General features: G+C 60.1%; 3 protein-coding genes across 7 annotated transcripts; 1 reads left to right on the top strand and 2 right to left on the bottom strand.

Moving 5' to 3' along the window:
- The first annotated feature begins 3,244 nt into the window (after positions 1–3,244).
- Positions 3,245–11,976, top strand: CHRM4 (cholinergic receptor muscarinic 4). The gene is made up of 3 exons (XM_066997844.1): positions 3,245–3,470; positions 9,234–9,275; positions 9,421–11,976. Exons 1-3 carry the CDS (start codon positions 3,416–3,418, stop codon positions 10,896–10,898), a joined length of 1,575 nt encoding a protein of 524 aa, XP_066853945.1. The 5' UTR covers positions 3,245–3,415; the 3' UTR covers positions 10,899–11,976.
- Positions 11,977–12,623: 647 nt separating this feature from the next.
- On the bottom strand, positions 12,624–15,142 carry MDK (midkine). Of its 3 annotated transcripts, none has more exons than XM_048065258.2 (5): positions 14,956–15,142; positions 13,401–13,484; positions 13,163–13,324; positions 12,926–13,087; positions 12,624–12,800 (listed from the first exon to the last, which is right to left on the bottom strand). In XM_048065258.2, the coding sequence occupies exons 2-5, from the start codon at positions 13,477–13,479 to the stop codon at positions 12,775–12,777; spliced, it is 429 nt and encodes a 142-aa protein (XP_047921215.1). In that variant the 5' UTR covers positions 13,480–13,484; positions 14,956–15,142; the 3' UTR covers positions 12,624–12,774. The 3 variants fall into 3 exon arrangements, with proteins under 3 accessions (XP_047921215.1, XP_047921216.1, XP_066853946.1); XM_048065259.2 differs by having other exon boundaries at positions 13,401–13,480; positions 14,956–15,086; XM_066997845.1 differs by having other exon boundaries at positions 13,401–13,490; positions 14,972–15,038.
- A 2,260-nt stretch (positions 15,143–17,402) lies between these two features.
- Positions 17,403–59,185, bottom strand: DGKZ (diacylglycerol kinase zeta). 3 transcript variants are annotated; one of them, XM_048065135.2, is made up of 32 exons: positions 39,437–48,363; positions 39,108–39,216; positions 38,267–38,362; positions 37,560–37,637; positions 37,168–37,224; positions 36,031–36,099; positions 35,528–35,599; positions 35,114–35,230; positions 34,951–35,022; positions 34,547–34,642; positions 34,187–34,269; positions 33,592–33,652; positions 33,081–33,194; positions 32,537–32,677; positions 32,090–32,168; positions 31,760–31,815; positions 30,654–30,716; positions 30,330–30,403; positions 30,111–30,222; positions 29,554–29,753; positions 29,164–29,264; positions 28,949–29,028; positions 28,062–28,106; positions 27,714–27,783; positions 25,680–25,720; positions 24,871–25,061; positions 24,312–24,343; positions 23,480–23,523; positions 23,034–23,154; positions 22,452–22,488; positions 22,052–22,151; positions 17,403–19,467 (listed from the first exon to the last, which is right to left on the bottom strand). In XM_048065135.2, the coding sequence occupies exons 1-32, from the start codon at positions 40,210–40,212 to the stop codon at positions 19,351–19,353; spliced, it is 3,504 nt and encodes a 1,167-aa protein (XP_047921092.2). In that variant the 5' UTR covers positions 40,213–48,363; the 3' UTR covers positions 17,403–19,350. The 3 variants fall into 3 exon arrangements, with proteins under 3 accessions (XP_047921092.2, XP_066853944.1, XP_047921093.2); XM_066997843.1 differs by lacking the exons at positions 28,062–28,106; positions 39,437–48,363 and adding an exon at positions 58,915–59,185; XM_048065136.2 differs by lacking the exon at positions 28,062–28,106 and having other exon boundaries at positions 39,437–48,359.
- Between the last annotated feature and the right edge of the window lie 1,763 nt (positions 59,186–60,948).

Below are 60,948 nucleotides of genomic sequence, written 5' to 3'. Positions count from 1 at the left end.
CCGGGGTCCCACAGCCCCCCCCAGAGCTGCAGGTGGCTCCTGCCCCCCGGCCCCAGCTCCCCAGCACCCCCTGCTCGCCTCCCCGCTCCCCGGCAGACACCGCGCTGAGATTATCGTAATGATCCCCGACAAGGCACTATCAGGAATTATGCTGATAAATCTAAACAGACAGCTTATGAAAAAATAAAAATAAACAAACCACAAGCCCGGGCCCGTAATTTAATACAAGGTTATTAGCCTGGCTGGCAGGGAACAGAGCTCTCTCCTGCTGCAGCCTTGAGTCTCCTCTGCCCCCGGCTCTGCCTGGAGCCTCTGGCCCTGCCCAGAGCCTTCGGCCAGGTCCCTGCAACACGGAGGGACCCCAGACCTGCTGGTCCTTGGGTGCTGGGAAGTTTAGGGGAAGATTTGAAGCGTTTGGGTAGGGGAAGAGCGGCAGAATCAGGATGGGGGGAGAGTGTGGGGATGTGGCCAGAAATAAAAGTGAGAGATGCAAGGGGGGAGATGGGAGGGGGGTGGCTGCTGGCGAGCAGGGTTCGAGGAGTTGTGTGTCAGCACATCCCCGAGGTGTGAATCCTGCACGCATCCTTGTGGGCACGTTCACAGCCCTGAGACGGCGATGAGGGAGCAGTGGCATGGCCCCCAGCTGCGGAGGGGCCGGGCTGCAGAAGAGGATGCTCTCGGGGGGCTTCCCCCAGGAGCAGCACAGGTTGGGCAGATCACCCATGTGGTTTTGGGGGACTTTCTTCCATTAAATCCACACTGAACGTGATGGCAATGAAGCAGCACTGCCCGGAGGCACACGTTAACAGAACCGTAGCGCTGACCTTCTCATCAGCCAAGCCATCACCAGATGTTTTTTCCTTGCTCTGTTTTTTGCGCGCTTGCCGCTCTCCCCTTGGTTTCGTTCCCTGCAAGCAGGACCGTGGATGGCATTAATATTAATGGGGCTCGGTGCCAGGCAAACGGCACAAATCCTGCCCAAACGCGGGGGCTGAGCTGGGCTGCCTGGGGTGAGGCGCACACGGAGCACTCTGCGCCCCAGCAGTGCCGGCGATTGCTCCGAATTGAGGGGAACACGGCTTTTTAATAGGGACGTTTAAAGCCGTGGGTGTGTAAAAGCACACTTTTATTAGGCTGTGTGCGTGGCACAAGCTGGGCTCTGTCACGCTGCCCAAACCTGAGCTGTGGCTCAGGACCTGCCTGGGCTCCCAGCCTCTGCGCAGGGCATTGCCACAGCCTGGGGACCGTCAGCGTGGTGATATGGTACAAGGGGAAACAGCTCGAGCCCGCATTTCCACTCCTCTCCCCCCCTTTTTTTATAATAGGTATAACAGAAGTGATTCAGAAGCACTTTACCCCTTCCATTACCCAGAAAGCAAATAAGAGTTGCAAGAATGGGGACAGCAACACAACAATTATATTGAAATATTCCAAGTCGTGCTTATATGGCGAATGTGACAAAATTGAGTGCAACCTTAAAATAGCAGCAACGATCTTTTAAAACACAAAAAGCAGATGATTATTGACTGGAGAGATGGCAGCGCACCGGGGTGGGAGGCAGGCTGCTGGGTTTAACTCTCCCGAGGTGTGTGTGATCTCTGGGCCGCCCCAAAAGTGGTTTGGATGGGCTCAAGCAATTGGCTATGCCTGGTGTTCAGCGTTTTAGAGGGCTAAAATCGGGTGAGATGATGTGTAACATGGAGATGTTGTGTCTGATCCTGCACCTGCAGAAGGAGCAGGAGTTCACAGTTGGTCAGGGATGCCTGGGGCTGAGGCCCCCTCACTGTCACTGTCTGCTTCCCAGCTCTCTGCCTCTCCATTTCGGGTTCTTTTTTATTTTTATTTTATTATTATTATATTTTTTGGGGGGGGCTGATAGACAGATTAGCATTTATCAGCAAGCTGACTACTGGAGGGTTATTAAAAGCGATTTGCAATGTAAATACTTTCATCATCAGCCACGTTTTCTTTAGACTGGGGTTGACTTTTATGAATATTAAAGATGTCAGGATGGGTCTGCCGGGTTCACAGGAGCGGGGCTGCTGCAGGGCAGGGGCTGGGCTCGCGCTGCGCTGCGGGAGGCAGCCGGGAGTATGAGAGGATCCGTGAGGGGCAAGGGAGGGCCTCAGTGGAAGGATGGGGAGCAAGAACTTGTGAGTGTGTCTGAGAGCATCTGTACAGGGGGAGAGAGGGGATTTTGCCCGCCTCTAGGCAGATGTGGTGGCTTGGGCCGAGGGCACGATTTGCGGCAGAGCCCGGTGGAGGCTCCCGAACCGGTAGTGGGAGAGCGGGGATTGCTGATGGGCTGTCAGGCAGAGCGAAGCTCGGGGCACGGCCAAGAAAAAGAAAAAAAAAGGAGAAGCCATCCAAAAACAGAGGATGGAAAGAAACGGGTGAGGCAGGGACATGCGAGTGTTCCGAGGAGAGAGCAGCAAACGCGACTTCTAACCAGAACCCGAGCCTGGGCCTTCGGAGGCTCCACTTCTTCTGCCTAGTGAGAGAGAACAGCGCTGGGAGAAGAGCTAAAAGTTGAAAACTTTTGTACTTAATTTGGTTGCACGTTTTTATCTCCGTGCCGGATCAGCTTTGGAAGAAGGCTTCTTGCTGTTCATTACACTCTTTTGTCTACCCACGGGGAGTTGTAGTTTCAAACAAGAGCCCAATCAAACAACCCAACCCCGGTGCAATCAGATTGTCTTTGAGGCAGACATTTCCTCGCTCGGATGAGTCCGCCCGGGGCGCAGCAGTTTTCTTTACAGCATTTGGGGGGGGGGGGGGGGTCAGCATTTGGGTTTGAGAGGCCAAACCCCAGCGGAGGGGCACATCTCCCGGCCCCGGGGGGGGCGCACTGCCATCAGAGGCCGCTCTCCGGGTGCGGGAGCCGTGAGAGGGGCCGGGGCAGGAGCTGGGGGGGATTTGGCCGTGAGCACCCGGCGGGGCTCCGCCGGCCCCGGGGGGCTCCGGGCGGCGTCGGCCCGGCCGGGGCGAGCCTCGGGCGCTGTCCGCGGTGCTGCCGGGGCTGCTGCGGAGGGGGGGGGGGGGGGGTTAAAAAAGGGGGGCACCCGCTTCTTTTAATTATTTATTTTATTTTGGGAGGGAGGCAGCGGCGCGGGGATTGGCCGCGGCACCGTGACGCCGTGGTCCCCCCCCCTCTCCAAGCCTCCCCCCGACGTGGTGGCGGTGGCGATGCTGGGTTGGGGTGGGGGGGGGGGGGGGAGGCACTTTTGGGGGTGGGGAGGGGGGGGCACCGGGCCGAGCCGGCAGAGCCGGGTCCTCCCCCTCCTCCTCCTCCTCCTCCCCACGCCCCTCCCCGCCCTCCGCACGGCGCCGCCGGGAGCCGGGAGCCGGGAGGAGCCGGCCGGGGCCATGAGCACCGGAGCCCCCGACGGGGCGGCGGCGTGCTCGGCGCTGCGGCATGGCCGCTGACAACCGCTCGGCGGCGGGCGGCGGCGCGCCCTGGGGGCTGCCCGGTGAGTGGCGGGGGGCCGGGGGCACCCCCGGGCCGGGGGGCGCCGGGAGGAGGTGGGGGGGTGGGGGGGGGCGTGCTCCCGAGGCGCGCACCCCCGGGGATGTCGCACACCGGGGGGAGCTGGGGGCGGGGGGGGGGGTCTCTCTGCCAACTTTCCCCGGGCAGGCAGCCCCCTGCCCCTCTGCACGCCCCGCTGGCCGTCCCGTCCCGTCCCGTCCCCCCTGTCCCGTCCCGTCCCGTCCCGTTCCCCCCGTCCCGTCCCGTCCCGCAGCAGCGAGGGGCAGCTCTCGCCCCCTTCCTCCCCATCCGCGGCTGCCCCCCTGTCCCTATCCCGGTGACATCCCGGCTGCCCGGGGCCCACGGGCGGGGGTCGCGCAGCCCCACCCTTCTCCTTCCCAAAATCATGGCTTTGGCTTCAAACCAGGGGGACGGTTCTTGGCACTCCTTCAAATCAAAGCAGCGCCGGCTTCTCCTCTCTCCTTCTTTAAGCCCCTCCGACTGCGCCGCGGCCACGTTTGCCGTCCGGTCCTTGCAGACACCGGGGCTGGAGGGGCACTTCCCCGGCTGGGAAATAGCCGTCGTGCCTCCGTGCCCTGCCGGCCAAGGAGCTGGGCTGTGGGTGTCAGCACACGGAGGCTCCCCGCTTCGCCCCGGGCACCCGGGGTGACCTCGGAGAGCGGCCGGGTTCCCCCGCGCTGCTGGCAGGGTGAGCAGGGGCTGGCACCCGGCTCCTTGAGCCTGGCGCTAGCGAAACACACGAGATGCCAGGGAGCCAGGGCCCAGGCCTCCGGTGAAACATCACGGGTGGCAATGCTCGCGCTGAAATCACAGGTAGCAGCGGGACGCGTGGAGCTGTCACCACCTCGGGGCACTGCTGCCTGCTTCCTAATGCCCGGCCTCGTGTGCTCGGAGCGCCCATAGCCCGGGCTAGGTGCCTTTACGCACCCCAGGACATGCTCCCAGGGGAGCTGAGCGGCTGGCTTCACCCTCACGGACAGGCTAAGAAATAGGGACACGTCCCCGGTGCACGCTTGGCTGGGCTGGAGGCTGGCGGGCAGGGTGGGCTGGAGATGCAGGAAGGCTTTCAGCAAAAGAGGTTTGTTCCTCCACAAGAGGGGCATGCCCGTCGCCACAGGTCAGTCTGCTTTCTTTCATCGAAGAGAAATGAACCGAAATGATTAATTAATGCTGCGATCCAATTACTCTGAGTTTGCAGAAGAAGTATGGTTTTTCTCTCTAAACTATCCCCAAGAGGATCCTATTGATACCGGCTCTTGTCATGGTCGTGTTTGTTGTTGTTGTTGTTTTCTTTTAACGGAAATGACAGACATCTCCCCAGCAAAACACAGCCAGAAGCAGGGATGAACGTAGTGAGAGAGGTGCCCAGCACACCTTGGCTTTGGAGCCCCTCTTCCCCCGATGTGCTGGGACACGGCCGGCAGCACCCGCAGCGGTGGAGCGGGGCCGGTGGGCGCAGCCGGCGGCGCAGGGCTGAGAAGGCAGCGGGGAGAGCAGCAGCAAGAGGAGAGGGAAATGGAGGCTGTGTTTGCAAGGGGCTGCTGCTCGCTGCACGAACGCAGCTCGTCATGCCACGTGCGTGCATACACAGCAAGCCTTTCACGTGCACGAGCTGCCCCCTGCCCCTTGGCACTCAGCGGGGCATTTACTGGAGTAGCAGGCTCTGTCCTTGGCCGGTCGCTGCTGGGTTTGGCACGGGGATGTGCCTCTCTCGTTCTCCAGTGATCCGAGGGAGGAGATTTGCTTTTGCATTTCAGCATCCTCCCCGAGCTGGCTCAACGCCAGCTCAGGAAGTCGCAAGGTGGGCACCGGGGCAGCAAGGCAGTGGAAGTTCGAATTGAGTTGTTCCCATCCACTTCCCTCCCCTCTTCATCCCCTCTTCTCCGTCTGCGATAGCACCACAACTGTGCCAGGACCAGCAGTGGGGATGCTCAGCCCTGGGCCACGCTGAGGCCTCTTCAAGCCGGCACACGGTTTGGAGGCACACCAAAGCCCGAGCGGAGCCGCGGCGGCCCCGTGCTGCTCCCGTGACTCAGAGGGGCCGGGAGGGATGCGGGGAGCCGCGGCAGCTGTTTGCTCGTCTTCGAGAGCCTGGCAGAGGAGCTCCGTCCCGGGTCAGCTGGAGGGGAGGAGCGGCAGCGGAGAAGCTTGGCCTTTAAAGGCAGGGCGCTGCGCAGCGTGGCAGGCTGCCCCGATGCCACGCCGAGCGGGCTCTGCCGCGGCCCCTGCCAGTGGTGCAGCAGCCAGATGCCGGGGACCCAGCTAGAGAAGCAGCCCATCGCTTGCCACAGGGGGCTTAATGTGTTTTACAGCTCCTTGCAGCTCGCAAGGCGCCGCAGCAGCAGGCGTTTGCCCTGCCCAAGCCAGGCCGTGGTGGCAGCGGGTGGCACCAAGCTTCGGGCACCGTGAGGAGAGGGGTGCTGGGCCCGGGGACAGGCACAGAAATTGCTGAGGTGCTTTGTGATGGGCAGGGCGGGAGCCGGCTGCCACCCGCAGCGTTAAGGGTTAATGGCGAGTTGGTTTGGGTCCAGCAGAGTGGGGCTGATTGGCCTGTGGGAAACTCAAAAGTTTTGGTTGTGCAACACCAAGGGCCGAAAACATCATTTTGTGCAAACACAATGTCCCGTGGCCGGGTCACAGGGCAAATCTCGAGCGGCAGCTCGGCGCCTGGATCCCAAACCCTCCCAGCACCTCCTCGGCGGGGCAGCAGGATCATCCGACCGCTGGGACAGGACAGGATGAGTGCCTTATGGGGTCTGCATGGGGCAGCTGGGATCCCTGCTCCCCCGCAGTTGCCTTGTTTTCTGTCCCAGGCTGTCCTCGCTGCTCCCTCTCCCCCTGGTCCCTGTCTCTCCTGCAAGCCTCTGATCCAGGCAGTCACTTGTTGCAGCCACCCTCCTGCCCTCTCCCTCCATCCCCTCTCCCCTGCCCTTTTCCTGCTGTGTTATCCGGGGTTATTTCTGCCGTGCCGCCTCCGAGCAGCTGGGTCCTGCTGAAGCTTCAGCCCAGGGCTACAGAAGAGCGTGAGCATCTCTCTGAGGCGGGCAGCATTAATGCAGCAGGCGGCAGAAGCTCAGCTCTGTCCTGGGCTCCGCAGAGAGCCAAGAGCACCCCGACCTCTGTGCGTGTCCTCTGGCAGGCACGCTTGCTGCCAGCCTGACATTTCTGGGGACTTCGGTGCCCCCCAGCCTCACCGTGCCCGTGGTGGCAGGGGCGAAAGGAGCCTGGCAGCCCCAGAGGAGCACATCCCGCCGGCCCCTCTGCTCCTGGCCACTTTCCCTCTTGTTTCATCACCTCCATCGCTCCCCAGGTGTGGAGCAGCCAGGCAGGGCCCCCCAAGGGACCCCCCCCAGCAGCAGGACACCTCCTTTACCCGCTCCCCGCACGTCTCGCTGCATCCCTGGGGTGCCTGCGGCAGGTCCCCAGGACTTCCACGCTCTTCAGAGGTGTGAATCTGCCAACCAGAACAACCCCTTGCTGGATGTAAGCTGCTGCCGTGACTCAGAAACTCGTTAGAAGCTATTAGATAACGCAGTTAGCACCACAAACTGTCACCCCTTGCATCTCAGGCACACCAGCCACAAACAGAGGTAGCCATTGAACATCCCCTACCCCTCCCCTCTTCCTTCTCCCTTTTGCTGAGGGCTGAGACCCACGTCACACCCCCAGTTGGACACGACAGGCCTAATCCTGTTGCATTTTTAACCTCTGGGTCCTTTGGGTCGTTAACCTTTAGGTTCATGGCATCGGTGTTAATGGCACGCCAAACCTGGCTGCCCCAAGCAGGTTGCCCCAACCCCACCTGCAGCCTTGGATCCGAGCTCGACTGCACCTCACCCCTTCAGCCGTGCTGTGCCGTGTGGGGAGGGAATGCTCTTCCCTGCCTCGAGGACACGCTTGCTAATGGCTGCACCTGCAGAGAGGGGGCCACGGGATCCCTTAGCCCAGAAGGTGTCATTGGGGAGGAGCTGGGGGCATCCAGTGGCTGAGACGGAGAGGAGAAAGCTGCAAAATTCACTGCAGGCAGCCCCAGGGAGGGAGCAGGCGGCTGAGGGTGCTGCAGCTGGTGGAAGTGGGCCTGGGGGCACATCTTGCGGCCAAGGGACAGCGTGGGCAGGGACAAAATATGGTCGGTATCTGGGGCTATGAGCCCTGTGGGCATCAGCCCCAGGAAACCCCACGGGATGTCTCCTGGGCTTTGCCAGTGCTGCTTCTCCTCCCCAGCCACAGTGTGTGGAGGGGATGGGGACCAGGAGGACTGTGGAGAGGGAGGAACACGCTGCTGGAGGTGCAGGAGGAGAGAGCTGGGCATGGAAGAGGACAGCCTGAAAGCATCCTTTTCTATCACGCTCCCTCCATCCTATCTGAGGGCGCCCCTACCCCATGGGGCAAGCAGTGGGGCTGCTCCTCGGGGACGGAAACCCGCCTGGGAGGGTTGGAGCTGCTGCTGGTGAAGGGGGGGGGCCTGGTGCCACCAGGCAAAGCAAGGCAAGGTGACCCTGAGGGGATGGCAAACACAAAGCACGACCTCTGTCCTCAGTGCCACCACTGCGGCTGCGCTGCAGGCACGATGCACGGCTTGGTTGTGGGGAGGTGGTGGGGTGGAGAGAGCAGCAGGTGGGGAAAGAAAAGCTGCCCAATAGACCGGGCCATGGCAGAAAACAGTCGATAATTATTTTCAAAACACCGGTTGAAGTCTTTCATCCTGAGGATCCGGTTTCCTCTTTTTTCAGCACAGAAATTTTCAACCTGACCTCTGGGTGGCATCCAAGGACATTTCAGCTGGGCCTCCCCAGCCCTCTCCCCAATGTCCTGTGAGTTGTGCAGCCAGTGTTGTGCAGTGGGATGAGCTGCACTTGTCTTACTTACATATTTTGGATCCATTTGCACACCTGGGACAAGTGCACAGTGGGGCAAAGCCAGTGCTGCTCTATTCTGACAGCCCTTGGTCTTCACGAGCAGCCAGCGAGGATAACCATGCGTTATTGGCAAAATCAGCTTCAGGACACCCGGGGTGCTGGGGGCCAGTGCTGCTGCCACAGCGGGCTGCAAGGGGCAGCACTTTGTCAGGCACACGCAAGGCTTGGGCTGCTGCTGGCCTCTGTTGGGCCCGTGGTGGCCACCTCCTCTTGGCCCTGGCCCTCAGCATCCCCAGGGCTGGGGCTTTCTGGGGTGCTCAGCAAAAATCATCACAGAAAGTATCGCCATTTTCTGAGCAATACAGAAGGCAAAGAAGAATATTTGCCCTGGAAACATTGTGAAACAATAAGCAAGGCTTCATTAGGAAAACAAACATACACATTCCTCCTTTCCTTTCTTTCAGCTCTGGAAGGTTTTCTTAAAGCAAGTTTTGGGGCTGGGTGGTGTGGGAGAGGCAGGTCGGACAGGAGGCTCTGCCCAGCCGCTTTGCTTCTCCTTCCCCGTCCAGGAAATTCCCCCTTCATACCAGTTTTGGTCCATTGATTTTCTTAAGGTCCACGCTCCTCTTAGCCATCACCCCGGAGGGTTACCCACAGGCGCTGTGGTTTGGATGGACGCAGTCTTTCTGCCCATCATCTCCCACACCCACCAGGGCTGGGCTGTGAACCCAGCCAAGACAAATTACCCCAGGAGGGCGGCCCTTTCCCTGGCTGCTCCAAAACCAGCCACAGCCTTTGGGGAAGGCGGGCCAGGTCAGTGCGCTGTAGGACTTGTATGGATGTCTCGGGGCTGAAGCCATAGTGTAACGCTGTTTTTCCTGTCTCAGATTTCCTCTTCCAGAAGGAGCTGCTTGCTGCCAGAGACACAGGTGAGCACTGCGGGCCGTGGCCTGGCTTTGCGGGGTGTCCTGCCGGCGGGCAGCCCTCCCCGGGGGCTCACAGCCACGGCTGGACGGAAGCACGGACCCGCAGGCGTGATGACGTTCTCCCTTTCTGTCCCCGCTCCCCTTGCAGACCCCATGCATAACCTCTCTGCGCAGCCCTGGCAGGCGAAGATGGCCAACCTGACCTACGACAACGTCACCCTCAGCAACCGCTCCGAGGTGGCCATCCAGCCTCCCACCAACTACAAGACGGTGGAGCTGGTTTTCATCGCCACGGTCACCGGCTCGCTCAGCCTCGTCACCGTGGTGGGCAACATCCTGGTGATGCTGTCCATCAAGGTGAACCGCCAGCTCCAGACCGTCAACAACTACTTCCTCTTCAGCCTGGCCTGCGCGGACCTCATCATCGGGGTCTTCTCCATGAACCTCTACACGGTCTACATCATCAAAGGCTACTGGCCGCTGGGGGCCGTGGTGTGCGACCTGTGGCTGGCCCTGGACTACGTGGTGAGCAACGCCTCGGTCATGAACTTACTCATCATCAGCTTTGACCGGTACTTCTGTGTCACCAAGCCCCTGACGTACCCGGCCAGGAGGACCACCAAGATGGCAGGGCTAATGATTGCGGCTGCGTGGATATTGTCCTTCATTCTCTGGGCCCCTGCCATCTTGTTCTGGCAGTTCATTGTGGGCAAGAGGACAGTCCCCGAGGGGGAATGCTACATCCAGTTCCTCTCCAACCCAGCAGTGACCTTCGGCACAGCCATCGCTGCTTTCTACCTGCCTGTGGTCATCATGACGGTGCTGTATATCCACATCTCCCTGGCCAGCAGGAGCAGGGTGAGGAGGCACAAGCCTGAAAGCAGGAAAGAGAGGAAAGGCAAGTCCCTCAGCTTTTTCAAGGCCCCCCTGATCAAACAGAACAACAACAACTCCCCCAAGAGGGCAGTGGAGGTGAAGGAGGAGGTGAGGAATGGGAAGGTGGACGACCAGCCCTCAGCACAGACAGAGGCCACTGGCCATCAGGAGGAGAAGGAGACCTCCAACGAGTCCAGCACGGTCAGCATGACCCAGACCACAAAAGACAAGACCACAGCGGAAATCTTGCCGGCGGGGCAAGGGCAGAGCCCAGCCCACCCCCGGGTGAACCCAACTTCCAAGTGGTCCAAGATCAAGATTGTCACCAAGCAGACGGGGACCGAGTGCGTCACCGCCATCGAGATTGTCCCGGCTAAGGCGGGAGCCTCTGACCACAACTCCCTGTCCAACAGCCGCCCAGCCAACGTCGCCAGGAAGTTTGCAAGCATCGCCAGGAGCCAGGTGCGGAAGAAGCGCCAGATGGCAGCCCGGGAGAAGAAGGTCACCCGGACCATATTTGCCATCCTGCTGGCCTTCATACTCACGTGGACTCCATACAACGTCATGGTCCTCATTAACACCTTCTGCGAGACCTGTGTTCCCGAAACAGTGTGGTCCATCGGCTACTGGCTCTGCTACGTCAACAGCACCATCAACCCGGCCTGCTACGCCCTCTGCAATGCCACCTTCAAGAAAACCTTTAAGCATCTCCTCATGTGCCAGTACAGGAACATTGGCACGGCCAGATAAGCTGGCACTCAGGGACCACTTCAGCCAAGTTACGGCAGTCCTCCCCTTTGTCTCCTTTGCCCTGAGGGGAGACGGGGGGGGGGGGGGGGGGGGGAAGGGGGCGGGGGGGGGGTGTCCTCTGCTCCCCACTCACAGAAGTGCAGACTGTGACGTGCTTGCAGGTGATGCCCTTCAACGCTGACAAAGGCCTATGGCACCGCTGGGCTGCAGCTCCTCCAGTCACCCTGGGCCCAGGGACTCACTGGGGGAGCCAGAGAGAGAGCTGGAGGTGAGATGAGGCCAGGAGATGTGGTTACCAGGAGCCCTCCCAGCCCTTGCGATGTTGGCCAAACAGCATCAGTGCTTATCATCAGACTGGGTGCCTCTTCTGACCATCTCCCAGGCCTCAGAGCTTGTTTGCACACAGGCGGCCTAATGCTGGATGCTTTCGATAGGCTTGTAGACCATTTATTTTCCAAGATGAAAAAGAAACAGGGGGCCAAACTTGCCAGCCACTTTGGACCAGGCTGGCTTGAGTGTGCTGACAGAAAGTCCTTCTGGCCCACCCAGGCCCCCTCCTGAGGAGGTCAAGGTTGTGCCCTAGCAGCTGTGCCGAGCTCCCCTCCTCCCCCCCCCCCGATCTCACATCCTGACCTAGGGACCTGTGGGGAAGGCGTGGGGCACCTGTCCCACCGGTGGTGGCCTGCGTGCAGCCCAGCGAGGATGGAGGAGGTGGCCGCTGAGCTTTGTAAATGGATGTAACCCCACGGCCGGTGCCATCGCGGAGTCCTCAGCATGTGGGGTCCCGCCAGCCCTGTCCCAGCCCAAACCCCGTCATGCCAATGCCCCGCTTCTCCCAAGGCCGGGGTGCTGCCGAAATGTGGGGCATGGCCGTGCCCGTGCGTCTGTCCTGTCCCCAGGGCGATGCCGTGCGACCTGGAGATGGGCTGCCCCGGCTGGGTGGGGACCCCCTCACTGCCACCGCCTTTAGGATAACCGACATAGTGTCACTACAATGCCCAGCGGGTTGGTTTGGGGTGTTTTGAGAAGTGTGACAACTACGGCTGCCCTCCCCCCCCCCCCCCCCCCCCAGCAAATAAAGACCTCGGACCAGAAACGAAAGGCCATCAGTTGAGGAGTTCATGCAGCGTCACTTGGTTGCTGTCCCCAGCGCCCCGTGGGCCCTGGTGGGGATGGTGTGAGCAGATGATGGTCCCTGGGAACGTCCCTGTGGCCACCTTTGCTTTTGTCACAGAAAGAGCATGGGTGCGAGCAGGGGAGAGGGGTGGCAGGCAGCCCAAAGAGCTGCTGAGATGGGGTGCTGGCACAGGGCACATGTGTGTGGCACCCAGGCCGCTGTCCCCAGCCACACTGTGACCTCTTTGCTCTCTGGTCATGAGGGGGTGCCCCATACTGGTGCTGGACCCTCCGCAGGTGTTTGCAGCATCGCCCCGAGTGGAGGATGGATGTGGCGGCTGCAGGGCTGGTTTCCCTTCTTCTGGGGTCCCCATCCCTGTAGCACCGCACGGGGATGACAGGCAATTCTAATTCATTTATTTTTTTAAAAAGATTTTTATTGGAAAAGAAACCAAACCCCATTTTCCAAAAGACATGAGCGTGCCCACCAGGCACCAGTGCTGATGATGGCACGGTGCAAGTCGAGGTGACGGGCAGAGGGGATGCGGTGGCCGCCAGGCTGGTGGCACCTTCCCGAGGTGGGTGCACCTGCTCTCGACAAGAGTAGTGATTAAACAAGGCATCTCTGTGAAAGGGGAGGTGGTGGGGAGAGGGAGGAGAGGGAGGAGAAGGAGGAGGAGGAGGAAGGCTGGAGCATGGCTCGCTGCAGCGGGGAGAGGTGCACGTGTCCAGGGGCCGACGAGGACACCGGCGTCCTGCTCTAGTCCTTCCCCTTGCCCTTCTTTGCTGCAGCCGATGACCATGGGAGACAGGTGTTAGCGCAGCTGCCGGCAGACCCCCACTGCCCCAAACCAGCCTCCCTGGCCCCGAGAACCGCTGCCCGGGGGCAGGTGGGAGGCCGGGGAACTCACCTTTGGACTTGGACTTCATCTTGGACGCGCAGGGCTTGCTCACGTAGACGATCTCCTCACACTGGGCATTGTACAGGGCTTTCTTCAGGATGCCCGAGCGAGTTTTCACGCCCGTCTGCGCGCTGCACCCTCCCCAGCTCTCAAACTTGTACTTGCAGTCAGCTGCAAGAGGCAAGAGGCGTTACGGACATGCGGCACCCGGCACAGCCCCCAGCCACCCCCCGGTCACCCCCGCACCTCCGAACTTCTTCTTCCAGTTGCAGGGGATCTTGCACTTGAGCTTCTTGCTCTCGTCCCCGCAGGTCCCCTCACGGTAGCCCAAGCCGCAGTCCTTGCTGTTGGGGACACAGGGCCCCCAGCGCCAGTCCTGGCACTCGGAGCCGTCCTTCTTCGCCTTGTCTGCAAGGGAGGGAGTGGGTGGGAGCGGTGGGAGCGCGCCCCGGACACCCCCACGCCCCCCCAGGCTCCCCCTCACCTTTCTTGGCTTTGCCAGCCTCGGTGGTGACAGCCAGCAGCAGCAGCGCCAGGAGGAGGAGGAGGCCCCGGGGCTGCATCCTGCCTGGGGAAGGAGGAGGGGGGGACGGGGACGGTGGGGACCCTGTGCCACACGGCCCCGTAGTGCTCAGCAGCTCTCATCCAGCACCCAGCACCAAGGAACGCTGGGGCCGGGGCCCGTGGCTGCCATGGTGCCTCGCCCCAGCTCCCAAGGAATCCAGGGATGGGAGAAACAATCCCAGCAAAAGCATCCCCCTGCCACGGAGGGGCCGGGGAGCTGAGCCAGCAGCTCTCACACACAAGTGCAGGCAGTGTGGGAGCTCGCCAGAGCGATTTAGCAGGAGCGCTGCGCCCACTGCTGGCTCTACAACCGTCAGCACATCGCCCGTGCACCAGGCGTGTGCATACGTGTGTGCGTGCATGTGTGTGTGTGTGTGTGCGTGCACAACTGCAGGGCGAGCCCTTCCTGGCAGCAGCACCATGGGCTGAGGGAAGCGCGATGCCTGCCGGAGAGCAGCGCCCGTGTTAGCCAGGCTCCAGCGCCCTCGCCTCCGTGCGCCCGCCGCTGGCTTCGCTGTGAATGGAGCTGTCAGGGGGGATTACACAGCCCGGCTGGATGAAGGCTGGGAACCGTCCTGCCCGGCACAGCACAGCCCTGCTGCCTTCGGGGGGAACAAGGGCTCAGCCCAGACGCCTGATTTCGGAGGGCAGGGCTGGGGCTGAGCTGCTCCGGCCCCGCTTGCTGCAGGGTCTCCTGGGGCAGCGCTGGCACCCGCCCGATGCGTGGCATCGCCCGATGCTCGGTGTTTGGTGCTCTGTAACTTCTTCCTCCCGCCGCCACGGAGTGCTTCCCTTGGTGTCTGCGCCCGCTGGCACTGCTCAGCCCCTTCCTCAGCCATGGGCACCCCTGGGTCCCCAAGGCGTGGGGACCCCATGCAGGGTCCCCAGGGACCCTCATCCCCAAGCGTTCACGGCGGAAAGGCAGGGCAGCTTTCCAACCACTTTCCCCCTCCTTCCCCCCCGCCCGCTGGTCGCGCAAGGGCTGTCCCCGCTTCCCCTCCCTGCTCCGGGTGTCCTGACCCTGAACCAGAGCCGAAAGTCCCCAGGCGATGCTGGAAGAGGCGCCCCAGTACTGGGGCCGAGCTCCTCCTCGGCTGGGCAGCGGGCGGGTGGTCACAGGGACTCTGTCCCCACAGCCCCAGGACCGGCCGCTTCGGGGACGGGGGGGGGCTTTCCGCCTCCATCCCACCGCCCCCCCTCCTGCAGACGGGAGCACCCAGCGCCCCCCACGCCCCTTCCCCACCCTCAGGCAGCCCTGTCCCCTCCCCAAGCGTGTGAGCGTGGGGGCTAACAGCCAGCACCCCCACACCTCCCCGCTCGCTCTGAGCCCCCCCCCAGCTGCTCCCTCACCCCACAACCCGCCTTCCCCCGCGCCCCGGGGGATGGGGATGAGATTGGGGTGGGGGGGTGAGGCCGGGTCCGGCCCGGAGGCGCCCATCCCCGTGCCGCCGGGCACCCCCCGGGGCCGCACTCACCTGGGGCGCGGAGGGGCGCGGAGCGGCGCCGCTGCCTTTGTGTGGCGGCCGCGTGCGGAGCCGCCGCGCAGCGCTGCACAGCGGCCCCTGACGTCGGGCTCGGCCGGCAGAGAAAGGTGGGCTCGGCCCCAAACTTTGGCAGGCTCCTCCCCTGTCGTCGTCCCCCCCCAACCCCCCCCGCCTCTAACCCCCCGGGCACGGCCAGGCACAAAAGGGGGCGGCCCGCCGAGGGGCGGCCCCCGGGGCGGGGGGGGGGGGCTGTGGGGGGATGCTCGGCACCGGGGGGGGGGCGGCTCCGAGCCCCGAAATGGGGCGGGGGTCGCGGCTCGGCCCGGAGCGTCCCCCTGTCCCCTGTCCCCCTGGCCGGGCGCTGCAGGGTGGCCGCAGGGGGTGTGATACGGTGCTGCTTGCTCTGGGGCTCCGAGACCCCTGTGGTGATGCCCCCCCGGGGCTCGATGGAGCAAAGGGACAGCCCTGTGTCCTCACCAGCCCCATCCGTGCCTCCTTCCCTCTCCCGGTGACTTCTGTCACCAGTGGACGGACCTGCCACCATCTCTGTCCCCATGGGAGAGCCATGGCTCTCCTGGAGTTACCCATCACGCCAGGAGAACAGGGCTGTGGTGGGGAGCCAGGCCATTTTCCACCCCCTGAGCCAGCAGGAAGGCTGCTGAGAGCAGGGCACTGGTTTCTATGAGCTTTTTCTCTCCCTTTCCAAGAGTGACACATAAAACTCATGCCCTGACAGCTGGCTGCTGTGGGCTGCAGGGGCAGGAGGGCCGGCAGAGCCCCCGGGGCTGCTGCGGGAGCCGTGGGGCACGCACACCGGGCTGGGTTACGGGGCTGCGATGAGCAAACCAGAACCGCTTCACGCTGGGAAAGAGCTGGCAGCTGGGTGAGCACCGCTGGTTTCCTTCAGCCTGCCCTGGACAGGAGCCAGAGAACCCCTCGGAGACCCCAGCACGGTGCTGCCCAAGGTAGGGTGCAGCTCTGGGCAAAGCCCCCCCCACGTTTTAAGATGGGGCCGCGCTCGGTCCCTGCCGGGCTCTTTCTGCGGGATGCAGGGGAAACGGCTCCTGCAGCTCAAATCAGAAGCAGAAGGCTGTGTTTGCAGAAAGGGGCCTCATACCAAGGGAAGGAGGGAAGAGAGCAAGCGTGACAAACCCAGGTGCATTTCCCCGCCACCGCTTCGCTAGGGCTTTTTACCCCTAACAACGTCACCAGGCAATTCGCGGCGTGCTGGTGGCACGTTTTACACCCCTGGCACAAAAAGCCTGCTCCTTGGGGCACCGTTACCGCACACTGCAGCAGTGCCAGCACGGGGACACGGCTACGTGTCGGGGGAAAGCACCTCGCTGGGACGTGGGTGAGGTGAGAACACCGCGGGCACAGGTGGCGATTAACGCGCCGAGCGCCCTCACCCCAGGGCTGGCAGGGTCCCCATGGGTGCTCACACATGCCCCGTGCTGCCCACACAGGGACCGCTCCTCTCCCCCACCATAAACCTGACACCAGGGCAGCTGGAAAACTCATTGCCATGGTTACTGGCAGCCCTCGCTGCGGAGACGCGGGCCCAGCGCCAGCAGGCCGGGACCGCGTGCGGCTGGGCCCCGGGCAGGGCCTGGCACCCCGCGGGTCCCTCTGCCAGCTCGGGCGGCTCCCGGGCTGCAGCCAGAGCGAGGGGAGCTCGGGGGGCAGGGACGATGTGGCGGGGGATGGAGAGGGGGCCGCGGTGGTGCCAGGCAGGCGGCCAGGCTGCCCTCGGGAAGCTGACTTCAAGGTACGGGCCCGCAGCCCGCGCCTGTCTCCAGCTCCCTTGCTGGGCCTGGCGGGATCGATTACCTCCCCTCTGCGAAGGAAACTCCGCGGGAGGGATGGTGTTGGCCACAGGCATCCTGACACGTCAGCGGCTGGGCTGGAGGCAGAAGCCTTCCTAATCCCCTCCTTTTGTAACCAGATAGCAGTCCTCCTGCTGCGGCTGATCCCGAACCTTGCCGCTGCCACCCCAGTGCCCAGCGCTGGAAGCAGAAGCCCTGTGCCCCCCTGCGAGGCTGGGGATGGACGGGAAGGCAGGCTCGTCCCCTGTGGAGCAGGCGGACAGCCTGACACAAAGAAGGGCCCTGCAGGAACTTGGTGCTGGAGGTGGGATGCTGCTGTAGTAACCCATCAAGAGCCGCGCAGCTGCAAAGGGCAAACCGGGCATGACTGCGGGACTGCCGCCTCCCGGCCCAGAACAGCGTGAGCAGGGCAGGAGCAGGAGCTGGCAGCTCCTGGCACACTTCTCAGCTCTTCTGCATCACTTGGGATGGCGGTGGGTCTTCTCCCTGTTCCACACGACACTGAATAGCGATGGGACGTGGGACAGGAGACCTGGGGTCAGACCTCGCTCAGGGCCAGCCAGCTGTCCCCCACGCCGTGCCCACTGCAGCAGCAATTAAAGGAGGGAGGAATTAAAACATCCAACTCTTTATTTCAATGGCAAGAAACAACAACATCCAAACAGTCAAAGTTGAAAAGCAATGGGAGCGCAGGCTCATGCCAGGCCCTGGGCCTGCTAGAGCCGGCACCCTTACAGAGTTACAAAAATACAGTCCTACGACAGCATCTGGGAAACACAGAACCAGGTATTGCACAGATCCCCTGCCCTCTGCGGGCAGGGCTACAAACACCCCCTCCGCCTCTGCCTAAAAAACAGCCAGACGTGGAATTGCACAGCAACTCGGCTCACACGCGCAGGGGCCCGGCGGGGAGGGGGACAGTGTGTCTCTGAACTACCTGTACAAAAACTAAAGGAACATATAAAACTGGGGAGGAAGGGGGAAGCTGAGGCTGTAAACGCCCCCAGGCCAGGCTGGGTGCCCTGGCTGGGAGGCAGCAGCTTGCACCTTTGAGAAGATGACAGTGTCTTGTCCGTCTGCAGCTAGCGAGCAGCACCGATGGGAACTCCTGGCACTGCTAGAGCATCACAGTCGGGACAAGGATTTAAACTGCTGATTCTGCTGCTGAACCCCAACACCAGCCTCACGCACTGCCCTGGCTCAGCTTCCCCCATACTCGAGGGTAACTCTGCCCCCCAACCTAAAGCCTGAACAGTATTGTGGTTCTCTGTGGTATCGTGATACGTTCGTTCTTTTTGGTATTGGTATTGTGGGGGAGATGCAAACGGTGTCAGCCGGCACTGTGCAGCAGCCACAGCTGGGTGTGAGTGCACGGTGGGGCTGCCCCAGCCTCCTCTGCTGGTACTCAACCTGCCAGCAGCAACCTGGACCTGACTGAACATGCCAAGCAGGTCCACAACACACTCGGCTGCCTGCTCTCCTCCCCTGCTGGCACCTCTGCATCCCAGAGACTGCTGCTGCTACTGCAAAAGCTGCTGCAGGGGCTGCTCTGCTACCTCAGGGCTCACAGCTTCTGCAGGGCAGACAGTGCCTCGTGCCCCGTGGCAGGTGGTACCCAAAATGCCATCCCATCACATGCGTGACTCAGGGCCGGGGTCCCTGATGCTTCCCATGCATCCGAACCCCTCTTTCTGCTAAAACCTGGGAGGTGGGCTGGCAGCCTGCCCAGGGAGCTTGTGTCTGGGCATGGCACCCTCCCAGGTTTTCCCTGCAAAGCCCTGTGTCCAGTCTGTGGGGATGGCAGAAGTCACGCTCAGAGGATGCACATCCACAGGTTGGGGGCGCGGGGGGAATCCCTGAGAGCAGCACGGACCCCAGCACTGAAGGCAACCAGGAGGGCAGCGGCTGCCAGGCTTCCAGCTGCGCTAGTCCCAGATGCCCTGAGGAAGGGGTGGGTGCACGTCCCCTAACACGCCAGGGACTTTCCTCCTGCTGCAGAGTCCCAAAGCAGCAGGAAGGAAGAGGACTCAGAGGCCGTAAGTCGCGGAGCTTCCCTCGGGGCGAGGTTTTAGGCTCACAGCCCCTGCGCAGGCAATGCTGCTGTCTGCCTGCACCTCCCATGGCTGCTGGGAGGAGAGGAGGAACGGGACGTGAACCGAGTGAAGCGGCTAATGGAGGGCACTGCCGGCAGGGAGGGGGGCGAGCAATGACATCCCACGTGGATCACAGGTAAGGACCTGCCGGGGGCACCGGCATCGTTCCCCTGTGCAAAGGTGATGGGCGGCTCCACCCCTGGTGGGGCTTTGGGATGGAGCCCGTCCAGAGCAGGGAACGTGGTGGATGAGGGGCAAAGGGGGACACACAAAGAGCCGGGCTTCAAGTCCCAAATACCCACTGTCCTCAAACAGAGTCCCAGCCCAGCCCGGAGCAGAGCTCTGCTGTCTCCATCTCCTCCTCCTAGGCTGACACCTAGGGAGGGCTGGGCCAGACTCACAGCTCTGCCAGGTGCCGTCCTCTTCTCGTCCTGCCCGAGCTGGCTTGGGCTAAGGCACGCTGAGCACTACACAGCTGTCTCCTGGTCCTCCCGCTGGATCATCTGGTAGTGCTGTCGGTTCTCGAGGTAGGCAGCCAGGTCAGGGTCATTGGCTTTCTCTGCCCTGTGCTTGGGGGTGTCTCCCTGCACGGGGGAGGCAACACGTCAGTGCGCTGGGCACTGCCTAAATGCTGCCTCGCCAGCCCTCTGGGCACCCTGAGGTTCCCCCATCAAAAAGGTGACTCTGGATGGGTCCCGCAGAGCCCACAGCCTAGCCCTGAGGCAGGCAGCACCCACTGCCCGTGTGCCTGCTACGGAGCAAAAGGGAGCTCCCGAGGAGCCCGGCTGAGCCGCAGGGCTGGAAGCCGTCCCCTGAAGGGCCATGAGCCCTGCGGGCGGGACAGGAGAAGGACCAGTCCCACCTTCACCAGCCCCGCAACGGAGACAAAGGCTGGTCTCGGTGACCTGCTCTTCCCCGGCTCTGCAGAGGCAGGCAGGAGAGGGTGAGGAATGAGGGGTATGTCTGGGGAATGCCCGGGAATACCAACCCCCCTTCCCTCTCGCAGCCTCACCAGCGCTCCCGCTCCCGGAGGAGGCTCACATTTCACCAGCTTATTGCAGCCATCTGGACTGTGTCCACTAATGAACTCCCGCACTCCATAAAAAGCAAATCTGTTAACAGCTCGCCGCTACGTCTCCTCTCCCCCTCCCTCCCCCTGCTCCTCGCTCCTTCTCGTTAAGTGCCCGGGCTCTGCGGTGCTGAACAAACCCTCTGCTGAGAAAGGCCACAGAAACCTGGCACTCTGCCGCTGCCATTGAAAACCGGCCCCCGAAGGGAAGCACGGCTTGCCCAGCTCGTCCCGCGGCGCACAGCAGGGCACGGGTGGCTGCAGCGGGGCGCGGGGGCCCTCAGGACAACCCACAGCTACATTGCTTCAGCACGAACAATGGCCGGGCACAAGGAGCCTCCACCGTGCGTGGGTACAACTGCGGACAAAAGCTCGAGCCCACCCCGCCGCAAAGACAGAGCGACGCGGCACGCACGCACGGCCGCCGGCTGCACTGGGAGCGGGACTGGAACAGGGACTCCCACAGGCACATCTTCTTGCACGCTCACACAAACTCCTGGGGATGCCGCTGTTCTGGCTGCCAAGTGTGCAAGAACCTATTTTGCACGCACGCACACACACACACGGGCATGCCACAAGGTCCCGCACAAGCAGGCACTCGGGCAGGGGGCTGGAGGCTGTTCTGTGCTTCACTGCTCGGGCTCTCCTCGGGGGGCCTCCTCTCTGCATCGACTGAATCCGAGCAGTCATTTAACAAAGGGGGGGGGGGAAAAAAAGGAGGAGGAATTGAGTTTCTTCCTCGTCCCCCTGCAGAAGCCTTGATCCAGCACTGCCTGCCCAGACCCACAGCCTGAAACTGGAGCTCCCAGGGCCCCTCTGCAGAGCCGGGCTGATGCGTGCTACCTGATAAGGGCCAGCCCCCCTCGCCGCTGCAGGGGACGGATCAGACTGTCTCCCAGCTGTGCGGCAGGTCTGACAAAGGGTCCTGCAGCAGGCTTCCTACCGAGGCTAGCTCTTGCCTGTGCAGGCAGGCTGTAACCCGGGGGGCTACACAAGGTCAGCGCTGTGGAGCAGATGGGTCCCCAGACAGCTACAAAGCCGGGCATGTGCTCACACAGGCACACGCAAGCCCCGCTCCCCGGGGCAGGCTGTCATTCCTGAGCTGGGCTCCTTTTTGTGCTGGCAGGTCTGAGGCTGCTCATCAGGCAGCTGCCTCAGGAGAGCAACCTGCGCCCCTGCCCACCGGGCAGAGAAGGGCCGAGCCTCCTGAGCTGCCCTCTCCTGCCGGCTCTCCCCAGCCTCCCCTCACCTGGGCATCACCTTCTTCTCATCCTGTGGCTACTGGCCAAGGCCCCAGCGGGCCAGCCCCCCTAGGCGCTGCGCACAGCCAGCAAACAGGAGGACTGATCGGTAGCCAGAGATTGTCTGTACAGCATCTCCCCGGCAGCTGGCAAAGGGGCCGCTCATTGTCTGAGGCAGCCCCCAAGCTCCACCAGCCCCAGCGAGTTTGCATCCCTAGTTCCAGCCCCACAGGCTGCACCTTTTGGACTTGGTACTTCATCTCCCCTGTCAGACGGGAGCACATCCCCTCCGCTGCAACGCCAGCCCCAGGAACCTTGCGTACCAAAACACCGCTTCGGCCCCCTTCCTGCAGCTCCCCTGCGGGGGCTGGCACAAGTCCCTGGCACCAAGACACATCTCAATTAATCTGGCATGTGAACGAAAGGGCCCCGACCGCCTGCTGACACTCTCTGGTTCACCCGAGGAGCTCCGAGCGCTCCCAGCCCGGCTCCGCGGGGGGAGCCCCGCAGCTGGGAGGGAGCTCGCCAGCGAGACTGTCCTCGCTGTGACCCCAGAGGGTGGGAAGGGGGAGACAGGGATGAGACATTCCAGCGCCTTGCTCCTAATTTAATAAAACAACAGAGGGAGAAGCAAATGGGAGGGGGGGGGGGAGAAGAGGGATTTAACCCCTCTGCTGCTGGGAACCCCGAATGGCTCCTCTCCTCCCAGCTCTGCGCCTTTCCCACGTGCAGGCTGCCTGCTGGCAAAGGCTCCAGCCAAAACACTGCTGAGCTCCTCCTCAGACAGCCCTGTGAGGCCCTGCTCCTGCCAGCCCCACGGTGCCCCCAGCAAGCCCCTTCCCAGCCCTCTGCCATCACCTGCAGGTCCGTCTTCATAAGCGACGCCCCAGCCTCCACGATGTAGTGGCAGATCGTGCGCTGGCGTAACGCTGCAGCCTGGTGCAAGCTGGTCTCACCGCTGAGGGGAAGAAATGGGGAGATGTGAGACGTTCCCCCTAAATGTGCCGAGACGGGACAAGCGCTGCGTGTGAGGGATGTCCCTCGGGATGCAGAAGGAGCTCACGGTGGGCTGCATGCTCATCCGGGCAGCCCTGGCAGAGGAGGGGATGCTGCCTGGGGACGGTCGGTCCAGAACAGGCTGGAAACCTTGGCTGGGGATTACAGTGAGCACAGCAGGGCATGAGAAGGGCCCGGGTGACTCTAGTCATCGTGCGGGGGGTCCAGCCAACAAGGCAAAACAGGTCAGGAAACAACTTACTTCTCTTCCTCTGTGGCATCGAGGATTTCTGAAGGGGCTGTGAAGAGAAAGAGTGCAGGGCAAGTGAGACCCAGCTGCGGGGCAGAGCTGGGCCTGCTCGCTCCCCAGTCACACGCTGCCTCTGCCTGTAGGGGCTGCTATCTGCACCGCCTGCAAGGGGCTCGGCTCCAAAGCACTCGGGCCAGCAACTGCATCTGACCCCAGCTGAGAGCAGGGAAGAAGAGTTGCTTGTAGTCTCATTACAGAGAAATATCTAAATAAAAATAAATCAGCCTGCATTTCAGTAGGAGCTGCCAAAAACAACAGGTCAGCTCCCCTGAAAGCAGAAGCGGGACACTGGGAAATTTTTCCCAGAGACACACTGGTCCCAGCAAGGATGTGGTAACAGCCTGGGGGCACCCCAATACTTGCAGACAGACGCTAAAGAAAGCCCGTGCCACAGTGGGAGGGCGTAACGAATCTGGAGGGATGGGATCCTGTGCCCGGGAGCATCCCCTCCCTGCAGAGGGTCAGGCTTTGTCGGCTGCCAGCCTCCTTTGCCAAGGGTGGCACTCTGGCCACAGCAAGCCAGCCCCAGCTCACCATTCTCGATGATGTATTTGACGATGTCCTTGCTCCCTGATTTGACAGCGTGGTGCAGGACGGTCCGGCCCGAGGAGTCTCGCACCATCAGGTCTTTTCCAGCCCGGTGCAGTTCTTGGAACTACAGGATTGCCAGAGAGCTCCAGATGAGTTTCCATTCTCATCCATAACCCTCAAGCCCTGGCACTGCGTCCCTGGCGTACCCAGCAGGTTGCGTGGGTATTCGGTGCCTGGCAGGGAGCTTTGTCCAGCTCAGCCACGCTGCCAAGTCCCTTCCCTCCATGTTCCCCAGCTGAGGATCAGGGCTCCTTGCCGGGAGCCTGCCTGCTTTTCACCCATTTGGGTGCTGCCTGGAGGCAGGGCCCCAACAGGAGCTGCTGCAGGTCAGCAGTGATGTTCAGCGCCAGCCCCGGCTGCGTGTCGTGGCACACAGCCAAAGCGCCTACCTTGCTGAAGTCGCCGCTCTTGGCAGCTTCTATCAGAAGGTCATCTGCAAAGAAGAGAGATGGGTTGGGATCAGAAAAGCAAAGCTGTAATGCTATTTATCTAACTGGGGAGCCAAGAGCTGGACACCAGAGGCTCAAAGTCAGCTGAGGTCCTCCAGGTGCTAAGCCCTTGCTCTCAGGGTGAACAGCAGCCATGCTGATTTTATACGGCTCCGGCACCTTCAGGTAGGTGAGGGACAATGCACCCCTGTACCTGGGGGTGCAGCCTGAGCTCAGTCCCAGGGAGACGTGTGCCGCAGGAGCAGGGGGCTCTGCCCGTGGGCAGGATGCCTCGTAATGGAAGCAGGGAGCAGATCTGGGTGTCGGCCGGCGGCCAAGACGCCTCTCACCAGTGACTCACTCACACTTCCAGGCACTGGGCTCTGCTCAAGCTCCAGGAAACTCTTTCCATTTGCTCAGCTTAGCGAGGCCCCTGACCTTGTGCTCCCACCACCCGAGCTCCCGCAGCGGCCTGGCAGAGACATCCCCTGGCCCAGCCAGCGGCACACGGCTCCGCAGGTGGGGGATTAACCCCCCTGCCGTGCCGCTTCCTGCCCTCCCCACGCAGCTCGGCCCGGCCGGGCCGCTCCACAAATCATCCTCAGGTCTCTCCCGCCCGCCTCTGGGGTCACCCGCCCCCGCCTAGCACACGAGCTGCAGGGCTCCTGGCTGCACATCAGAGAAAGGACAGGCCAAAAAGTGATGGCAGGAACCCAAAATAGCTCGACACGCGAGGAGGCACGACAGCTTGAGAGCCCTGCTCGGCGCCTGCGGTGAGGACAGAAGAACTCACCTTTGTGCGGGAGGCAGAGCTCAGCCTCAGCACTGGAAGGGAAGAAGAAAAGGCGTAACTAACCCTGGCAGCACGACACCCAGAAGGGCACACAGCGGGTGGAGGGACGGCTGTGGAGATGCCTACCTGTGGCACTCCTCCAGCAGGCAGGAGCAGCAGGCCAAAGGATTAGCTGTCCTTTGCCCGTGCCATCTGCTGCTTTCCCGAGCTGGATTCTCTCCCACCCCCACTCCCATTTCTGCTGCTGCCCCCAGCTCCTGACCTGCACCCGAGGCTGGCCTGACCCATGCCCATGGACAGGGAGGGTGCTGGAGCTCAGCCCTGTGGCCGAGCTGCCTTGTGCTGCTCCACTGCCCTCAGCTGAGCCGGCAGGGAGCAGGAATGGCAGGGCAGCATCCCACCCCTGGGTCTAACTTAGCAGTGAATTCTTGCTCACTTCCTGGGAGTAACTTCTTCAATCCAGCCCAGGGATCAAGGCTGTGAAGCTAACCATGACTCCCCCATAGCTGCCCATCCTTCCTGAGGCCCAGCACCCTATTTCTCCACACTCCAGACTCACACGGGGGCAGGAGAGCAGGGTGGAGAGGAGGAAGAGGAGGGGAATGCAAAATGGTGCCCAGTAGGTGCAGCGGATGAGTCCACAAGGTCAGGCATGGCAGGAGAGGTGCCCACAGTCTGGGTGATCACCAGCTCTGGGTCCAGCACATAGAGCTCATCCTGAGAGATCTCTGTCACGTAGTTGAGGTGCTCCTGGAATGCACAAGTCAGTCCCTTTAGAAGCAAGACCTACTTCTGTGCAGCTCCACCTCCCATCCGCTCATGCCCCATGCCTTGTGTCCCACCCAGGCACTCAGCAGTGAAGGGAGCTGGATCCCACCCTGTCCATCCCCAGGAAGCTTGTCATCACCAGTGCCCAGGGCCATGGTCAGGCATGCCTTTGCTGCCTCACTTCTCCCAGCCCTCACCCCAGGCTGGCACAAATCCCATCCCCGTTCAAGGTTCCCAAGTCCTCAGACCCTCACAGGACTCCTGAACTGGCCCAAAGTGCACCCCTGACGATGCCTGGACACTAATCCACACTTGGCCAGGTTAAAACAACCTTGACCCTGCCAGCTGCCTCCACTGCGCACAGGTGACATCGAGACAAACTCATGCATCAGTGAGAGACAGCCTCTGGAGGGGTGGCTCCCACCGTGACCCTACAGGGTTTTCCTCCTGCCCCAGCTGCCACCTGCTCTGGGCTGAGGCATTAGACATCCACCCTCCACGTCCAACCCCCTAGCTTCAAGCAGTCTGGGTTGCTTTCGGTGGTCTCCATCCCCTGAGCTTCCCCCACCTCAGTTTAAGGTTGTTTTTCCCCATACCCACCTGCGCGCGGTCTATCCTGTAGAACCGATCCGCCGTGGTTGCTGCAAGACATGGACAGAGGCAGATGGGGTGATTCTTGGTGGGGAGCGAGCGGGGTGGCTGCTCCCCACCACTGGGTGTTGGTGAACTTTCAGCCACTCCGTGGGCTGCACAGAGGGCACAGCAAAGCCAACAGCACCCCCCAGCCAGGAGCGGCCCCCTGCCCTTTGGGACCCGCTGTTCTCTCCACCTGAGAGGCAGCCCTACAGATCTCCATGCCCCATGCAACATGCCTTTGCTCAGTGTCTTCTCCTCAGTGATTCCTGGCAACATCAGGAGGCAGAGGGAAGGCAAGAGCACACCTAGCTGGCACCATGGCCTTTCTGGGGGCTTTGAGGTGTTCGGGCATTGCAGCTGCAGTGCAGCATTAGAGAGAAGAGAAGAAGCTCAAGGCTGTGCTCATATAAGAATCCACTAGGGAGAGGTGAGGAGATACCCCAATTAACGTGATACACCTCGGTGCACAGCACAAGGAAATTGTGGCACTAGGGGCTGGAAGAACAATGAGTTCAGCCGTACTCTGGCTTTACTGAGGTAACTTTCCATGGACCACCACAAGGCCACGTCAGAGCTTAGGGCCGCCAGGCACAACTGAGCGTGCCATTCCCTGCTGAAAATTCAAGCCCCTTTCTCCCAGGATAGCAGGAGAGGCTCAGGCCACCCTCTGCTCATTACACAGCAGCAGGATAACTGTGTCCCCCGGCATGGTGGCATTCCCCCTGTGTCCCACCAGGCTGCTGGTGGCTGCCCAGGTGAGGTTGCTCTGGTGAGACCCTTGGGGACCCGGGGAATTCTCTCTGCAGAAAGAGTGGGGACAGGCCAAAGCAGATTAGAGGAGTGAAAGAACCCCGTTCAGCCTGTCCTGGCTGGAGATTTACAGCCATGAAGCTGCTGTAATTCAGCCGCTTTAATGAGCCTGCGCTGTCTTGAATGAGGCTCTGGCCTCCTTCCTGACACATTTTCCTGAGCTCAGAACCTGCTGCTGGGAGACTGGCTGGAGGAGGGAAAGCAGTCCGCGTAGTGACACCTGGGAGCAGCCATCCCAGCAGCTCCGCATGCAGGGCTGAAGGCACCAAGGGAGAAGCTACATCCTTTCTGCCTAGCATGAGGCTTCCCGAGCCCATGTTGCAACTCGTGGCTGTGCGTGGTGTCCCCTTCCAGGATGAAGAGGCCCAACACGTGTGCCTGAGACCTGCAATCTCAGGGGAAACACAGCAGTATCTCTGTTGAGATGAGGAGAAAGGACAGGTTTCCAGATGACCTGTCAGTACCCCTGAATCATCTGCTTTGCGTCCAAAAAGGCCTTGACCTGGTCAGCGGTGGCTGTCAGCTCTGGGGATGGGGCTGGCTTTTGCTCTTGGCTTTCTTCCTGGCCCCCATTAGCCCTCCTGCATGCAGGGCCTAAGCTCCTGTGTGCTGCCCTCTGACAACACAGGAGGAGGGCAGCTCTGCTCTGCCCTGAGCCCTGCTACTGGGAGCTAGAAACTCCTCTTGCAAGTCAGGGAGATGAAATATCACTGGTAGTCACTTCTCTCGGCCAGCTTCCAGGTACACAGGGAGAGCTCTGGCCTCCAGGTCAGCGAAGACAAAGAGAAATGAGAAAGCTCTTTCCGGGATGGGAAGGAGAAGCAGCTGAAGACCGGCAGGGAGACTCGTCCCCATACCTCCAGGATACACAAGGCGATGTCTTGCTCCCAGCGTGTTGGAGCATGGGGGCCCCCTGCCTGCACGACACAGGAGAGCAACCCCACCAGTCCTGAAAAGACCAGGCATGTACTACAGAGCCACCTTCAGCTCTGGGGGCTGGAGACCAGCAGATGCTCCTGGCCTGGCAGGCTCATTGCTTCACTTGTGGCAAGCAGCCAGAGGCACAGGCTGGGGCCAAGAACTACTGAACCTGGCTGCAAAGACCCCAGCATCCTTGAGTCCCAAGGTCTGTCCCATCGCCCCCCGATTCATGCACAAGCAGTGCTCCCAGGGGAACATGATACTCACAGTCCAGGAAGCACCACTTTGGTGACAGCTTCTGGGATGACAGTGTCTTCGGTTTGGCTCCATCTCCTTCCTGCATAAAAAAAGAGGAGTTATGTCTCTTGGCCTTCCTGCTCTCTCCCCAGCTTGTCCCTCCTGCTTTGGGAGGTCCCTGCAGACTGGAGGGCTGCAGGTGCTTGGACAGAAAGGGAATCTTTGAACACAGTCACAGCACACGGTGATGAGGAACAGCATGGGACAAACCAGAGCTAACACGCCATCTCACTGGAGAAATGCCACAAGATGAGCCCACAAGACCAGCATCGTGCACATGATAGATGGGCCTGGGGGACAGAGTGAAGCTATACACACCTGAAAGAGCAGGCGCTGCAAAGCAGAGGGCTGTGGAGGGAAATCCTGCAGAAAGGCAAGGTGTGCTGTTACAGTGTCTGTCTGGGCAGCCCCCCATCCCTTCTTTGGTCCCACAGGGGTTGGCTCTGTCACCACACTGCAGATGTGGCAAGAAGCTTTACATCCTGCCAGGCCAAGGTCCCTGCCTTGCTCCGGGGCTAGAGCACAGGATTTGCTCAAGGAGAGAGAAGGGGTAAAACACAGAATGGCTCGGGTTGGAAGGTTGTCCTGTAGATCTTCTGGGAGAAAAGTGGATTGTGCAGTACAACACCAGAAGCCACGCTGTGGGCTCGGAAGGCACTGCTCACCAGGAGCAAGGTTTATGCAGCCTGTGTGCAGGTTGGGGGCATGCGCTAGCACAGTGGCAGGAGCACTAAAGTTAGTACTTGCAAGTGAAAAGATTTGGAGGGGGGGCAACCCTAATCCAGGCACCCAGGGAGAGGCAGAGTTGTGCAAGGAGACAGAGCCTGCAGAAGGCTGAAGGAACACACAGTGTAACAAGTAAATGGAGAGAGGAAAGGTCTCCCCATGAACACCCAGGAGGTGACAGGTCCCTGTAGGATATGTACTGGCCTCTTCCCCTGCCCCATAATTTTTCTGGGCCACCAACACTCTGGTCCTGGAGAACAAGGTCAGAAGAGCAATGCTGAGAAATAAGCTGCTAGAGAGCAGGGAGAAATATGCCAGCCACCTTGGGATCCTGCCTCCATCACGTGGTTAAAGCAAACCATGAGCTGCTACCAGAAACAAGAGCATGTGTGCTGGTGTGTGCAGATCAAGGAGGCCTAGAAATCCCAGCCCCTCCATTCCCAGCATCCGGCCTAACCACTTCCCATGCAGAGCCTCACCTCCTGCAGCCTCTCGATTTGGGTCCGGCACAACTCCAGGTCACTGTCTCCTGGAACCACGATGATCCCCAGTGGCACGGCTGCACAACAGGACACAAACGCAACTCAGGGAGCAGATTCTGCCTGATCCCCAGCACCTCACACAGCTGAGCTGAGGGCACCGCTGGACTTGGGGAGTGCAGTTCCCACCCCTGGCTACTCAGGTGGTCACTCACAGGCTTCCTTGAGCTTTTCCTTGTCGTAGTGCAGTGCCTCGTAGTCACGCATGCTGATTCGGCTCACCCGGATTCGCAGCCGCTCAGGTACTGGCTGCTGGCTGCATGCAGGGGGGAAGGAAAAGAGAAGGGGTCAGAAAGTAACAGCTCACGTTCTTCTTACCCACCCCACTCCTCCAATACAAGCAAGAACACAGGCTGGGGTGGGGAGCTTGCCACCAGCAGCTTCTCCAGCATGAGGGTCTGGCCACACCTCTGCAGCCTGATCCCTTCCCAGCCCCTCCTTGAGAGGATCAAAATGCTCATGGGAGTGACGGATGAGTCCTTTCCCTTTCCCATCCATCCCTTCTGCTTTGGAGAGGAGGTGACCGGCTGATCTGAGGAACCTACTCATTGAGCAGAGGCATGGAGTTGCGCCGCTTGGTCTTCTGCACCATGTTGGCTTGGTTGCGCAGGGAGATGTGGATGCAGGAAGCTGCCAGCTTGCAGGGCTCCCCGTCTACCTGCATGGGGATGGCCTTGGACGTGGTGAGAACCACCTGCCGGCACTGGCACAGCCGCTCCCCATGGCCACCCACCTGCAGAGCAGCCTGTGAAAGAATTCCAGAGTGAGAGCAGAGCACGGACTGAGAGGTGGACGGGGAGAACACCCACTGACAGCCAGACTTTGCAAGTGAACTGAGTTCTCAGGGTTTCGGGCGATTCACAGGGATCAGTGCATGACAGCACCTTGCCTAAATCTCAGATACTGTCACACATGCCATCACCACAACTCCACGGGAGGGGAGCTGAGGAGCAATGGGGCTCCCTGACTCCTGGGCGATGGGACCAGTCACTCAGAGAATCATAGAATGGCTCAGGTTGGAAGGGACCTCAAAGGTCTTCTAACTCCAACCCCCTGCCACTCTTCTGGTTGCTAGCTACCACAAGCAACAGCACCAGCTCACCAGGGATGTCATGGTGAAGCCGATGACTTCAATGCAGCCGTCATCGTGGCGCTGTGGTTCGAAGTCGTGGTGCTCACCGGGGTTGCCCCAGGGCATAGTGCCTGCACAGTACCTGTGAAGGGACAGTGAGCGTGAACAGGCACCCTCAGACTCGGGCACAGGTCTGTTGGAAGGCAGGGAGGAGTCCAGCACACAAGGGCAGGTCCTGGGGCTGCTCACCTGGGGATGTTCAGGAAGACCAAGCACTGGGGCTTCAGGTCCTGGATCTTGGGGGTCAGGTCTGTCCCATCACACTGGAGACAACACAGGGACATTCAGGCTGCTGGAACGAGGGGTTCTGTCCCACCCTACCCACTTGGGATGAAACAGCCTCCCCCTCTGCTCCTCGTCGTCACTGACCTCCAAGCCAGAGGAAGCTGATGCCCCAAGGAACACATCCTTTTCCCCAGCACTGAGGTACTCGGTGTGCTTAGAGGGGGCACTCCTCATCCCCAATGCAGTTTTTGCCCCCCTCCCTGGCCCAGAGCACTGATGCACACTCACAACCAACTTGACGTGCTTCGCTAAATCTTTGGAGCTCCCTGTGAGGAAGTCGGAGAAAGCCGTCTGCCAAGGCAAGAGACAAAGTTAGTGCCCAGGCGTTCACTGAAGTGGGCAGCCAGGAAGCCTGCCATCCACCCTCAGACTTCGGCTGCTGAGAGGAGCAAAGACCCTCCCTGTCAACTGGAGAAATTCTCTTCTCTCCCCCTCCCAAGACAACCTGATCTATTCCTCTTGACGTTTTACCTACCGAAAACCTTGGGGCACCTCACAGCTTCAGTACCATGCTCTCACTTTCCCCTGCTAGCCCAGTCCTGGCTTTAGGGAAGAACAGGCAAGGGGGGTTTCCTCTACTAAGACACTCGGGTCATGAGAGACAAATTCAGTCTCAAGCATAAAACAGGGATTGTGTGACCCCATTCAGAGATACCAGGAGAGATTGTATGGCTTCTGTTGCACAGATCCTAAGGTTCCCTTTGTGTTTAACTGTGCAGGGAGGAGGGGAGACAACTGGAAGAGATGTGAGATGGTGCAGAGCAGCATTTGGCCTTTAGTACTGCCAAATACCAGTCACCTATCTCCTGGGTAGGGAGGTACATTGAGGGCCTGGGGATGGACAAATAAACAAGACCCTGAGACACAAACTCTAGAAGGCATTATTAGCCAGGGAGCTGTAACTGGCTCAAGGTTTTAAAAAAAAAGGAAAAAAAAAAAGACCAAAGTAGTGTGGGGACTGTATAGAGAGGCTTCCCGCTCCCCTGTAGGAGGGCCAGCCTGCCTTCCCACAGCTCTGGGGAGGTCCTGCCTGGCTGACTGTCCACAAGCCTGAGAATAAGAACAATAGTGGCAGGAGATCAAGGGAGCAACTGTACCACAGGCCAGAGAGTAAGCTGTACCACCAGCAGCATTTGCAGCTAAGCAGAGCTGAAACTCCCAGGGCTGCAGCCCTTCTCCAGCACCTCTCCAGCTTCAGGGGCAGGGCTCAGTTTGGGTGTATAAAGGCCCCGGTAGCTCAGAGGAGTGGCTTGAGACTGTGAAAAGGAGCTGGGGCCATGCCTGCTCTCTAGGTGAATCAATGAGGGCATGCCCAGACACCCTTATGCACTCACCCCAGCATAGAACATTTTATTCCGAAACCGGCTGTTGAACTTCTCTGGATTGGCCTCTAGGGAAAAAAGAACAAAGTCCAGGTCATTGGCCTGCACGTGGAAATACTTCCCTTGCCTCTTTTCTCCAAACATGGCTCTCCAGCCAGCCTCAGCCAGGACAGCCCCCAGCTCTCTTCCCTTGCAGGCACCTTTCTTGCTTCTCAACAGCTCCACTCACTCCCCTGATTTCACCTCTGTCCCTTTGTAAGAGCATCTTGCAAGGTGCCACCCCCGTGGCACCCCCTCATCACAGACCCTGCCCCAGCCCTGCCGCACCCTGCTGCCACCTACCTCGGGATTCGTGAAACTCCAGTGTCACCCGTGCATCAAAGCCAAGGCTAAAGTAGTTATTGAAGACATCCAAGGGGAGCTGAAATGGAATGGAAGAATAAGACTGGAAACCCTGGTGCAGGCAGGATGAGGCTGCCAATGTGAGGCCATGGCAAAGACGAGGTGAGGCTAGAGTAAAGCTATGCACTGTGTTCATGAGGTTGAGTGGGGACTCATCTTCCCTTCAGGACATTAGAGGTGACCAGCCTGAGGTGACGGACCATCCCTTTCCTGCTGCCCTCAGCTCAGTGGCCTCATGGCATTGGCACAGCCCCAGGGCAGGACAGGCAGAGCCCAGGAACAGGGACCACAGGGGACCATGCAGCATCCAGCCCACTCCCTGCTAAGCAGAGGTGCAGCAGATACTTCAGTGGAGCAGGGAACGAAGGCAGAGAGGAGATGACCCACCTTGTCAGCAGCTGTCTCATCCTTTTCCTCAGGGTTTGCATCAGGGTTTGGCTTCACATGGAGGTTCCAGCGATCGAGCTGCACAATGTTTCCATCTTCCACATGTGACAAGATCTTGGACAGAGGCTCATCTGTGTAACCCTGGTAAAGAGCAGGATCTGGTGAGCCTGCTGTCTGTGTCCCAGAGATGTCCCAGAGACAGTGGACTGTGGGCAGACATCCCAGAGCAAAGGATGTGGAAAAGACACATTCTACTTGAATGCACAACAACTAAAAGGGGCTTTAATGTTAAAAACAATGCATCTTCCTTCTAAAAATCTCCTGAAAGTATGAAATAATGATTGCTTTTGTTAATGTCCTAATATATTATAATCTAATTCAGAGTAATTCAAATGTCAGAAGAACAGTTAATGTCCAAATGACACTTCTTTGTTGGTTTGTTTTTAGAGAGAGTTGGTGCAAATGCCCACCGTGTGTCTAGAAGCAGAGTCAAAGCACTCAGGCCTACCTCTGGCAGCAGTAAGCTCTACTGCCCATCACTTACCCCACCCCAGTTCAGTGTCCTGGCCAAGTCGTTCCCAGTCCCCAAGGGCAGGATGGCCACAGGAGGAGGTGGGTTGAGGCGTAGCTGGTCCAGAATGGAGAGTATCCAGCCCACCTGCTCAAGCAGAGAGTGTGGAGAAACAGTTGGTTATTTCAGGGACCAGCAAGTAGGTGAAGGTGACATGGAGCACTAGCTATGGCCACAGAAACAGAGACAGGTCCTCTTAGCCACTGCTGAGGCTCTTCATGTTCCTTAACGCTCCAAACGGGTATGCAGCAGATATTAGAAACCCCCATGGGGACACTGCTCCCCACAGTGACCACAAAAGCAAACACACCATGCAAATAGTGCACCCTGGAAAGGTGCATGAGGGAACCCACAGCATCTGGTGCTACCAGTCACACCACAGATACAGCACACACATTTCGCCCCGCTCTGGATTACAGCGAGGAGGGCTGCTGAAAGGGTACTGCAAAGGTTACGGCAGGCATGAAGGGGCAGGGGGACTCACCGTGCCGTCTCCCCCACACGCCAGGATCCGTAGGTTGTGGACCTTGCGGTACAGCTCCAGCCTGCAGGGAACAGGGAGGGACAGGAGGGGAGGGCAGACACTGAGACTGCAGCCAGGCAAAGGTGTCACTGCAGGGGTCCCTGCCCCCACAGAGCCCTGAGGGAGGTGGCATTCACAAAGCTGTGCTTGTCTCCCTATCACCTCAGCAGCGGGCAAGCCGTGCAATTTTGTTTTCAACGGCTCTTGTGGAGGAAGAGTGGGGTATTTACAGCCACTGTACAGGTGGATAAACTGAAATGCAGCAAACAAACCAGACTCACGTGGCATTGATGCAACATAAATTAGATTTGGGAATGTGACCTCCCAGCTCATCTCTTAGCCACTAGCCTTACGGTTGGACTATCTGTCCTGCAGAAAACACTGGAAGGTCAGGACCGGCCAGAACATGTCCTAGAGAGGCTTCCCAAATCCTGAATTTTTGTTTGAATGTCTCTTTGCACAAGGGAGCTATGAAGCATCAGGCCTCTGCGAGTGGCAGAATAAGCTCTGGCGAAGGGATGGGTAAGGGAAGGGTGCCGCCCCCATCAGTACTCACGCCTCCTTGGGTCCACCCTGGCTGAGGTCAAACACTTGCCGTGGGTTGAGATACCACATGAAGGACTGGATGATCTTGGCTCCCTAGGGGGATACGAAAGATTTCAGGAAACAGGCAGTTCCCAGTGGACAGTGGGAAGAAGGCATTTGGTTTTGGGGACAGGCTGAGACAATGGTGTTCTGGGGGACTCAGGCAAAGCCTGGGTTAGGTGGGAAGTAGGAGGTAGCAAACCGACACCATGGAGGTTGCTGGCCTCTTCTGCAGCTGAGACATTACCAAAGCTACGCAGAATTCTCAGCAGTCAAATGGCAACGCCCTCAGAGAGCTGCCTTCTTAGGGAGGTGTAGGACAAGGCCGTACCTGATTCCCACCACTCTTGGGGTTCACAAACACCAGCAAGGGTTTCATGAGAGGAGCTGGCATGGGCTTGATGACAAAGGGTTTCCACCTTCCTTCCTGCAAGAGACGCCACAGGTTCATCAACAAACCTGGTGAAATGTAAACTCCCACCTCCAGCTGAGCCCTAACATCATGCAGGTCAGGAGTGGGAGAAAGAAAACATCCCAGCCCTTTCTCACCTCTGTGCCATCCTCTGAGATCTTCGGCCACCCCCAAGGCTCCTCCTTGCCCCAGCACCCTCCCTCCACCTCACTCTCCTTAACCTCAGCACAGACCCTGCAAAGTGCCCTTTTTTCCCAGTCCTGCTCCTTGCTGCCCAGACCCTCTGCCCTTCCAACACAAGGTCCTGTTTCCTTATCTCTTACCTCAGCACCCTTTTTGCTGGATTTCCTCTTGAATGATGTCCTCTTCTTCTTCTTACTGGATTTCATTGGGTTCTGGAGACAAAAGGAAGAAACTCGAACACTGTGTGAGGAGCTGCTGGGCAAGCAGGAGTCAGGCAGTAACTCAGGAGCTGATATGCCTTACCTGGGGGCGTCGGACCCGCAAAATCCAAGTGGGAGGAACAACGACAGCAGCATGAGCCCCCAGTGAGCAGGGCTCTTCGATGTGTTGCAGCATGAAACAAGACACTTTGCTGTGATACTGGAGAAGCAGAGAGACAGAGAGAAAACTGAGCTGCTCCATTTGCTGGGGACAGCCACCTTCTCCTCCCAGCTCCCCCATGACATTGCTGTAGGAAATGACATAGGAGTCTTGTAATGGGAAGGCTTCCCTTAGGAGGCACTGAGGAGAAAGTTTATCAAAAGTGCTTCCAGCCACCCCAGTGAGAGGAGTTGTAAGGGCAGGCTGCAGAGAATAAGACAGGGGAGTCCCGACAGAAAGCAGGGGTCATTAGATGCAGAGCAGACTGGTAAGACATTCACTGGGGGCTTTGCTCACCGCTTGTTTGCACCAGGAACAGCTGATGGCTACAATCTCTTTACTGTGGAAGGCAAACTTTTGCTGGAAACCCTGCAGAGGGAAGGATAAGAGGCTTAGGGAATTCCTTGACAGCCTCCTATCATCCAACAGGACTTTCCCACCACCAAGAAAGACATAAACAAAGAGAATGTGCCTGCAGCTTGAGCCCTCTGGATCCTTGTCAGATAGCCCCAGCCACCACTACAGCACCAGTGTTGCTGTTGCCCAAATAAAATATGTCAGGAAGACGGTAGCCTCTGGGACTGATCGGGCCCAGGGGGAGAACAACTGTAAATGGGAAGGACCTATGCAGTATTTCACTATGCAAAACAGGGCATGAGTCTTGGTTTTGCCGTAGGCTGCTCCGGCCTAGCAGGAATAGTGGGATGTTATGCAGGAATTCTGCTTCCCAGCCCTGCTATTGTTCCTAGTCTGACCTTAGCTTTCCTTCAGGCTGAGAAAAAAACAAGATGCCCTCTCACCTTGCCACACTGCCGGCATTTCCCTTCCTGCCGTCTCCGGTGCACCCAGTGATGCCGGACAACTATAGGCTAAAGAGAAAAGAAAGAAAAGAAAAAAAAAGTTAAAGGATGAGTGTGTGTAAGAATGGAGAAACAGGCATGAGGAATGGATGAGGGCATGAGGAAGCGAGCTAGGACCTCTGCTATTGCAGCAAGCCCACTGTTCACCTGCACCAGCAGTAAACCTCTAGGAGAAGGCACAGCCAAAGAACTGAGGGACAAGAGGCCAACTTAAGATGCTCAGAGAAGAGGGAATTAAACAAAAGAAAAGTCCACAAAACAAACAAACAAACAAACAAACAAAAAGGAAGCAAGGGAAACTGAAGACAGAATCACAGAAAGCAAACAAAAGAGTGGGTAAGCAGCAACGTGGAATGCTACTTTGGCAATAAATCACATTTCTGTCTCTTAATATCTCTGACTAGATGACCCCAGTAAAAGGTGAAAAAAGTGACAGTGGAAGGTATGAAAAACCCCTGTGAGACAGTTTGCATGTACAGCAAGATGACCGGAGTGCCTGCAGCCAAGCAGCTGCCTGCCTAGCTCCTAACAACCATGTTCTTTGAGGAAAGAAGCAGCACCCACTAGGTTACGATGTGGAATAAAGGGGTCCAACCACCGTGGAGTTCTTCTATTGCTACATGGAGTACCTGTGTAACGCAGGGCAAGACTGAGTGATAAAGCAAAAAGTGAGCCCATACTGCCCCCTTCCAAACCGTGGAGACTCAGGAAACCACTGACTGCTCTATTTGCTTGGGGACTAGCACAGGAAGGTAGAAAACTCTCAGGAAACACTGCTTGCAGGTTCCCCCCATGCAGATATAGGAGCAGTAGCACATGCAAACCAGCAGATGCTCTGCCTTTTGCTACTTGCAATCTCCTCTCTCCACACAACCAGTCTGTGTTGGTGCCTGGCAAAGAGATATTCCTTTATTGCACCTCCTCTTTGGAGCCAGGAGGCAGCACAATGCCAGCGCTTTGATGGACAACATGCTGCCAGCATGGGCTGGGAGCACTCTGGCAGCATCTGATCCCTTTGTCACCAAACTGAAAAGGTGAGAAGGCAGACATGGGCACAGTCCAAGGCACATCTCTCACCTCCCGTACATTCCGGGATCCTGACTCCCTGAAGGAAGGTTTGCAGCGGAAATTTATCTGTGGATTGAACACACATGGGAGGAATCAGTAAAACCATCACCTGAAGGAAACCCACTGGAGTTTATTTTACTACAGTACAGCCTCTGGAGATGTTCAGTGCTTGTGTATGAAACTCCCAATTTATCTCTCTCACTGAACAAAATGGGGCCAGGGGTCCCAATCACATCATTAGCACTCCTTTTGGTATCATCTCTTCATAGGACCCCTCTTCGCAACAACACATTGCAGTTCCCAACCCTCTTGAATTGCCCTATCCCAGAGACAGGGCTGGCCAGGAAAAGGCTGTTAGAGCTTTGCAAGCCACAGAGAGGGGCTTAACAGGCTTTACTCACTTTCTCCAGCTGTTCTATGCACGGTGTATGCACTACGATCTTGCAGGCTGCACACTTACGCCTGGAGAGAGGTTTTTGCTGGAGGATGAGAAAAGGGGAGGAAAAACATACATGTGAGCAGCAGGGTTCAGAGGCCAGCAAGCTCAATCTCCCCTCACACTGCCTTCATATTTTTCAGAGCGCAGAACAAGTCCTGTAGGAGTTACATACAACCTAGACACCTTGCAAGTGAAGGGATCTAAACACGTGCCTAGAGCCAATGCTCTTGGTTCTGCAACACAGCAGGGAGGTGCCCACAATATGTCTGGGCTCTGGTCCTGCTATACAGGGTCAGGAGACAGCACGTCTGGGTCTCCAGTGCTCATTTTTCCCCACTATTGAACGGTCTTTCCAGAGAAGATAGGTTCAGATTCCTCCTCTAAACATGTGGGATCCCAACAACCTTTCTCTGGAACATCGTGTCACTTCTGGCAGGTTTGCAACCACAAACCAAACGTCGGCACTGGCAGAAATTGGGGATGCAGCACTCCAGCACACAGATGTAGGAGGAACACATGGTCTCTTCCTCTTGCTAGCTCTCCAGGTCCCCCACGCTTCTTCTCCCAGCACCAGGCAGCAGCAGGACCTTCATGGTCTCTCCGCCGGGTGGCAGCACAGCCTGCATCTGCGGACCTTGCAAGGGACGCGGGTGACCCCAGGTAACTTACCAGCAGTTTTGCCATGCAGTTCTGTTCCCCAACGTAGCAGAAATCCCCAGAGACATTGGTCTCAAACCAGATGTGCTCCCCATAGACTGCAGTCTCCTGAAAGGGACGAGACAACGTATTTCTGAGAGCACCCCCAGAGGAACATCTGATCCCTAAACTGCTTTGTGCTAGGGACAAGATAACTGGAATGAGGTGTGCGGGGAGGAAGAGGAAGCTAAATCCAGGACGACAAGATGCGCTGCACAACTGGGGCTAACATCCGCACAAAGGAAACCTCACAAAGCTGCTGCCACGACCCACCCACTAGCAATCCTAGAGATCCTCAGGAAACCAACTCTCCCCCTTTTCAGATCCCACAGCAAGGACCTACAGCCCCGTTGCAAAGCGTCCCGCACAGAAGCACTGCTTCCACCACCCCGAGAGGAGCCATCTGGGGAAAATTCACCACACGTGAACGGTTTCTGCTCTATGACCCAAAGGTGCAGCTTAAAACCTGCCTGTCTTTGCCTGTGAAGGGGCAGGGGCTTGCTCCTGTTGCTCAGCCCCAGCCACCAGCAGACCTCAATGCCAGGAACAGAAAAGCTGAAGTGCTGTATCTATGCCATCCTCCCAGGGGACTGCCTGTGGCTGCGCGGCCTCTCCTCACAGCATCAAGGGGTGCTGCCAGCGGCACAGATGCTGGCACCAGCTGGTGGCAACGGCAGAGGCCATAAATGTGTCAAAGCTGAAGTCACCTGGGAAGCCTCAGCCTGGGAAGAGCCCGCTGCTTCCTGGCCACGAGCCCGTCGCACGCAATGCCCAGTGCAACACGACACAACTTACAACATGCAGCACAACTTACGCTCCAGTCCACGGTGCTGCGGATCTGCCTCTCCGACTCGCTCCTCAGGGCTAGCGTGGGGTTTGGCTGGGCTACCATGTGCTGGAGGCTGGACTTGGCAATAGCTTTCCTGGAAGACACGGGAGGGCCGCCTATTAGCTCGGGGGAGAAGGAATGCACGCCGAAGCCCTTAGGGATGCCAAGTCCCTTGCAAAACACCCGGATTGCTCCACCAAGATGCGGTGGAGCCTGAAGCAGCCTTCCCCAGGGCACAGAGCGCCCTGCCTGTCCCTCTTGTCCCTCCCAGCCTCCCTTCCCTCTCATCGCCTCCTGCGCACCGCCATACATACAGCAGCCGGGGGCTCCAGCCGTCAGGGCAGCAGGCGGGCTCCGGTCCCAAGCACTCGGGGAAGGCGGCCCCGGCTGCCCCCGCGCACTGCTGGGCCAGCCACCACGCGCGGCCGGGGGACAGCAGCCCGGGCCGCAGGGCGTCACTGGAGCGGCGACGCTGGCTGAGGCGGCGGTAGCGGCCCGGCAGGCCGTGCGGGACCCGGCCGCAGCCGCTGTCGGTGGGCAGGCAGTGGGAGGAGGCGCGGCGCAGGCAGCGGGGGCCCCGCGACAGCAGCCCGGCCTGCAGCGGCCGCAGCCGGGGCAGCATGGTCAGCCAGCTCTCCTCAGCCCACCGCCTGCTCCGCTCCGCCTCGCCGCTCGCCGCATGGCCACCGCCATCCTCCAGAGGCCAGGAGACGGAGGTGTCGGCACGCGGCGCCCCGTCGCCCTCCTCTCCGTCGGGGAGGAGGCCGGCCAGCAGCAAGGGGCAGCCCAGAAGTTGGGCATCGATGGCTGGCGGCCGGCCGCCACGGTGCTGCTGCACGGCGAAGCGGGGACTGAGGCAGGGCGGCGTGGTGCTGGAGCGGCGGCGGGGGCTGCTGCGTTGGGGCAAGGGCAAGCAGGAGAGGGGCAGCGGCAGGGCGCTGGAGCCGCGGCGGCGCTGGGCCAGCGAGGCGGAGGGCAGCCCGGCCTGGGAGCGGCGGCGGGCCTTGCCGGTGGGCACGGCCACCACACTGGCATGCCGCGGCCCCGGTGAGCCCTTCCTCCCGAAATGCCTCTTAAAAAAGGTTTCCATCTCGGCCGGGTGGTGGCTGTTGACACAGAAACCGGGAGTTAAATAGGCTCCCCGCAGATCTGCGGGGCACAGTGGGGACAGGGGGCAGGAGCAGGGACACAGCGGAGAGCTGGGTGCTGCGATGTGTGGCGGGGCTGAGACCTGCACCTGCTAAAGCCACTGGGCTCTCCCTCCCCTCGAGCTCAGAGCTAAAGCTCTTTTTAAGGCAGTCTCTACACCTGTTTTCACAGCTTAGCTCAGGGAAGGAGTCTCAGAAACACCCGCTGGAGCACTCTAAGGACAAGCTCTTGCCCTGCTGCCCAGAGGACAACGGCCCCGGCGCCTCTCAGCAAGGTCAGCCCTGGTCACTGCCCCCCTGCTTTTTGCTCCCCTGGTGCTGGCACTCTTGGTGTCCCAGCTGTAAGCACTCGGCACAAGCAGCAGCCCCACAGAATTTGTGGCAAATGGAAACTAAGCACGAAAGAAGGAAAACGGTCAGGCAAGTCGAAGTGGGGCAGGCACATTTAGTGGAGTCTGGCTGAGAGAGCTGGAGCAGAGGAAAGCTAGGAAAAACATCCTATCTGTCCTGCGCAAAGCTTCCCTCTCGCTTTGGAAAGAGCTTTAACAGGTCTCTTGACCTTTCCCTGCCCAGCCCTCCAAGCTTTACATCTTGCCAGGACGTGGCAGCTGTCCGTGAAAAGCACTGGGCCACAGATGGAAGCTGCTGCAGCAGCGGTTTCAGTGCTCTCAGCTTGGCATGCAAATGTTTGAGTGGGAGAGGCTGGCTGACGAGCACCAGCACTCCTGTCCTCCAGAGCTAGTGCTTCTCTTCCAGCTCTCCAGCCACCGCTTGTCTTCAGCCTCTAAACAGAGAGGATTTATTTGAGGGCAACTCGAAAAACACTGGCACCCGCAGCTTGGTAGAAGCAAACTTCTGGATCATCAATTGCTACAAAGGCAGGGGACTCGAGATTACGCAGACATACACCAGCTGCCACCCCCACAACTCTCACCAACTTCTGTGCTGAAAAGGCTGCTCCCCTACCCTTCACGAGGGTATAGCATGTCAACCACCACTGCGCTAGGATTAGCATCTGCTGCGCTCACATCTTTCTTCCTCCCTAGTCATGCTCTTTTAGGCACTCGCTTGCAGGTCAGCAATGCTTGAAGACCGTCAGAACACCATGATCCAAACCCAACGCCCTGAGATCCATGCAAAAAGGCAATTTTTTTTTCAGACAGAAGCTTCCCTTTTTGGTATATGCATATAAGATGGTACACACATGCTATTTTCTGGAGTTTTTGCTCAGTGCTTGTACCACAAGCAAGAGGCACATTGGACTATACCTCTGTTTCTTTGAGAGGAGTCTAAAGCAGAGTTTGTATTTTTGCAGAAGGCAAGGCTTGGTTCCATCTCGTCCAGCCTGGTTATGCAAGGAAACTTGCTCTTTAGTTTCTAGTCTCACTGCCATGTCTGTACTCAGCAATATCAGGCAAGGAGGGAAAAAAGTACAGTGATGCTCTCCAGAGGAATCTGCAGTTCAGAGAGCAGCATCAGGGAGCTAAAGCCTTGCTGAACTGAAAGCAAAACCAAAGTGCAATCTCCTCAGAAGGATTCCTCCAGTTCCATCACAGCGAGCAATGTGGGTATCTCACTCATCTGTGGGATAGTGCAGCAAATTGCATCATCACCAACCGGTGTTAAAATTGTCTGAAGAAATGAAACATGTTAAAACAACACCAGAGAGAACTGCCTGGGTATGACAAGCTGCAGCAAACTCTTCTTGACTGGTTTAAGTTGCTGGGGGAGATGTAATTGTCCAACTCCATCCCAAACGAGCTGAAGGGATGCTCCCTTCTGCCCCAGATATCCCACTGACATGAAGCTGGTGCAGTGCTTGCTGAGCTGCTGCTATGGGCAGGAAGATCTCTCAACACAGCTTCCTTCCTTTTCGCACCACAGTCGCATGAGGAAACTTGCTAGAGCAACCTTGGCTTGACATTTAAGTTTGGTTACTAGCTGATTACAGCTCTTTTTATCTTCAGAGCTGTCAGAAAGTGGCACGTGGACTCACGCTCCAGCCACCAGCGGTGAAGGTTATTGCTGGGCAGCCATCTGACAGCCCACACCAGCACCATGCGGCTGCTGAGATCCGACGGTGAAGATATCCCCTTCGCTTGCAACTGGCTTCCAGCCTGAGGTCCGAATGGTGTATCGCACGAGTCGAGAGCTGCTGCTGGCAGTGCAGATGGACTGACCGCACAGGGTGCCCAGGATTGATGTGCACAGCTAAGCGGTGTGCGGAGCAGCTGGGGAACTGTGAACTGGGTGGAGAGGAGCCTAAGGAGAGCTGAGCGAGGGAAGCTCCTGGCCTAACACTACCAACATTTCTGTGATCTCCGGGCTTCTCTTAAGAGGCTGCTTGCAGCTGAGACAGGACAGAGAGCAGCCGGTGCTTGCTGCAGCTCTGCAGGCTGCATCACTGGGCTAAGTTAGGTAAGGGGGCTGGATGGAGGCAGTCTGGCAGTTGCAGGGTGGGAGGGGAAGGAAATACTGCTGCATGCGCTAGGATATCAGTGCCACTTACAAGCAGCTTTTATCATTTCAATCTCCTGTGAATAAGGAAGGAGAGATCAGCTCTGGCCTGCTTATGATCTGCAATCGGAGCTTTTGGGAGTTTTTTTTTTTCTAACCAGACCTCTCAGAGCTCCTCAGCCTCCCATGCTCCTGCCTGGCATTGGTGGGCAGAGATGTTGCTGAAGCAGGAACATATCCCAGGGTGTGTGCTGCCCTCAGGAGCTGAGGGAGGAGGAAGTTGCTGCAGTACCCTCCCCGGGCACTCAAGAGAAAGCTGCAACTTCATACTGTAAGGACAGAACTAACTTTGGTGGCAGGATATAAATGCCCCTGGAAAATCAAGCAGGGAGGGAAGAGGAAGAACTTACATCTTGTAACTTCACTGGACACAGAGGTAGTGGATCAGCTGATATGGAGACCCCCATCACCCAGCAGCCATCCCACCTGTGGTGGTGGTAGCTACAAAACCCAACATGCAGACTCCTGCACCTAAACATGCAATATCCCTCAAGGCACAGGCCTATATCATGGAGAGCTTCTTGATGCTCAGGTCCATCACTCTGCTTTGCTACAGCAGCCTCAAGTAAACCCCTAGGTACTATGCTGACCATGCCCGTGTCCTTAGACACAGAGCGATGCTGTGCAACACATCTGCTTGGTCCTTTCTGTGTTATCATTCCTTCTGTCCCTCCAACACCCTGGTGTCCTCCTGATGGTGCCCAGAAGCAAGAGAGATGCCAGGCTGCCTTTCCATGCAGCCAGCCGTGGCAGCCCTCTCCTGGCACAAAAGGTGGCAAGAGGACCACACTTAGGAGACTCCTGGCTGCATGACCAACAAGCCTTGAGCCTTAGAGAAGTCTGGACTTGAAAAACGCCATCAGCTCCTCCAGACCTTTCAGCAAGCCTCTACTTAGTCGGCTGGAAAGCATTTTTTCCAACCACTGGGCTACAGTGAGGGAAATGAGCCCAAGCTTCACCCTGCTCCATGACGAGGGCCCGTCCTGGCTGAGTCTCTGAAGCAAGGCTTGCTGCAGCTGCTGGGCTGGTGCTGTGGCACCAGGGCTGGCAGCACGCAAACGAGAGCCCATTTCAGTTTACAGGCTGCCTTCCCCAGGCCAGGACGGCTGACTTGCACAGCTCAACCATGGGGAAGGCGTGTTATTAATAGCCACCCATGTGTGACACCGAGATCTCCTGGGCTTCTGTCTCTGTCTCCTCCTTGTCAGGACACTGGAGGGACCAAGGGACAAAAGCCTGGGAGCCCACCCAGGGAGCTGCTGCTATCCCTGTCCTGCTGACACACTGCAGCCTGCCTTCAGCCTCGGTTCCCGTTGTCAGTTTGCATTCCCCCGTCCTTTCAGCCTTCCCATGTACACTGCTGTCCCCACACTGCCTCTGCTGAGACCCTGTCCCCTTGTCCCTGCTCCCAGACATCAGCTGCTGGCCTCTCCCCTCCCTTGGGCTCCCCAGCCCTCCCTGAGGCAATGGGAAGCATGACCTGTGTGGATAAGCCTGCTGAGAAAGGTGCCAATGCTGGATGGGGAAGGGAGCACGCTGGGCAAGATGTGGTACAGCCCTCAGGGCTTTGGTTACAGCGAGGCGAGCGAGTTCCCAAACTCTGCGCAGTTTGTTTCTGCCCGAAATTTCCACTCCAGCTGTAATCCGTCCGACATCGCACAAATCAGACAGAGGCAGAAGCTGCTCGAGGGGGCAAGGCCGTGAGAACAAGGGCCTCGGGGGCCAAAAGGTCTGAGAATAATCCACGCTGAGCTCTCAGCCGGCCCCAAAGCGAGGGGCAGACGTCTCCCCGCCAGCACCAGAGCGGGACGGCAGCAGCGAGCGCCTGCGGGCTGCACAAGCCCTCGGCAGTCATCGCGGTGGGGACTGCAGCGCCTGCCTCCCGTGTACAGCTCTCATTTACCGGCACCGCCAGCCTGCCTTCCTCCCATTCAGCGCCACAGCTGACGTGTGAGTGAGCGGTGCTGCGCGCCCGGGCACGGCTCGTGGGACTGAGGCAGCCAGAAATACCTCCAGAACAGCGGCAGGAAGGCTCCGTCCAAACCGTGAGCCTTTCAAAGCGTGAAGGGTGAACCATGGGCCTTCTATTTTCAGATTTACTCACCTCATGTCATGCAACAAGTGCCACCGCCTATACACAGCACCTCACTCCCAGGCCCCCGAGCTGCAAGACCACAGCAGGCCTGTTGTTGTGCTGCCAGCCTCACGCTGCAGAGGAGGAGAGTACTGCCACAGCCTTAGGGTTGTGCCTCCGGGCAGCACAATGCTGTTTTGGCCCTTGTAGGGCACTCGGAGGGGAGCCTCAAGGCCTACTGCCAGGGTTACCTGAGCATGAACTGAGAGCAGGTCACCCCAGGCAACATCTGAGGGCTTTGCTAACTCGCTCAGAAACCTGTCAGTGTCACTGGGCACGTTGGTTGGCGATACCGAAGGTCCCAGGGCTGCTCTGACTCACAAGGGACAGGCAGCTACACCAGCTTGGGCCCTCCATGCCGTAAAGCTTGCACGTGCCACGCAGACCATGACGCTCTGCAGCCAGGTCTGCACACACAGAGCAGATGGCAGAGCACCAAGGTTGCAGACCTAGCACAGAGGCTGCTGATCACCCGCCCCGAGCACATGGCCCAGCAAAAAGCAAAATTCGCAGCCTCCTGCTCCCACACTACAAGCCTCTGCTCCGCGACCTCGCAGCAGTGCCAGCGCAGGGACCTGCTCTAAATACCCACAAAGTGTGGCACCGAAAGGTAATGGGATCCCTGCGGAGGATGGCTAGATGGAAAACTCACCCCCACGCTTTATTTCAGGAGACTGGAATTTTGTGGGACAGCCCAGATACCCCAGCTGGCAGCCAGGGCTCAGCGAAAGGGCAGCAGGTCAGCGCCCCTCCTGACTGCTGCTGCCTCGGGCAGATTACCACGCAGTACACATGAGGACGAGACCAGGCTTTGCAGGCAGCCACTACTGATTCTAATCCCACACCACTTTTAGCCTTTTGGGCAGCTCACTTAGGAGCCGGGGATGCCAACCAGCTGATTCTGCCACCATCAAGCTCAGCAAGTGGGTTAAAGCAGGACCCTCGGTGCTTCCCTCTGGCCCTGTCAAAGGGAAGAGGACACTCGTCTGTCAGACCCCAGTAGTTCCCATCTTGTCTCATCGCACACCAACACATTTCCCAACTGCCAGAAGGAAAGAAGTCACTGAACAACCCCTTCTTTTATTCCCCTCCTACAGCAGTCCTTCTCAACACGCATCCCAGCCATGACCCACCCCTGTCCCTGCACACGCTGATCCTCTCCGCCAGCACCTCGCTTCGCTGTGTCACGGGAGCCCAATTTTGGCTACGAGATAAGTGTCTGTGTGCACTGAGCCTGCTGTATCTCGTGTCCCTGTTGGCTCTCCCGCATGGGGCAGGGTCTCGGAGCTCGCAGCTGCCTCGCATGGGGCGGCTGCAAGGAAGCAAGGAAACGCTGCGGCTTTGCAGTTTCTCATAGGAAGCTTGTCCAAGGGGCAAAGCAACGTTGAAGGAACTACCCAAGCCCACACAGGGATTTGAACACAGTCCTCACCGCTTGGCCGGGCCTTGACCAAAATAAGGCAAAAGGGACCGGCTGTCCCACCTCCTGCCTCGCCCTTCATGAGAAAATGTTTTCAAAGTGGGGCTTCCTGGGAAGAGCAGGGTCTGGGAGCAGAAGGGCCTCATGCTTTTTTTTTTTTTTCCGTTCTTGGCATAATCCCACCTCCATCCTGCCTCTCTCCAAGCTCTGGTCCCACTGCCCCTTCGCTGCCTTTTCAGCACAAACCAGGCCAACCTCGAGCCCCTCTGGTGTGACACGCAACCCTTTGGGGCACGGCGTGACACAACCCTCACCTTCCTTGCTCCTCCATCCCCAAACCCAGCCAGCACCCCAAGGCTCGCAGCACTGGGAGGGTTTCACAGCACGGTGCTCGGCACTGCTCCTGCGTGGTCCCGCTGCCGTATGCAGCGTGCCTCAGGCTTGATTTAAGGCACGCCTGCCAGGCTAGCTCAGCCCCTCCACTCATGCTTCATAAAGTCAAGAGTTTGCCAGCCCTAAGGCTCAGAGTAATGTTCCCATTACACCAATGTGATTTCCTTCCCAAAATCCATGGAAGATGGAGTTTTGTCCTAATTTAAACTAAAGCTGTCTCCTTGGAGGCTCCTGGGCTGAGTCTGCGCATTCATATCCCTTGACAACTTTCCACCATCATAACATTACGAAGTTTATTTGCCACTACACTAAATAACCTGCCTCCTGGTTATCAAGAAATTGGACAGCGCTGATTTATACAAGCCACTGCTGCGTTTGTTTGCTGTGCCAAGAGCCAAGCGTCTGGACCGGCAGCCTGGGATAGCGAATTATCCACGACGAAACGCAGAGGGTGAGCAAACAACATCAGCACACAGGGGCCAGGCGAGAGCAGGGGATGGGGCAGCAGCAGTCCGTGCAGTTTCTATTTTGGTCGCATCAGCATCACCCGCGACCCGGGCTGGGACGGATATTAAAGAGTTCCTTATCTTCCAAAGCTCCCTTTGGAGAGCAGCGAAGCAGCGGTGGGTCGGGCAGGCTGGCTCTGGGAATTTTGGGAGCGCAGGAAGGGCCAGGCTCTGCTTCCTGCAGCAGACACCCGCTGTCCCCCCCCAGAGCTGATCCCCTCCTTTGGTATACACAGCTCTGTGCCTCACGTAGAGGAGGGACCCGAGGGAGATGCTATTTAAAGGGAGGCCAGTCCCGCGGTCCAGCTGTCTGAGCCCGGCTCCCCAGCATGTGGGAAGCTGGGGGAAACTCCCCAGCGTGGAGCCGGCCCGGGCAGGGGACCATGGCAGCATCCCGTGGGAAGAGGCAGGGAAAAAAGCACAGAGAAAAAGCTCCAGTGCGAGGGATGCAGAGCTCAGGCAGTGACGCCTGGGGCTGGGGGGCCACACAGACCTCCCAGGGGAGCCTCAGGCCCTCAGCTACAGGCACAGAAGCAGAGACGGGCAGGACACCAGCCTGCAGCAGGGAGCAGAAGGGCATCCTACAAACCCCAGCAAAAGCAGCGGGTGCCACCAGCACCAGGGGAGATGCCAGGAGCCCAGAAGGCAGCTGTTCCCCCCAAAACTATTCTGGGACAAAGCAGCTGGCACAGGCTGGCCCCCTACACCACTCTCTGCATGCCACAGGTTTCCCCCTGCTCTTCCCCTCTGCCCTCCCCGTGCCGCACAGGCTGGCAGGACACAGCCCGTGCCTACCAGCAAGCAGAGCGTGCGGCTGGAAACCCACCTCTGGCAGGGGAGGCAGCAGCCGAGTGCCGCGAAGTGCCACAGTGCTGGGTTTCCCAGAGCCCCCGTGCCAGCCCCAGGGACCGCTCATAGCCCACAGGACAGCTGCGGCTCGATCCAGCCTCCAGGAGCCAGCACAGTGAGGGTTTAGGGGGGTGACGTGGGGGTCTGCTCCCCCCGACCCTACCCGGTGTGGTGGGACACGGCACCTGCTCAGACCAAACCCACCAGCTACGGGCTCCGTCCCCTGGTCCCCTCCCTTCCCCCACCGAGCACAAATGAAAGCAGGAAGACACAGGGACGAGGAGGAGGAGAGGAAAGAAGGGCAGAGCGCGGGGAAAAGCCTCTGTGACCTGATCCGGAACGGAGCTGAGGTCCCTGCAGGTGATGAGCGGGCGGCAGCGGCCGAGGAGCAGCGGCGGGCCAGCCCTCTGCGACCAAGTCCTAGTTTGGCGAGCGAGCGCTCCGCTGCTCCCTCCGCCTCCTCCCCGCGCTGCAAACCCTGACAGCGCTCGTTAAAATAACCAACTGCACTTCCTCTGCGAGCAGCCCCAGGCAGGCTTGCCCCGAGAGAGAGAGACACACGCAGAAGGGGCCCAGAAAGAGACGGGAACCCCTGGCACCAAGCCACTCACACCCTTGGTGCCTGCAGACAGCCCAAAGCAGCTCTCCCCCCAGGGGAAGCATCCCGTGTCCCAAAACCATGCGCCCCGCTCTCAGTCGGTGCTGAAGCACAAGGACCAAACCTGATGATGCGTGTTAACAACCTCCCCCCAGCCCGCTCACAGCGCAGAGACAGGCGTTGTGCCTACCCCAGCGCAGGAGACCCCTGCGGGAGCCGCCTGGCCTCTGGGAAAGGACCGTGCCTCGGTACCCGGGTCTGGGCCCCCACACAGCGCCAGCCCCGGTTTGATCCCGCGGAGCACACCGTGCCAGGTGGGTGCCGCAGCAGCGTGCTCCCCTCGGGCACAAGCACCTGAAGGTGACACGGCAAGGTGACGTCTCCTCAGCCTTTCACAACCAAACCACTTCTGCAAACGTGGGATGCAACTGCTTCCCTCAAAGCAACGAAGGGAGGATCACGGGATGGGCGATTCTCTCCCACCTCCTTGGGCCATCGTTAAAATAAAAGGGTTTTGCACATCCCGAGGAGCAGGCAGCCTTCAGGAGCATGTCACCTCCCCTTGCTGTAGCGAGGGGCCCTGGTGCAGGGACTGCACGGGCAGCTGCCTCGCTCCCAGATGCCCCGAAGGAAGGAGTCACCAGCCGTGGCCGGTGCAGAAGCGAGCGCTGGTGACCAGATCGGGCAGCCGCGCAGGCGGCCGCCGTGAGTCACCGCAGGGCCCTGCAGCTGGGACCTCATCCCTTCACACCCGGCCTCCTCCCGGCTGCTCGCTCCCCCCGCGTACGTCACGGCTAAAATTAGAGCCGGAGCTCTTTCTGTGCGCCTGTGTGCGAGCGTGCGTGCGCTTGGACCGTGCCCGGCGCTCCTCGGGGAGCGCAGAGAGAAGACGGTAAAACGATAACAACAAAACGTCAACGGAGAGCGCTGCCAGAGCAGCAGAGGCAGGCAGGGCCGGCTGCCTTCCCGCGGCAGCGCTGCCGATGGCTATCTCAAAAGCCATTCACAGGAAACCATAAACCAGAGCGGAGCCAGGCCCCATGGCTGAGCCACCGCCGCCGCGCTGTCACGCAGGTGGACTGGGCAGCCTCTGCAGGGCGGCGGGAGAGGACACGTAGGCAAAACTCGTCCCTGCCGGTGCTGCGTAGGGACTGTTTGGGCTCTGCTCTCAGGCTGCCGGCAGGGAAGGCAGCTGGAGACACCGGGGCAGGCAGCAGGAAGCATCTGCGTGCCGAGCCCCGGCTCTGCCCTCTCCCCGCTCAAATCCGGCAGGCGCTGCAGGCCGGCGCACTCTGCCCTCTCCTCGCACCAGGCCGCTTCCTTCCTCCTCCCTCCCCACGGCCAGCAGCTCCAGCTCTGCCCGCGCACCCCGCAGGGACAGGGACGGCTGCCACCAGCGGGTCCCTGCGCCCTGGCAGCCCCAGTGGCTGCGGTGCAGGTTGCGACCCCGGCTGAGGGAGAAGAGGGTCCTGAGGGGCCCTGGGAGCAGAGCCCTGAGCTATCCTGTTAACATCTGCTTGCTGGGACCGGCGGAGTGTTTTTGTGGTGTATTTATCAAAGAGGAAATTAAAACGGTGATAGGGCTAGCTGCCCATCCAGTGCAAACAAACAAAGATCCCCACACAACCCCGAGCCCAGCTTCCCAAGCAAGGTGGCCGGCTTCCAGCGGGATAAGGGACCCCAGCCCAGCCCCTGCAGGTGCCTGCGGGAAAGGAGCAGGGCCCGAAACCAGGGGCAGGGCTCAGCACCTCTGAGAAATCAGGTCCCTGCATGGGGCCCGAGGCTGGGGCAGGAAAGGCACCTCCAGCTTCTGCGTCCCCAGCCGTCACTGTGACCCCATGACTAAGCTGCGACTCACACCCCAAAGGGTGCTTGTTGGTTTAACTGTGACCTTGCTGCTGATATCACAGCCAATCTCTGGTGTCTCTTCTTCACCTTGTGGCAGTGAGTTACAGTCTTTTTCTCCCCCTCTGATGTACAGATTGAAGTGACTCTAAAAAGAGTCACTGCTCAACCTATCACTTTTTGATTTTGCTAAAGGTCAGCTTGTCCCCATTACAAATGGAAGGGCATGAAGAGAACTTGGGTTTTTTCCTCCGCACTTTTTGCTCTGATTGCCTTCCGCCTATCTGCCCTCACGTGTGCTTCCTTTTCTTCTGTTCCCTCACCCCATATCCCCTTGCCGGCCACTTGCTGCACGCCGAGGGGCTCTCTCCCTGCGCTCTGCTTTGTGGAGCAGATCCTGGGTGAAGAGGCACCGCTGGCTGGGAGCAGACTGCCCTTTTGGACACGGGCTAACACTTGACCTCAGGCTGGTAGGGCAGGGCTGCCTCACTCTGTCACCGTTTCTCTGCTCCTCATGCGCTCCAGCACTGACCTTAACCCTAAGAAAAGGGAGGGACTGTGTGGGCTGCACCAGAGGTGCTCTGACAGCTCCCTTGTACAAAGGGGGAGAGAAAAACCATCCGAAGCAAGGAGACCAGGCCCGCGGAAGGGCCATCCCATGGCACCCAGCCCAAGCAAGCCCCAAGGAAAGCGCCGGCACTGTCCGGGGAGCTCTTCCCTCCCCGGCATCCCTCCAGCGCGCAGCACAGAAGAGCGACCGTGCCCTCTGGTGTTCAACCCGCAGCACTCTGGGCCTCTCCAAACCTCATCCGCCTCCAGCGCGCAGAGCTAACCGACGAGCATGCTGGTGTTACCCGCAGCATCTCCACCCACGGGGCTCCCAGGCGGCACCAAGGCACGAGACTTCTGTATCTGTAAGGTCTGGTGAGCTGGGGAGCACTGCGATCAGAGATAGCACGCTGGGTGACAAGCAGGAAACCCAGAAAGGTCCAGGACATTGTGTGGGTGGGTGATACCCCAAGGAGCCGTGTAACAGAAGGCAGCAAGCAGGGCAGCCAAGGCCTTACCAGGCTGATGTGCTGCTCCACAAGGGCTCTGATATAAGGAGCCTGGGATCAGGACCTGCCCCTGTCTCCACACCTCCTTGGGAACACTCCTGAGCCCCCAGCAGCACGGTTAGTCTAGGTGTTAGCTCCCACACAATAACTACACCCCTGCAGTCATGATTACCTCTCTGGTTTCCCACCATGGCTGGCATGCTCAGCCCTACCAAACATCAGGCTGCTTCACCCCATTCGGCTAAACCACCCTCTTTGTGCTGCCATTTTAGGTCTGTAAAGTGCTCGGCTTGCACAGGGCCTGGGTGCTACAGCCCTCGTGCCCACGACAGCCAGGCCACGGAGGAGGAAGCCCTTGGCATGCCTTCAACCCAAACACCAGCAGGACGGGGCCGCCACGTTAGCAGAGGGAAGTCCGGCAGCGAGCTGCCCTCTAGCACAAGGTTAGTGACACACGCGGCAGGCAGCAGCCTGGCTTTCGGTGGCCTTGGTTAGCGCAGACACAAGAGGGTGACGCGGGGTGAGACGTGGGTGGGAGGGAGGAGAGCTCTCGAGCAGCGACGTCGGAGCAGCTGCTGGAACTGCGCAGCCTGCGCAAGCCAATAAAAATGCCACATACTTATACACCGCCGGCCGGTGCTTTATCCTCCTGGATCCCCATCGGCCGGGCTGGCTGCCCTGGAGACAAGGGAAGACACCTTTGTGGGGCAGGTGGATTCTAGGGACACAAAGAGAGTGGTCAGCAAGCCCTCCCCATAAACGCCTCCGGCCGCCCGGCGACTTTGCTTCCCCGGCACCATCCCTCCTCCTCCCTGCACGCTCTCCCCACAGCCTCGGGGTCCGCAGCCGAGGTGGCAGCACCTGTGTCACCTCCCCTGCTGCCAGCCACGGGGATCTTGCAGGCACCGTGCCTCCGGAGGCCTTGCAGTCAGCCAGCAAATACCAAGCACCACGCTCCGGCTGCTGGGACGCAAAAATCCAGCCCAGTCCAGAGTCACCTCAACCCCAGGGCCAAAACAAACACGGCGAGGGCCACCCACAGCCCGCTGCCAAAGAACCGCCGCTCGCACCGGGAGGGCTGGAGGTGCTTCCCTCCCTCCTCTTCCTCCTCCTCTTCTCCAGCCCCCGCACCAGCCCGGCTCCTGGCAGCCTTTGCCTCGACTGCCAGGCCCGGGCATGGATTTGAATTTCAGATGAATTATGAAGGCACTCAACGAACCTCACATGAAGGAGCATTGTTTGAACAGGGCAGGGCAGCTTGCCTGCTCCGAAACCCGCAGCCCCTGCACGCAGGCAGCGAGCCCTGCCGGCGGGGACAGGAGGTGCTGGGAGCAGCACGGGGAGCCCCCGAGCTGCCACCAGCCCGGGGCCAAGCGGTTCGTGACCCAGCACGGAGGGGCAGGACTTTCTTCAGACCCCTCTGACCCCTTCTGCCACCACCTCTGCCTCCTCTGACATCCAGGGGACGGCAAAACTGGCCGGTGGGTGATGAGAAGATCCAGGGGGCCCTTGCTGGTGGTCTCTGACCAGGCACCTCCTGTCCCTGCTGGCTCCGTGTCCCCCTTCCCCTTCGTGGGGAGCGGCTGAGCAGGGCCAGGCATGCAGACAGCCGCAGCGGTGGTGGCTGCAGAGCTCTGCCTGGCCTCACGGCTCTGATCTCGGTTGTGTGGTGCACCCTTCGCAGCCAAATGTGAAACAGCCACAGCTTTAAGGAGGTCAGAGCGGTGTGCGCCTTCAGCAGGACACGCTCCTCAGCGGACAGCCCTCAGAAAACCTCCCACATCACTGAATCCATCACTGGAGGGACCCCCCTATTCCCCACACAGAGCCCAGCCTCCCCACCTCACCTCCCCCAGGCTGTCCCCTACGCCAGCGGCCGCCCCATCCCCAGCCCACGGGATGGCTCCAGCTCCTCCGTACCGCAGCAGGCACACAGGAACCCCGCCAGCAGATCTGCTGCTTAATCTCCCCATCTGCCAGCCTCTAACGGGCACGAAATCCCTGTGGAAAACACCCCCACCACACTTCAGCCGCCCGCAGCCAGCGCACCCCACCCCACGCGATGCTCCCTTGCGTGGTGACCTCGGGTTTTTTGCGGTAAGAGGCTTAGTGCTGAATCTGAGCGGCTCCCGGCCGGGGCCAGGGACAGCGAGGCAGGACGAGATAGGGATAATCTGATGGAGGGGGAACTTTCGCACGGAGGGGCCGGCACATGGATGCTGCACGGCCCCCGCTGCCTCTCTGCAAGGCCGGGCTGGCTGCGGGCTGTGCCAGCAGCTCAGGACCAGCCCCTGTCAGGCTTGGATGCTCCTGCCCCGTGAATTTCCATCCTCCCCATGCCTTCGAGCCCTGCCTGGACTGCAGGTGGGAGCCCAGGGGCTGGGAAGCAGGCAGGGAGGAGGCTCCCCACGGACTCTGCCCCAGACCCACACCTGGGCTGCCAACGACAAGCGAGAGACGGGCTGCACCAGCACCCACGTTTCCTGTGGGAGCCGAGCTGCGCCAAAACGAGGGGAAAACCCTTTGCAACGAGCCTTTTTGTTAGCTTCTCTGACTTCCTGGGACAGAAAACCAGTGGGTCCACGTGACTTTCTGCAAAGCCACAGCGTATTTTGGAGCCCCAGACTGCTCCTGCCCCACAAAGCTGCAGCTAGCAAGCACGGGGAGGGAGACGGGGCGAGGTGAAGAGCCAGGTGCCGTTCCCCCACCCCAGTGCCACGTACCTGCCCTGTCCCCTGCTACCGCCGGTCCCCACCACGTCAGGAGGGCTCCTCAGGGACCAGAGGTGCTCAGCTCAGCTCCCCAGGCCCTGGACCACTGGGGAAAGCCGTGAGATGGACAAAGCTCGGGTGGGCTGTTCCCAGGCACGGAGGCAGAAACTGAAACCAGGAGCCCAGCCCAGCCAGCACGACCTGCCCGGCAGGCAGGAGGCCCGTCACTGTCTGGGATACCAGAAGGCATCCTCTGCGTGAGCAGGGAACGCCCGTCCCCTGCGTGATGAGGACAGGGCTGGCTGCTCACTACAAAGTTATCCCCTCCAGGCACCGATGCCTGAATCGTGGGCTGGAGGAGAGCAAGGCTGGATGCGCCCGGGGCCTGAGGCAGGACAGAGGGCTCCGCGCCCCTTACGCAGCTTGCCTGGCCGGCGCGGCCTCGTTGCGTGCCCTGGTGGAGTTTCACCACCTGCCTAACGCCCTGACGTGGAGGAGAGAAAAGCCTCTCCTGTTCCCAGCTCCCAGAGAGAGACCGCAGCTGCTGCCATGCCGGCGAGTTTCGACAGAAACACAAGGAAAGGGGACTGTGCTTTTGTAATGCTGGAGAGCTGGCCCAGGGAAAGCTCCCGGGCTCAGGATCACCGAGACAGAGGCACTTATTCCCGCAGAGCCTGGTGCCAGCTCCAGAACCAGCAGGACAGGTTTCAGTATTTCCACACCCTGCCCATGACCCCAAGCAGGTCCTGCATCCGAGCCCTACATCAAAAAGCCTCTTGCAGAAGCACCTCACCTCCTGCCAGCCCCCAGTCTCCCTGAAAAGGAGGGTTTACGATCCCGAGGATCAAGGAGCCCAGGCATCAGTTCGCAGCCTTAGCTCCGCTTCTGAACTCAGCACCTCAAAATCGGCACCCGTTTGCGGCACCAAGCAAGAGCATGGCTGCGAGCTAACTCGTGAGCTTCAGCTCATGGGGTCACCCGGGAAAAAGAGACCAGAGCTCCAAGGAGAGCGGAGCTGGAAGTTACATTTAAGTTACAGAAGTTACAGGCCCGCTGTCCTCCGTCCCTCAGCCCCTCGATGAGACGACACGCTTTCCCGGAAGGCACACTCCAGCTCCTAATGGGATTAGGGGTCCTGCCGCCTTCTCCAGCTCTGGCACACTGCGCTCTGGAGGGCAGCTGGAGCTCGCCTTGGCGCCGGAGAGTGGCCAGCTGCGAGGAGGGAGCGAGCCGGCGAGATGCCAGCCTCCGCCAGCGGCACACCAACACAGCCCACCAACACGTGCCGCGGGTGCTGCAGGAGGAGCGTTTGGGGACTCCTGCGGTGCCGGGGCCCCCCGCCCGCCCGTCAACTGCGAGCGGCACGAGGCTGGAGGAGCGGGGAGCTGGAGGCTTCCCAGGCAGATCGAGATCTGCATGTGCGGAGGAGGAGGAGGCATCCTCTCGCTTGCTCAACAGCTAGTTGGCAGCGAGGCGCTCGGTGAAAAAGCCTGTCCCGAGGTAAGCTCTGCTCTGGCCCTGGCAGCGTGCTGATTTTAAAGCTCGCCAACCTCGCCGCTGCCACAGTCGCCCGGTTTTCCCTCGCAGCACCTGGGATTTAGCCCACGGCTGCGCGAGGGGAAAGCACACACAAAGCCCTGCGTCCCGCAGCCGCTGCTCTGGGGTCCAGGCTCGCCGCTCAGGCAGCTCAGCGGCAAAGAGCCGGCGAGTTCAAGGGGACACGGAGGTGCCACCAGCAGGGTGGGCAGGGGGAAGGCAGGGGGGCAGCCAGAGCTCCCACGGGCACTTCTCCCCCGGCTTTCACACGGGCGTCAGCATCGAGCAGAGAGATGAGCGCCGTCCCAGAAAGGTGTAGGCGAGCGTTCAGCTCAGTTTCTCGAGTGCCGTTTACCCGCACGCTGTGCCACCCACAGACCTTCCCCGGCGATGGCACGCATCCCCCCAGCTTTCAGCTCTCAGCTGCAGTCCCACGCTCCCCTCCCCGCGGGGCTGCGCCTGCGGGCTGTGCTGCCGGCAGCCCCGCTGCGCCAGACCTCTCCGTCACGCTGCAGGGGAACACGGTGAGGGTCCCAAACCTTGCGGGGAAACCCACGTGAGTGGCTCACCTCTCCAGCATGGGGCAGAGCAGGAGAGGGGTTGTCCCCCCAGCACTCGCACGGTACTCCCTCCCCTTCACAGCTGGAAGGGGTACACCACGCTGTTCGCTTACACCTCAAGAAACAGGGCACCTAGGAAGGAAATTTAATCCTAACCACCTATTATCTGATCAGCTCCAATCTCTTTATCAGCCCAATTAAAAGAATTACCCATCTGTGGCCCGGATGCACGTATTGTGCACTTGTCTCTGTCAGCTCTGGAGCCAATTACTCCACCCTCCTTTAAGGCAATTACAAGGTACAGAAATAAGTCCGCTTGCAGCACACAGGAGGCTAATGTGCCGCAGCTTCAGGAAGAACTCGGGGTCTCACCCCTCTTCTGCTTAAAAACCTCTCCGGATTCATCTGCAGTGAGATGCCCACGAAGCCCTGCGTGCCAGCCCCGAGGACAGATGGGCTCCGGGGGCGTCAGAGGAGGCAAGAAGCATTTGGTGCTGGTGCAGTCTCCTGTTTCTTGGGTCCCCATCTGTGAAGGTGTGCCTCCTGCTGTTACTGCAACTGGCCTGAGCAACCGACGGTCTCAGAGGAACCAAAGAGCCGAGCAGCGTGTGCCCAGCTCAGGAGATCTCTCTCTTTGCAGCCAGAGCTCTCCAGACGCAAGACTTCATCTCCCCGTGCAAAGTTTCCTTTCCACTTTTTTCCTGGCCAAACAGACTCTGGCTAAACTCCAGAATCCAAGGGGGTGCAAATTTCTTCACCAATCGCTGTTCGAAAGCGTTTCACGGATGAGTACTGACTGTACTTCTCCAAAACAAAGGAGAATAAGCACCTTACCCCGCACTTCCCTCTGACGAAGTGGAACTCGGTGCCACCTTCTGCTCTGCCACTGAGGTGGGCACAAATTCGGCAGCTCTCAGCAGCTCCCAGCCAATTCTGCTCCTTGCCTTCAGCCCACTCTCTCCACCCACAGGTGCGTGCGGGGGTTTCTTCCTTCCTCACGGCCTTTGGGAATTTCTTCTTCCTCCCCTATAGCTTTTCACAGCTCTGAGAGCTGTATTTAGCATCCAGGGGGAACCAAGTTCCTCCATCAGTGGAAAAATAGCAAGAGATGTATCCAAGCACTGAACAATTCCAGGGGCATCTCAAGGCACTCTGCGGGGCGTGCTGGCCTGGCCAGGTCCGCATTTCCTGCCCGTTCCACGCATCTGCACCACACAAACCATCCACACATGGAGAATTTCCCTGCTGTACTCAAAAACAATGGCTTGCTCAGGGACATGTGAACCCCCGGGAGCCAGAGACACCTTGTAATACTGGGGAAAGGACAGAAACTGCAAGAAGCTCCACGTGGCCGCTGCCGATAGCTCTGAAACCAGAGCAGAGGAAAGCAGCTCTCGCTCTGGGGTGGAGTGACCTTGCAAACCCTTCAGTCCCAGCTCCCCTGTGGCTTCGCACGGTGTGCTGTGCAGGCTGGCAGCGGGACCCTTCCCCTCTGTACAGCACCTGTGAAATCACGCTGGGAGCACTGCCTAGCGCTTCTGCCCCCCCTGTACAAAAAGGTGCTGACAAGCTGCAGCAAGTCAGCGCACGGCCACCAAGACGGCTGGGGCAGGTTGGACTAGATGGCCTCCAGAGGTCCCTTCATATCTGAACTAACCTAGTTTTTACACGTGTGATGTGCAGGCACCCCTACACTTACATGGGTCGAGCATCCCGAAAATCAGGTGAATATCAGGATCCCGGGGAGGAAGCCGTGGCGTGCACCTTGAGGACACCTGGTCAGGGTGCGTGAGCCAGCCCAGAGCAGGGCAGCCGAGGTCCCTGAGCCCCTTGGGAGCAGCACAGGACTCACACAGCCATGTGTTCAGACTCACACAGTCCTCGCTGCTGCAGGACTGCCGAAATCATAGCTGGAGCACGAAGCACGTGCATGGGGATGGGGACAAGCGGCGCTGAGCGTACGAAAACAAATCCTCCAGACACGAGGCTCTGACTTCTCCAGGAAGGAGGCTGGGGTCAGCGAGGGCAACGCTTCCCAACTTCCCATTATTCATGCCAACAGTTCAAAAGGAGAAAAACGCAAACTCATCTTCCTCCATCACCACGCTGCGTCCCGCACCCTTGGGCGGCTTCGTCACACCTCCGCCAGCCGCCTGCTCTGGGTCGGCACCTCTCCGGGGCCCGGCGCCACAACGGAGGGACGAAGGCGGCTGCCGAAAACTCCCGGGAGGCTGCCGGAGGCTGCCGGGAGGTCCTCCAGGAGAGCCCGGGAGCCGCTGCCCAACTCGGGCACCCTCAGCGGGGTGTGCCCCGGGGCTCCCCGCGCACCCCGGGGTGTCGCCCTCCCGCAGCGCCCGCGCCACAGGTGCCAGCCTCGGCGGTGGCGGCCACCTCCGGGCAGAGCCGGGCCCCCCGGGGCTCCGCGGGGCAGCCGCTGCCCGCAGCCCCCTTCCCCGCCCCGAGCGGGCCCCGGGGCGCCGCGGGCGGAGCGGGAGCCGTGCCCGGGCCGCTGCTCACCTGCGCCCGAAGAGCTTGAGGCCGGTGAAGCGCTTGTTGCTGTGCCGGCGGCCCGGCGGCGGCGGCGGCCCCCGCTCGGGCTCGGCGCCGCCCGAAGCCCCGGCGGCGGCGGAGGAAGAGGAGGAGGAGGAGGAAGGCGAGCCGCCGGGCGGCGGGGGCCCGGCCGCCTCCATGGCCGGGCTGGGGGCTCGGCGCCGCCGCTACCGGCCCGCCGCCCCGCGCCGCGGCTCCATGCGAGGGGACGGGAGGGGCGGGCGGCAGGCAGGGGAGGAGGCAGGCAGGGAGGGAGGGAGGCGGCGCTGCCGCCCGCCCCGCCGGGCCCGGAGCCGGGCAGGAAGTACCGGGGGCCGAGCCGGGCCGCCAGCGCCCCCTGCCGCCGCCCGGGCACCGGGCTCCGGGCTCCGGGCTCCGGGCACCGGGCACCGGGCACCGGGCGCCCGCCGCCGCCCCGCCGGGTGTCAGCCGCAGCGGGTGCCCCGCCAGGCCCCGGGGGCCCTCCCTCGTCCCGGCTCGCTGCCGGCTCAGGAAGCCGAGTGTCAGCCCCGCCGCCGCCCCCGCGCTCGGGAAGAGGCCCGGAGCCTCCCGCGTCCTCCCATTGTTCGCCCGCTGGCGCTGGCCCCGCGGCACGGCACGGGGACGGGGATGGGGCCCTGCCCGCAGGCCGGGGTGCTGCCCGCGGGGCGCCTTCACCTCCCGTGCCAGGTGGCGAGAGCGGCGGCCTTCGGTGCTCCTTTGCATGGCAAATGAGCCACGGAGCTTGTGTTGAGCAGGGCACGGAGCCCACACCGAAACCTGGCTCTTGGGGGGCTGCCAGGGCAGGGCCCCTGCTGCCAGCACGGTGCGGCACATGCTGAGCCCCCGGCCCCGCACCGGGCAGGTGCCCCTCAAGCAGGAACCCTCGTGGGAGAGCATGCAGGGTGCAGGCGGGGGCTTCAAATCACCCCTGGTCGCGGGGGGGAAGGCAATGGGCTCGCGTCGGCAGAGCCCATGCATGCGGCCTGCCGGCATCTCCGCTGGCGAGGCTGCGCACGCCCAGCCCCGGCACCGGGCGAAGAGGAGGGGACTGCAGGCGAGGAGCCAGGAGAGCCCAGAGGAACCTTTCCCCCTCCCCAAAGCGCGGGCTGCCAGCACTCAGCCCCCCGGAGCACGAGCAGGCGGCGTGCCCCGTCTCGGCGGGTACCTCATGGTGGTGGCCCCCGCGGGGCTCTGGGGAACGTCCCACGAGCGGTGCCGCCACATCTGCCGCAGCACGAGCTGATGCTGCTCAGCCGGCCCAGGGTTCACTCTCGCTCTTCCTCCCCCGGCGGCTGTTTTCCGGAGTCATCCCGAGGGCAGGTCCCTGGCAGGGCTCCGCCGCCTGGTCGCGGTGGCGTGGGCCCCGGCTTTGTTTGCACCCTCCACCTGGTTCCTCTCTCTGCACTTCCTGGAAGTGCGAGGGCGGCTGTCATTGCGGCGCCGCGCTCTTCCCCCCGCAGCCCGTGTCCTGGGGCCGGCTCTCCTCTGGAGGAGCCTCGCGAGGCCTCAGCCGGCCGGCGGCTCTCCGGACGTCCTCTGTCCGTGCTTGCCCTGCGCCGGGTGCTGGTGAGGGGAAGCAACCGGGTGAAGCAGGTACGGGCACCAAAGGTGAAGGCCCAGCCTCCAGAGGGTGAAGAGGCTGCCTCCAGTTCATAATCCGTCGCCTGGGCCGGGACTGCAGGGTGCAGCATGGAGGCCTGGCACGTCCCCCGCTGCAGAAAGCCCAGCTCTTTGCAGCCAGGCTCTGCTCGGTCTGCTCTGCCTCCAGCAGACCTTCAGACCAGGAGGGTGTCCATGGAGAGCTTCCATGGAGCTTGGGAAAGGCAACCGAGCAAAGCCAGTTCCTGGGGAGGGTATTTCTGAAGGGGTGCACGTTCTTCTTTTAGACTACGTCATCAGAAGGGGTTAAAAGGAAAGAAAAAAAATTGAAAGGCCTTGATCTCGCTCAGCTAGCTCTGAAACTGAGCACAGCCCACTTCACCGGTTAACGTGCACGGGGTGGAAAAGGCAGGTCCCGAA

The sequence above is a fragment of the Anser cygnoides genome, chromosome 5 (assembly GCF_040182565.1).
Source record: "Anser cygnoides isolate HZ-2024a breed goose chromosome 5, Taihu_goose_T2T_genome, whole genome shotgun sequence".
NCBI classification, from domain to species: Eukaryota; Metazoa; Chordata; class Aves; order Anseriformes; family Anatidae; genus Anser; species Anser cygnoides.
The sequence above is the reverse complement of the archived record's forward strand: the minus strand, read 5'-3'. Positions and strand labels throughout refer to the sequence as shown.

Coding starts and splice junctions, on each gene's coding strand:
- CHRM4 (XM_066997844.1), top strand. CDS start 3,416: ATGGCCGCTGACAACCGCTCGGCGGCGGGCGGCGGCGCGCCCTGGGGG. Junction 3,471..9,233: donor CGCGCCCTGGGGGCTGCCCG/GTGAGTGGCGGG, acceptor TTCCTGTCTCAG/ATTTCCTCTTCCAGAAGGAG. Junction 9,276..9,420: donor GCTTGCTGCCAGAGACACAG/GTGAGCACTGCG, acceptor CTCCCCTTGCAG/ACCCCATGCATAACCTCTCT.
- MDK (XM_048065258.2), bottom strand. CDS start 13,479: ATGCAGCCCCGGGGCCTCCTCCTCCTCCTGGCGCTGCTGCTGCTGGCT. Junction 13,325..13,400: donor GGCTGGCAAAGCCAAGAAAG/GTGAGGGGGAGC, acceptor CCTCCCTTGCAG/ACAAGGCGAAGAAGGACGGC. Junction 13,088..13,162: donor CTGGAAGAAGAAGTTCGGAG/GTGCGGGGGTGA, acceptor TGCCTCTTGCAG/CTGACTGCAAGTACAAGTTT.
- DGKZ (XM_048065135.2), bottom strand. CDS start 40,212: ATGGAAACCTTTTTTAAGAGGCATTTCGGGAGGAAGGGCTCACCGGGG. Junction 38,363..39,107: donor GCAGCACCGTGGACTGGAGC/GTAAGTTGTGCT, acceptor CGTCCCTTTCAG/GAGACTGCAGTCTATGGGGA. Junction 30,223..30,329: donor GTCTTCCTGAACATCCCCAG/GTGAGCAGCCCC, acceptor GTCCCTTCACAG/GTACTGTGCAGGCACTATGC.